Source organism: Tursiops truncatus, chromosome 19 (assembly GCF_011762595.2).
Source record: "Tursiops truncatus isolate mTurTru1 chromosome 19, mTurTru1.mat.Y, whole genome shotgun sequence".
Taxonomy (NCBI): Eukaryota; Metazoa; Chordata; class Mammalia; order Artiodactyla; family Delphinidae; genus Tursiops; species Tursiops truncatus.
The window spans coordinates 28,821,516-28,889,659 of NC_047052.1; the positions used below are offsets into that span (position 1 = coordinate 28,821,516).

Consider the following 68,144-nt stretch of genomic DNA (forward strand, 5'->3'; position numbering starts at 1 on the left):
TTTCCTCATAGCATGATTTCTCTTGCATGTGGTGCAAGATGCATGTCTAATAAACCCAAACATCTTTAGTTTCCCTCTCGTAAGAAGACAAAAGTAGGTAAACTTAGATTTGTTCAGCAATCAATGTTCCAGTATTTTACCTTAAAAATGATTTTGACATTTAATGTTATCATTTAATTTAATTTAGCAAAACTCTAATATTTCAAGTTACCAGAAACCTGGAAAAACTATTTTTAAGTAGACATTTCTAAAACATAATTATTCCTAAAGTGTTCACCCAAAAGCTTTTATCCCATACCAAGTTAATTTTCTTGCTGACAAATTTTGCAAGATATACTGGGCTGGCCAAAAGGTTCGTTCGGTTTTTTTCATAAGATGTCTCTAGTAGCACTTAGTTTTCTTTAACTTCATTCGAAACAATTTTGTTAGATTGTATGTGACAGCTGTCATATCAGCATGCATTTAAAAAAAGACATCAAAATTGGTGAATTTTTGTATAGCCATTTTAATATTGAAGATGAAAGAAAAAAAGCAACATTTTTGGCATATTATGGTTTATCATTTCAAGAACGGTAAAAATACAACTGAAATGCAAAACAGAGTTGTGCAGTGTAAGGAGAAGGTGCTGTGACTGATCGAACGTGTCAAAAGTGGTTTGTGAAGTTTCGTGCGGGAGATTTCTCGCTGGATGATGCTCCCCGGTTGGGTAGACCAGCTGAAGTTGATAGCGATCAAATCGAGACATTAATTGAGAACAATCAACATTATACCATGTGGGAGACAGCTGACGTATTCAAAATATCCAAATCAAGCTCTGAAAATCATTTGCACCATCTTGGTTGTGTTAATTGCTTTGAGGTTTGGGTTCCACATAAGTTAAGCGAAAAAAACCTTTTTGACCGTATTTCTGCACATGATTCTCTACTTAAACGTAAGGAAAACGTTCCGTTTTTAAAACAAATTGTGACGGGTGATAAAAAGTAGATACTGTACAATAATGTGGAACGGAAGAGATTGTGGGGCAAGTGAAATGAATCACCACCAACCACACCAAAGGCCGGTCTTCATCCAAAGAAGGTGATGCGTATATGGTGGGATTGAAAGGGAGTCCTCTATTATGAGCTCCTTCCAGAAAACCAAACGATTAATTCCAACAAGTACTGCTCCCATTTACACCCACTGAAAGCAGCACTCAACGAAAAGCGTCTGGAATTAGTCAATAGAAAACGCAAAATCTTCCATCAGGATAATGCAAGACTGCATGTTGTTTTATGACCAGGCAAAAACTGTTACAGCTTGGCTGGGAAGTTCTGATTCACCCGCCATATGCACCAGACATTGCACCTTCGGATTTCCACTTACTTCGGTCTTTATAAAATTCTCTTAATGGAAAAAATTTCAGTTCCCTGGAAGACTGTAAAAGGCACCTGGAACAGTTCTTTGCTCAAAAAGATAAGTTTTAGGAAGATGGAATTATGAAGTTGCCTGAAAAATGGCAGAAGGTAGTGGAACAAAAGGGTGAATACGTTGCTCAATAAAGTTCTTGATGAAAATGAAAAATGTGTCTTATTTTTACTTAAAAACCGAAGGCACTTTTTGGCGATCCCAATAGTATGAACTTATTGACTCTCAGTAAGCCCAAGTACAATAAAAGTACAATACTTAATGTTGATGATTCTAAAGATGTGCCTTGCTAATTAACATACTTAAACAATGAACTACTTAAGCTGACTTTAATACTAGATATTAATTTAATACTTCATATTCCTCAGATCATGTGAACTTGAAATTTATTTAGCTTAATTTCTCTTGTATTTAGAAATGTTTGATTTGTAAGTGCTTACTTTAAGCCAATTAAATAGAGCTCATTTACAAATTAACCTCAGCAATATTATCCAAAGACAAAGACACGTAATGAGACATCCATATATCCAGACAGACACAGAGAGCTCATAGTTTCTGCTTGAGGTTAAAAATGCCTCTTTAGGGCTTCCCTGGTGGCGCAATAGTTGCGAGTCCGCCTGCCGATGCAGGGGACACGGGTTCGTGCCCCGGTCCGGGAAGATCCCACATGCAGTGGAGCGGCTGGGCCCGTGAGCCATGGCCGCTGAGCCTGCACGTCCGGAGCCTGTGCTCCGCAACGGGAGAGGCCGCAGCGGTGAGAGGCCCGCGTATCGAAAAAAAAAAAAAAAAAAAAAAAAAGCCTCTTTGGCTTGAGGTTCTGTTGCAGCAGAAATAGAAATGAAGTTTCCCTTCTCCTGAGAACAAGGAAAATAAAGGGAACAGTGAACAGGCTAGAGAAGAAACATAATCTGGCCTGAAAGAGTTAATCACTCCTAGTTTTTTGTTTTTTGTTCTGTTACTAGCATCTGTAGTTTCTGTAACTAGATTTGTACTTCACAAAGCTAACCTATTACTCTTTAACACTATGTGAATTACATCCTGCACTCCCATGTAGTAAATCACCCCTTGTAGGATTTGCATTTCAGAAAAAAAGTCGCAGGCGGATAAGGCAGAGACAAACGGACCCAATTACCCGACTGCCTGACGCCAGCTGTGACTGTTTTGAAATAATGCGGGAAGAAGAAGAATGCAAGACCTTCACTACTCTGATCCTTATCATATACCCCCGGACTGCAGCCCCACATATAAAATCTTCTCCGATTCCCGAAGGAGGGTGGGGGGGCACAGTCCTTGAGGCGCTAGCCTGCTGTGTCTTCCCTTGTGCCTGGCAGAAAAATCACGCCCTCTCTCTCTTCCTCCAAAATCTCTGGCTCCGAATTTCTGTTCGGCATCGGTGCACAGAGAAGCCGAGATTTCGTCCACAAAATGGGGGCTCCTCCGTGATCTGTTCGCAGGCAGGCGGCTCCGCAGTGCCCCTCGGCTTGATCGGAAGCTTGGGGATCTCTCTCCAAGCCCTTCAGGCGAGCGGAGGGTTCGAGGATATCCCTGAGTCCAGATCGCCAGGGACTCCCTGCCCCAGGGCTGTGCCCCGATCACACCCGGCCCGCCAACTCGGCTGCGGAACTCCGAGGCTGCGGCAGAGAACGCGGGAGAGGCTGACCCAGCAGCTGCCAGGCTTCTTTTGCCTTAAGGACACCTTCTCTTCTCTTGCCCTTGCCGGTCTGGACTTCCACTCTGAGAAAACACTGAATATTGGAAGATCAGAAAGAGGGCATACGGAGGTCGCGACACACCCCGTCAGCACCTACGGTGAGTCTCCGGGAGTGCACTCCGGGACCTTTGACCGTACCCCCCCCCTACGTAGGGGAACTCGGTTCCAATTTGCAGGATTTTCCTGCAAAGGGAAATCCTGATGTGGAATTCTCCCTGCAAAGGGAGATTCTGATGTAAGGCGCCGCTTTGGGGCAACCATCCAGGTCGAGTGGGACTCAGAAGTCACGTTTGGGCAGGTCTCTGCCATATGTTTCTCTTTTTTCTTTTTGAGCATCCCTTTGCTGTTTCCTTTTATGGTTTATGTTTATGTGTGACTTCCAGCTGACGAGGTGAAGGCTTATGTTTTGATTTGAGCGCGCTAACATCTAACGTCTGTTACCAACTGCTCTAGACAAAATGGGAAGCGCTTCCTCTAAGGTTCCACCCTCATCTGGGAACTTTTAGGGAAAATCTTAAATGACTGGTCGACCTGTAGCTATGATCCAATGACAAAGAAAAATGGCCTGAAAATGGGTCTCCTACAATTAGATCTTTATTGCCACAGGATGGGGAAAATGGACCGAGGTTCCCTTATGTTCAGGACTTTGTGCCCTTTTTTTTTTTTTTTTGTGGTACGCGGGCCTCTCACTGTTGTGGCCTCTCCCGTTGTGGAGCACAGGCTGCGGACGCGCAGGCTCAGTGGCCATGGCTCATGGGCCCAGCCACTCCGCGGCATGTGGGATCTTCCCAGACCGGGGCACGAACCCGCGTCCCCTTCATCGGCAGGCGGACTCTCAACCACTGCGCCACCAGGGAAGCCCGAGAAAGATCATTTTTGACAGTATGGCCACAGTATTCTTTAGACTCTGGAGAAAACTGGTTAAAATAAAACTTTTCTTAAAATTGCAAAGCCAGTTCTTTTTGCATGTGCAATTAGAAAAGGCTAGCTTGTTAAAATACTTTTCTTCAAAATTCTGACCCTGAGAGAACAAAAATATGCCTAGGAGGAAGCTTGAAGTTAACTCTTATCATGTCCTTGAGTTACAAACACAGCCCACTTTGCTTGAGAGTTCAGCCTTGGGTTAATTAGTAGAACTTCAAGCCAAAAAAAAAAAAAAAAAAGAGGCAAAGACACATTTTAAATCTCAAGTGGAAACTATGAGATCTCTGTCTGTCTGGATATATGTGTATGTCTCAGTACGTGTTTTTGTCTTTGGATAATATTGCTGAGGTTAATTTGTAAAGGAGCTCTATTTCATTGGCTTTAAAGAAAAGTAAGCGCTTACAAATCAAACAATTCTAAATACAAGAAAAGTTAAATAAATTTCAGGTTCATGTGAACTGGGAAATATTCAATATTAAATTAATACCTGGTATTAATGTTTAAGTTTGTTGATCTAATTCATCTGAACATGTCTTTAGAGCCATCAACATTAAGTATAATACTTTTATTGTGCCTAGGTTTAATATAAACTAAATAAGATCTGATTATATCTGCTACAAATTTGTCAGCAATGAAAATAACTCGATGTGAAGAAACTTTTAAGAAGAAAAACTGCAAATGAGATAAGAACTTTGGGTGAATTTTTAGGAATAATTATGTTTTAGGAATATTTACTTAAGCATGATCTCTCCAGATATTAAACAACTTGAAAATTTAGAGTTGTGCTAAATTAAGTTAAAGGATGGAAGTTTATTAAGCAGTAATTACTGAACATTGGCTTCCTTTTACAGAGAAACAAAAGGTTTAGAACTATTAAAAAATGTGTTTGGTGCCACACTGAGATATTTTCTATAAGGAAGCACATTCTTCAAAAATTATTATTTGGATGTATGTTTACCAATCTACAGAGTGCTGATATAAAGGACAGTTCATGGTTGCTTAAGGAAAGTAGAAAGTGGTTTTTAGTAAGGAAGGTAAGAGGAATGGAATTGCATTTTATTAAAGGAAAAGGAAGTAGGTCTGATTTACAGGTGGCTGTTTCTGATTGGGAAAATAAAGTGATGGATACAGAAAGTGATAAAAAAGGTTTGCAGAATGTGGACCCTTAGAAAAGAGTTTTATACATGGTGCAAGTTTTCTTAAGATGCTGAACTGCCTTGGATGACAGATTTCAAGCTTGCTTATTTATTTATTTATTCATTCATTCATTCATTTATTTTTGGCTGCATTGGGTCTCTGTTCCTGCACACAGGCCCTCTCTAGTTGTGGCCAGCGGGGGCCACTTTTTGTTGCGGTACGTGGGCCTCTCATTGCAGTGACCTCTCCTGTTGTGGAGCACAGGCTCCAGGAGTGCAGGCTTCAGTAGTTGTGGCGCACAGGCTTAGTTGCTCCGCGGCATGTGGGATCTTCCCGGACCTGGGCTCAAACCTGTGTCCCCTGCATTGGCAGGCGGACTCCCAACCATTGTGCCACCGGGGAAGTCCCATGCTTCTTTACCTTTTAAGTGATCCGTTTGATACTTGCCTTTAAAATCTTCTATCGAGGGCTTCTCTGGTGGCGCAGTGGTTGAGAGTCCGCCTGCCGACGCAGGGGACACGGGTTCGTAACCCGGTCCGGGAAGATCCCACATGCTGCAGAGCGGCTGGGCCCGTGAGCCATGGCCGCTGAGCCTGCGCGTCCGGAGCCTGTGCTCCACAACGGGAGAGGCCACGGCAGTGAGAGGCCTGCGTACCGCAAAAAAAAAAAAAAAAAAAAAAATCTTTTATCGTTACTTTGGCTAAGTGAATAACTACTGTTTCCCAGTGACGTATGATCTTATCTGACTGAGTGTTCTAAACGCTTTTGATTTTTTTCATAAAACTTCCCAAATCAAATGTAATGAAGTTTCTTTGACCTCTAGGCAACTTTGGGGTGCTTCAAATGGCCCCTGAAACATCCCAAAGAGAGAGATTACACTAATTAGGTTCATTTGGTATGTTAAAAGTATGTGGGAAGTATTGTCAAATGTGTAATAAATCTTCTTAGGTTATATTGTATGGTAATTGTTACTAATATAGATAGTCTAGAAATTATATGGAGTTTCAAAAAAATTCTGCTATGTCCTGGTAAAATGTTATCAGTCATAATTCTAGTTATTATCTTAAGTGTCATATGTCACAACAGTAACCAAGTTACCTTGTTAATTACATTGTAATCAGATTTTAAATTTGCCTTAAGCCTTTTGTCTCCAGAGACACAGTTTCACTCTGATCCCTTTGCAAAAATGCTTCCTCATCAAGAAGATTTATAAAAAGGACTTCTGGATAAATACAAGTTTCTGACTTTCAGACCATAATGCTAAATTGGATATAAAGAAGCTCTTCTCCTCAAGCTACTTATGGTTTACAACAATTTGGTGATTTACATTTATGGGTAAAATTAAAACATTTATCTTCTCTATCTGCTCCCTCCAGAGACTGGAAACTCTTAGGTCCCCAGCAGCTTTATCAGATAAATTAGGAAGGCTACCTCGCTAACAGGTATAGAAATCTCATGGTATTTTCGGGACCTTGCAAAGGGAGGAATTCACCTACATCTGGTAAGCGAAATCTGTGACAAGCCCTTGGTGTGACTTCCCTGAGAGGTCTTTTAAAAGTTCAGTCTGAGACTCCTTATAAAAGTTTCAGCACGCAAAAAGCCTATATGATCAATTACAGTTATATAAATCATCAGGCCAAGTTTATTGATACCAGACTAAAATTTGGTTCTCTTTCTCTGTTTACAGAACAAGGTTTTCTTGGAATGCTGCTTTAATAACAGACTATGTCAATTTCTTTGCCTTTACGTGATTTACATTTGCTTTTAAAATCTTCTGTTACTTTGGTAAAGTAAATATTATTTCACAGTGATCTGTAAAGATTATGATGGCGCACGTAGATAAAGTTCACTCTGCTTCTACAAAAATTGACCCCTCATTGTCAGACTTTTGCCATCCTGATGTCCTGAAAACATGACAACAGTCTACTCCTAAATCAGGGAATTAAAAATGTGTAAACATTAGCTGTCAATCAAACAGTCAGGGCTATGGAAAATCCAAGACGGCTGCTTGGCTTTTTCCGGCTCCCTAACAAACCTCATTTTTTATTTGATGGTATAAAGCCTTCCCTGGCTGCAAGGTTAATGCCCTCACAGTGAAGAAAAAAAATTATGTTTTACTGAATATTAAATTCTAGTTTTGTTAATTGAGGTCTGTGTTTACCAAGACTCACTTCCCAGATAGTTCCTTGCTGTTATGTTATATTGCTAAGAAGTTTAATTGAATTATTAAAGGCCACTCTAAGTTTGTTTCTAAAGCTGATCTCAGTAATCTAACTTTGGATGAAGATTAGATGCCCCACGACCGACAACCAGAGGAGTATACATACTGGAAAAGACATAATTTAAAGGACTATCTCCAAACTGGAGGGAAGGACCCTTATCTGGTACTCTTAACTAGTTCGTACACAGTAAAACTAAAGGGAATTAATTCTTGGATTAATTTCCACTCACGAAGGGCCCCTGCACTGGACTGGCCTATAGAGAGGGCAGCTGACCTCAAAATCACCTTAAAACAATGCTCAAACAGCGGAGAAACTACACTCACCCCAGGATGAGAAAAAGACAACATCAGAAGTAGACAGCTTACCCAAGATCCTGGACCTGACTCATATGCCCATCTATAATGTTCTCTTGACTTCTTGGACCTTTGCATATGAATCAAATGTTTTTCTATCATAGGCACGATCCTATGCTAGTTTTAAAAATCAATCCAGTTGTTGGGTTTGTGGCCAATTACCTATGTCTAGTACTTCTGGATTACCTGAGTGGACTTCTCCACTCCAAGGCTCTAATTGGTTGACTCTTAAGAAATTAATCGTAAAAGGAAAATTATAGTCATGTCCAGGCCACTATTGGTATTACTAGATAAGATCCCCTTACCTGACCCATTAATAATACCTGCTCTGACCCTGACCATAAATATGAATTTTCCTCTATTACTCAAAGTTCAATCAGAGCAACAAGCAAAATTTCAGCCAAGGAATAAAACCTCCCACCATCATGGGATGGATTTATGTAGTTAACACCAGGCTATGGTAATTTAAGCTTAAAGGCTCCTCTGTGCTGGGAACAATTAAATCATACTAAGGATAATCATTCTAGTAACACTAGGAAGCTGGGCTGAGTACCTTATGGACAATGCCAATGTATAATTTCCCTGAAGAACAGGGATTAGTATAGAACAGACTAAGTCAAGACAACCTGGGATATACTGGGCTGCACCTAATGGAAGTTCTTGGCTATTTGCATTTTGCCTATTTCAAAAAAATGATTGTTTCTTACATTACCAAATGTGTGACTGAGCCTCTGATAAAGTGAGGATATATAGTTCCATGGGAGATCAAATGATTACCATAACCTAACTTTTAAAAGTTCAGTCTGAGACTCCTTATAAAAGTTTCAGTACCTTACGGACAATGCCAATATATAATTTCCCTGATATATATAAATATATAAATAATATATAAATTCCCTTCTCATATATGAGAAGGGAGAAGAAGCAACAAGAGGGAATATCCTGGACCATAAGAGACTAGGAAGACAGGTGGTCCAGAGACTTCTGGATACGAGTAAAGGCCTAGTCCAGTAATAGCACATGGAGTGGCCTACTAGCAAAATCTTTGCCAGACCTGGGAAAGAGCGTTCCTAGCACCGTGGGACAAAATGGTCAGGAAATGCCCCAAACCATGGTTGAAATTATGACCATAAAGGGGCCCTGCCGACTGAAAACTGACACTTGCCATCTCCTTCTACAAGGATTAAATCATGAGCTTCTGTAGCTGGTGACCTTCAACACCCTCTACAAGGAGTTCAGGGTGGAGATCTTAAATGAGGCACTCTGTGCTCTGGGAAAAACAGACAAGGACAGGCCTTCAGATAGTTAAATACTTTCAGGAGAAGATTTTATGAGCCCCAAGTCTTGCATCTTCTCATACCTAGAGAAACACTGACATCATTAACAGGGACACTAAGGTGTTATTTTAGGCAAGTCCTTTTATTGCTAAGAACTTGAGTTTTCTGAGCTGTGTTAGATTTGGGATGTTACCAGCCATTCTCAAAAGAACGTCTGCTGGCAGCTGGTAACTGCAACCTTACTTCTTAAAGGTCTCCTCTGGTAACTATTACACTTTTAGATGAAAAACTTGCTTTAGATCATATGTTAACAAAAAGAGAAAACACATATGTAGTGACCAGTAGCTCCTGTTACTTATATGTTAATACCACATCAAAGGTTAAAACCTATTCTGATGAAACTAGATAACTGGCTACCTAGCTACAAGTCTCCCCAAAGCGCCAGGCCTAGACTGGGTTTCAGGCTTATTCTCCTAAAAAGAAATGAGATCTATTTTGTCTTTTAACGTTTAGGTTGTCACTCCCCCAAATACTTCTAACAGGGTCTGTTACACCTACATCAATCACACTGGGCTAATAGAAGAGGACATAAAATTATATATATGACTACACCAAATGGCTCCATTCCTTTAGACAGGGTAACCCAAATGCTGACTCTATCTAGACCAGGATCAAAATTACCACCGAGCGTAACATGGCTCTTAGTCCTGCTTGGGACCCCGGCTACAATAATTCTTTTACTTATCTTTGGCCTCTGTTTTTTTTTTAAACTACTTGTTAAGTTCTGTCTCTTCCAGATTACAATAGGTTCACATCAAGATAATGATGATGCAAAGATTCCAGCCATTTCTCAGAACAGATCCTGCCAAAACAACAACAGAAGTCACCCCGGGGCCCTTAATAAGACAGGGTGAGAGCTCCGTGACCCCAACTAGGTAGGGTCTACGAGCCCCTTGCCAGCCTAAAGAAGCTACAGAAGACATACCGTCGTCCCTTATCCTCCCAATGAAGATTTCTTGGGGTTCACGCCTCTCAGGGGGGGTATAAAATAGGAGATAGATGGGCCCCTGGGCCGGAGAGCTGGTGTTTGTCAAGTGGAGCAAAACTGAAGTTTTGTCCTCAGCCAGACAAGAAGGACGCCTGTTTCCCTACCTCCATTGATACGGAGGGAATGAACTAGCAGTGGGGAATTTGTTGCAGCAAAAATAGAAGTGAAGTTTTCTCCCTCCTGAGAACAAGGGAACACTGAACAGGCTAGAGAAGAAACATGACCTGGCCTGAAAGGTTAATCACTCCTAGTTTTTTTTTTTTTTTTTTTTAACTGTTGCTAATCTGTAGTTTCTGTAACTAGATTTGTACTTCACAAAGCTAACCTATTACTCTTTAACACTATGTGAATTACACTCCCTTGTAGTAAATCACCCCTTGTAGGATTTGCATTTCAGAAACAAGGTCGCAGGCGGATAAGGCAGAGACAAACGGACCCAATTACCCGACTGCCTGACGCCAGCTGTGACTGTTTTGAAATAATGTGGGAAGAAGAATGCAAGACCTTCACTACTTTGATCCTTATCATATACCCCCGGAATGCAGCCCCACATATAAAATCTTCTCCGATTCCCGAAGGAGGGTGGGGGGCACAGTCCTTGAGGCGCTAGCCTGCTGTGTCTTCCCTTGTGCCTGGAAGAAAAAAATCACGCCATCTCTCTCTTCCTCCAAAATCTCTGGCTCCGAATTTCTGTTCAGCATCGGTGCACAGAGAAGCCGAGATTTCGGCAACAGTTCTACTTATTAACTCAAGGCTGAAGTCTCAGGTAAAGAGGGCTGCGTTTATATTTCAAGGACGTGTAAGAGTTAACCTCAAGCTTTCTCCTAGGCATATTTTTGTTCTCACAGGGTCAGAATTCTGAAAAGAAGTATTTTATCAAACCAGCTTTCTCTAACTGCATATGCAAAAAGAAACAGTTTTGGAATAAAAAAACTTCATCTTGGCCATTTTTCTCCAGAGTCTAAAGAACACTGTGGCCATGCAGTGTTAAAAAAAAAAAAAAAACAACAGAACTTTGGGCTTCCCTGGTGGCGCAGTGGTTGAGAATCTGCCTGCTAGTGCAGGGGACACGGGTTCGAGCCCTGGTCTGGGAGGATCCCACATGCCGCGGAGCAACTGGGCCCGTGAGCCACAACTACTGAGCCTGCGCGTCTGGAGCCTGTGCTCCGCAACAAGAGAGGCCGCGATAGTGAGAGGCCCGCGCACCGCGATAAAGAGTGGCCCCCGCTTGCCACAACTAGAGAAAGCCCTTGCACAGAAACGAAGACTCAACACAGCAAAAATAAATAAATTAATTAATAAACTCCTACCCCCAACATCTTCTAAACAAACAAAAAAAAACTTCTTTCTCTTTCTAGGAGCATACTAAAAATCACCCAGTTTTGTAAAATACACCCTAGGGAACAAGTACAAGATGGAATAGAGCTCTCATTACCCATTTTCCTTTTAGACATAGGCTTATAGCTGTAAGTTGGTCATTCGGCCATAATCCTTTCCAAGGGACTTTCAGACGGAATTGAAACGGCACCTCCCATGTTTAAAAGCTGACAAACGACAAAGGAACAACAAAGGAACCAAACCCAACAAGGCCAGCTAAACAAACAGGAACCTTTCAAAACTCAAAAGAGAACAAAAGGGAACAACTTCCCCGGGTTCTATGGTCTCACTCAACCGTGACCGCCATACCATTGGTGCCACAAACAACCCGTAAAGGGCTGGAAGTTTCACAACCTTCCTTAAAAGTACGGAATCAAGGATCTCGGTGTGCACACCAGGGGACTTACCCAAATGGCCAAGGTGTCTCGACTCTTCCAAAATCTGTTTCCTTTTCCTCCAAGAAGGTTCAAGTTGCAGGGGACCATGTCCTATCTGGGGAGAGAGACCGGAGTTCCCCAGAGCTAAATGGGGCTCTGGCCGCTTCTTGGACAGTCCCTCACTCTCTTCCCGGAAGGCAGCCCTCTTGCCGGCGTGGGCTCCAAGTGCAACCTGGGGCGGGGGCGGGGGCGGGCCCTCGGGGCGGGCCCTCCCCGCTCTGGCAGTGTTCCATCGGGCTTGGGTAGGGGATGAACACCACCCCACTGGGGAGCCGAGGTGCCTCTGGCTGGCTCAGCCAATTTGTAACCGAAAATTTGGTCCCTGTCCCCAATGCCAAATGAGAATAACGAGGGCAAGGTTTTGAGGATAAAGGAAGGAAAAATTTCTTAATGTGCCAGCAAATGAGGAGGGTAACAGACTAAGATCTTGAAAACTACCGTCCTACTCTCTGAAAGAGGGCAGGTCTATTTAAGGAGAATTTTGAGGGTGGGGATCGCAAGACTATGTGACTGAGACCTCGCTGGGCTGGAGCCATTTCTTTTGATACTTCCGTGATTCATGGACATTGCGGTGGTCTGCCTCCGGTCAAGGCGGACCAGACTGACTGTTTTTCTGCTGACTGCTTGATCCTACACACCTGTGATTCAGGATAAAAAGAAATAGCCAAACAGGCTAGAGCCTATCAGCATAGTTAGCAGAGAGAAGCAGCATGTGTACATTATTTGAATTAAAACATGAGTTAAAAGAGAAGGTCAGCTGTTAAAACTTTAACTCTGTAATTGGCTACAAGCAGACCTAGCTGCCAGCTCAGCCAGTTAGAGGTGCCTCTGTAAATGCCAACCCAGGTCAGTCTGTTCTCACCTGCAAGACCTGCGTCCTGAATCCCCATAACTTGAGCCCAAGGGAGTCATTGATCTCACCCCATAGGACAGAGAAGCCCTTTATCTATGGCCACTCAGACCATGGTGCTTTGCACAAGGGCCCCTGCCATTGTCAGCAGATGATGGAATTCAGGTGAGGAAGCCACGAAAGGGAGGTAATGACCAGTGTCTTCCCAATATCCTTCTCATCCTCTTCCTAAGATCCTCTTCCTGATTCTGTCCAGAGAAGCAATGTATCCAGTTACACAGCCTTTCTCCCACCCCAGACTCTCTTACAGCTAAAGTTGCCAGGTTACATGAATCTGGCCTAGGAGATGTAGATGGACATCCAGGTGGGTTTCTAGGAAATCTACTCTTCTTCAGAGTCAAGAGGCACAGATTCAGCAGGCCTCTGCCCTTTGCTCTTTCTCTTTATTTCCCTTCTTCCTGCCTGAAAGGTGGGCAAGATGTCAGCAGGTGGATTAGCCATTTTTCTCCATGACTGTGAGAACCGCATGCTGTAGATGGTAGAACAGGAAGCTAGAAGGAGTCCAAATCCTTGATGACTTTCTTAAGCATCACCAGAGGCATCCTGGGCTTCTGGGCATGTCCAGGAGGAGATCCTCACTAAAGTCCTTCTCCAGAACCAGGGACACTTCTCCTTTTTCTTCCTGCTGAAGAACACTCTTCTCTCTGACTCATTGCGTATTTGTTACAAGAAAATGAGAAAAACTCATTGTTAAGAGACCATGGTTAGATTTCAGTTACATGCAGCCACTTATCATCCTAACGCATATGAGTATAATATTTTTGCTTTTTGATAGTGAGTCCAGATGGACATAAGAACCAGAAAGCATGGGATTGGGGTGTGTATGGAGAAAGCCAGCAAAGATATTTTCCTTGAGATAAAGGAGAGGTCTGTTCAAGATGAAATCTCTTACTTTGTGATCTAGGGCAAGTCATTTGCTTCCTAGCATCATGTAGGCAAATTATATTTATATATAAATGTATACAGATTTAAGTGCATGCATATATAACATATGTATATAAAGTATGTATATGTGTACAAATTATAAATGTGTATACATATAAATAAATTTATTTTCATTTCTAGCACTTATTTGTAATTGGAGAGGGTGTTGGAACTAGTTGAGGACCCATGCCCCTACCAGCTGGACCATGGTATGCCTGGATGGCCGGGAACCAAGGAATATGCACATCAGAGTGGTTAGAAGCACAGACTGCAGCCGGACTTCCTGGCTTCAAATCACAGTCCCACCAGCTAGTGAGTTGTCTCTTCTCTTTGTGTCTCCATTTTCCCCACTTACAAATGGGGATAATAATACTACCTCATCGACTCATTAAGAGGATTCAAAGAGTTGCAATGTGTAAAGCACCGGGAGTAGTAACTGCGGCAGGATAAGCTGATGTGCTTGTTAATTGAATGTCAGCCCAGTGCATTGGCCTTGTCCAAGGTGCTGATGCTCCTAAGGTCTCAGTCCTCCTGGGAACCATGGCCTGTGAGACCTGGATGGCCCCATTTTCTATTTTAACAAAGCCAGCCAGGTACTGCTTGTGCCGTGCTCCCTTCCAATCCCAAAACTCCGGTGGGGAACGCTATACATTTAATTGCTTACCTAAAAATTCTAGTCTTGGCTCTGACACTCCCTGATCTGATTCTGCAGCTCACTTGAAATGCCAGAGTGGCAATGTCCTTCCTTATCTGTGAAGTGAGTTTGCCTCATTTATCGGCCCTGCCCTCTCACTCCTCTCCATTGATAGGTTATTGTTACTATCTAGTGACTGGAGATGGGAGTCAGGGGTCAATGGCAACTACCAGGGAAGTCTGGGGCGCCGTGGGGCAAGAACAGAAATGTAGCAAGAACCTGGGAATGGACTCAGGGTGAGCAGTAGGCAGGTACCCTGTTGTTGGCCTGACCACGGCCTTCAGGTCTGCCCCAGGCTCACCATTGCCAGAAGCTGGGTTTTTGCTTCAGGCCTCTCCTCTTCTGACTCCACATCTTCCTGTCCTAGGCTGAGACTCTGCACTGGAGCCTGCAGTAGGTGGGGTGGCTGCTCCCTCTATATTCTTTGCTGTAGAAACAATCAACCGTGGCTCAAGGGTATGTTCCGGCCATGACCCCTGCTGGGCGTCCTCTGGGGACAGAGATGGTTTCCCTTGATTTCCTACGGCCCAACCCCTTACCTTCATGCCCTGCTAGGGGCCCAGCTCAGCCCCTCCCAGGCCTGATGACAAGCCAGTAGCTAATAAGAAAGACATCAGAAGCCAATCACTTGCCAGCACTTTCAGGAGCCTCTGGTTACCACACTTCTGTCTCCAGCTCTTCTGGGTCATAGCTGAGGTCAGGGCCTCCCTGAAACATGGCCCAGCTGAGGGAGCATCTCCCTTGCCAGCAGCCTAATGGGGACTGACAGCAGAGGGCTTGTGAGGCAGCCAGGTCCTGCAGGAGGTTGGCTGCTGCCTGGCAAGGCTTGTGGAGGCTGGTATTTCCGAAGCTGGAACTTCCTGCCCAGTGGTCACATGCACTCAGGCCCAAGGAGACTCAGATTTGGCTACTCAGACCCCAATTCAAACCTCTGGGGCAGTTTCCTAAGGAGGGGACAAGGGAACAGAGACATTGTTTCGGCTACCTGAAAGCACAGCAGTAGCTGGGTTGCCTTTGAAATGGGCAAAGATGGGTGAGAAGGAGAAGAAATTGATCAGCATTATGTAACTGACATGTACTAAACATATAACAACAAGCTGTGTAAGCTAGCACTATTCTGAATCCAATATTAATATTTAATCCTACCTATGATCCCATGAGGTGGTGGGGTCATTGTCATTCCCATGGATCGATGATAAATGAGGCAAAGGGAGGTTAAGTAACTTGCCCAAGTCTTCACACAATTGAGTGATGGAACCAGGATTTGGATCCAGACAATGTGGCCCCAGAGAGGTTGGTCTTAAGTGTTCACCATCTTTATTCGATCCTGCTGACCTTCTTGGCAGTGTTATTCCCACTCTTCAGAAGCTAGAGAGACTCAGATTTTACATAACTTGTCCAGGTTTCCACAGGAGTAAGTAGTAGAGTTGGTATTCAAACCCAGGTCTAATCTGGCTCAAAACCTTTGTTCTTTTCATTAATCCAGGGCAAACCACAGACCTCAGGCCAAATCCAGCTCACTACCTGTCTTGTAAATAAAGCTACTTTTGTGCTACAACAGGAGAGGAGTACTTCTGACAGAGACCTTTACAGAAAATGTTTGCTGAAACGTACACTAAAAATGTAGAATGGGTGAAAAGCAGCAACTCCCACTTCTGTCTATCAGCAGCTGCCTAGAAAGGTAGTCATTCACATTTTAGTGTGAATTCACCAACCATATCTGTGGTCGCTCCCTGAGAGTATATCATAGAGTCAAAAACAGAAGGGGGGACTTCCCTGGTGGTCCAGTGGTTAAGACTCTGCCCTTCCACTGCAGGGGGCATGGGCTTCCATCCCAAGTCAGGGAACTAAGATCCTGTATGCCACGCAGTGTGGCCAAAACGCCCCCCAAACAAACAAAAAAACAGAAGGGACTTTACAGAATCACCTAATCCAACCTTTTCATTTTACCAATTGGAAAACTAAGGTTTAACAACTGTTGCCAGGAAAACAGATGAGATATTGGATCTGGGGTGGATTAAAATGAAAAGTCAACATAAGGCAGGGTGATGGAGATTTAGAAATGAACTCTGTTGTCATACTGATTTCATTTGGGGTGAAGACAGAGAGAGATGCCATGTACTATTGGAAGAAAGAGGGCCCCAAAGGTAATATATACCAGTGAGTCTTCAACATTTGAGAATCTGATGAATGTATCAATTCTCTCTCCCGGAAAGGTAAACATAAACTCATGCACACAAAAATTTGCATTTCATTTCAGAAGGTTCTGATATTTCTGAAGCCTATCCATGAACACTTAGTGTTAATAACCCCTGACCCATTGCACAGATGAACAAATTGAGGCCCAGGGAGAGACTCCACATATCAGGGCCTTTTGGAAGGAGATGAAAATGAAGCTCTATCTCTCCAAACATAGGACAGGAGTGCTATTAAAATTGGGACATTTCAAAAGCCCACCAGTTTCTTAAAGTGAAGCCCACCTGTGAGGCTTCTCCAACTACATTTGTCAGCCTAGGGGACAGAATGGCAGCCAGCCCCCCAGAAGAGCTGCCCTTTCCCCCTCTGCTCCAGGCTCCCTCCTCTACTCCCGCAGGGCCCCTTATTAAATGTCGGCAGGCATGAGGGGAGGGCTGGAAGCAATGTGGTTGCCTTTTGTTTGATTCATTATAATAAACCCTAACTCCAATTCTGGAGGTAAAATTTAAATGATCAGATGATAATACCCCCTCTGGGATGTCTGCCCAGCTCCAATTCGACAAGCCAAACCCACCCCGACATCTTTGGCATAAATGTATTTGACTCTCCCAATGCTGCTGTGCAAGGTTGGGTTCATGGCTGTCCAAAAAAAAAAAAAAAAAAAAAAAAAATTCCATAAGCTCCAAATGGAAGGGATCTTAGAGGTATGCAACCCCCTCTCACACCCCTACCTGACACTGAGTTCCCTCTACAACCTCCCTAAGAGACATCACTGGGGTGCTCACTACTTCTGGCACTATCCCATTCTCTGTTTGGCCTCAATTCAGCCCTCGGGCCCACCACCCACTCCCTGACGGCCTTTACATACTTGAAGACATAGACTGAATTGTTGGTTGTCAATACCTCCCTTATATTGGTGTCACTGTCTATCTGCTTACTTGCATTAAAAATAACAATGTAAGGTCACACCTTCCCCAAACAATACAATATAGCACTAAGGCCCTAAGTGTTAGTGTATCCCTCTTCCCAGAAAAATGCACACAAGTACTAAATTGCACATTCATTTCCATCCAACTGGAAGTTCTGATCCCCTTGAAATTCAGCCCTAGAAACAAAAAAGTGAAACTACTAACTTGGTATCCACTTTCTACTTAAATAAAAATGTGTCGGGCTTCCCTGGTGGCGCAGTGGTTGAGAGTCCGCCTGCCGATGCAGGGGACACGGGTTCATGCCCCGGTCCGGGAAGATCCTACATGCCGTGGAGTGGCTGGGCCCGTGAGCCATGGCCGCTGAGCCTGCGCGTCTGGAGCCTGTGCTTCGCAACGGGAGAGGCCACAACAGTGAGAGGCCCGTGTACCGCAAAAAAAAAAAAAAAAAAAAAGTGTCAATCTCAGAGCTAGGATTACAGATTTAACTCCCCCCTAGTCTTCTGTTCCATAGGTTATCAAGAGAGTTATTTGGGTGAAAGGTGGGCCACTATGACCAGAAGCTCTACTTTACTAGCTGGAGGCTGATCACAGAAGACCCATTGGACTTAATTTGTAGCATTTTACCTTCACACCAGAAAGAATTCCACTACCAGTTACATGGCACAGGAAATATCCTTTATTATTCTGTACACTTAATTTTCCATGAAGAGAACAGCTTTTAAAATAAACGCACACACCAGATATAGAAATATGCATGACATTGGAACAGTCCATGACACAGGGCACCACTGAAAGAGTCCTTATTTACATAAAAGTGGAGAAACAGAGGGAGGAGGGCGGGAACCCCAAAAGCTACTTCACATTCACCAGAATTTTGGTGACTTCTATGATCGCAGCTATAGCCATGCTGCACATCGCAGAGCTGTGGATTTTGGGACTCATGAGAGCATGACAACTTACCCTCAAATTCCGCAAAACAAAAGGGTTGGATTTATTTTTTAAAATACCAAGTGTTTCTGGCATCAGTTGCAGAAATATTGTCGAAAGAGGAACTACTGAATGTCCAGAAAAATCATAGTTCTGATATGTCTGCTCAGTAGTAGGTTATTGGTCACTAGATCATTCTGGAATGTCCTAAAGTAAACCGTGTGCTTCCTTCATTGTAAATTGACAACAATAACATTGTTACGGAGACAGGAAATTTTATTTACTGGATGGGACCTTTGATCTCTGATCCAACCCTTGCTTTTACAGACAGAGAACTCTGAAGCCCACAGAGGTGGAGCCCCTCTCCCCAGGTGACCCAGTAAGACAGCCGTAGACCCAGGTCCATGCAACTCTAAATGCTGTGCTGTTTCCCCCACGCCACACTCCCTCTCTGTTCTTCTCCCTTCCGTGGCTTTCAAAGGAAATAAAGAAATGAAGTGAGCTCAGTGGGCTTCTTACTAAGAAATGATATCTTTGGTAAGAATGTTTGGTCTCACATTAACGGGATCATTTGGCAAGAGACTGGCTCCCACCTGGGCCGGAACCCCTCTGAGAATTAAGGCAGCTTTTAGGACCTTTATTTGGCATGATATTTGGCAAGAGTTGGCAGGTCCCCTTCTCCTCTGTCTCATTCGCATCTAGAATGAAGACCGACTCACAGGTAGACACTAAATTATATAATTAGACATTGAGTAGATGTTAATGGGATGGTATTAAACAGATATTTTTACACTTCATGGAAAATAATAATTCCTTAAAAAATCTGGTAAAGTATCAAAAGTGCTCTATACAGTACACAGGAGCACCCTTATCCCGGATAACCTCTACTATCAAAAAAAAAGGCCTCAAATAAGAAGTCAAACATTACTTATGATAAAGCCCATGCTCCCTCTCCATCGAGTGTGGGTGAAAGGTGAACCCAGAAGGTCTGCCAGCACCTCCTCGAAAATGTCCATGGGTGCCCCGGGTCCCCCCATCTCCAGAGCCTCTCCCCAGGCTCGGGAGCCAACTTCCCCTGCAAGGCAGCACCACTGGGTTGGTTGGTGTTGGTTCAGGTAGCACCACATCTCTGATTCGCCTTCGGACAAATGTCTGGAGGCAGAAGGGCCATGCGCAGATGGCAAAGAGCAAACGTCAGGCTCTCTCTGAAGGGTGCCCCTGATACACAGGCTTTTCTGACTCATTTCTGCCAAGTAGGCTCAGCTTTTCACAACCCACTGTTCCCTAGAGTGATTATTTTCATCAAAGGACAGCAGCTAAATCATTTCCTCTCTAGCAACCAGTTAGAGGAGAATAAATGACATCCCCCCACGCCCCCCTTCTTCCAACACATTGTTCTTTTGCTAAGAAATATGCCTTGGCCACTTGACTGGATGGATTTTTGTTTATGTTTAATGACAGCCCTGGGTGGGGTGAACCATATTGTGCTGGGAATTTCAAAATGCTCTCAGCTGAGAGTCAGGGGCTCTGACTTGAGGTTCCAGCTGGATCCCTTAGTAGCTGGGGAACCTTGAGCAAGAATGACTGAAATGCTGGACCTTGGTTTTCTCACCTGCAGAATGGGGACACAGAAGCCAGCCCTGCAGTACTTGCTGGGCGGATGGGAGTAAACGTGGATGAAAGTGCTTTGTTAAAAACAAACAAACAAGCTGTCACACCTAGGGAGGAATTACCCTTCATGGGGCGGACGGATTCAGTCACTTGTGAGGCCAAATTCCATCAGTGACGGGTCACCTTGCTCTCATTCCCAGACCCCTACCTGTCTGTTCCACTCTGTTGGATGCTCCCAGGCCCCCTCTTTTTCAGGGTCCAAGACACCTGCCACTTGGGCTGTCTCAGATTTTGAACTGAACTTTTTATATGGAGAGATCCAAGGTCTACTGATTTTCCTACTTTTCTTTAAAGAATGCCATAAGGACCCTGTCCCTGGGAGAAAACCACCGCCATGCCCCCAGCCAGCCCATCTTCCACAGACTGCATGATCGATAGATTAGGCTCAGTGACACCCCACTTTCCCCAAAGCACCTTTTGGATGTGTGTCACCCTCTACTCCCAGTGGAAATGATGTGGCCTTTTTTTTTTTGCCCAAGTTTCTGCAACAGGGGCTCCCACAGTCAGGACAATAACCCACAACTCTAGATTGCCAATGAGAGTGTAAGAAACTCAGACCATATGTTAAAAAAAAAAAATGCAAATGGATGCCACCGACTTACCAACTACAAATCGCTTCTCTGAAAGAGCTGAGACCAGCCACCAGCACCACCAGAGGGCACCACTTATAAGTTTGTATCAGAAATCAACCTGAAATTCTCTACAACCGCCAACCTGCTCCGTCAATTGAGACTATTCTCCCCTCAACCTGAGTGACCGGGGTGCTATAGGCTTGGTTCCATGCTGCCCTCCACGGTGCAAAGTACGGCCCATGAGGAGAGACAAAGGGAGTTTTCAGGGCCCACTTCCCATCACTTGAGACTTCTGGTCCAGGCTGGGTGGGATTTCCCAGGGACAGGCTTTGCAGGTGTCTGTGAACAATACAGAAACAGGCAGCCTGTCGGGCTGCCCTTGGACACCCACCTGGCCCCGTGAGGACAGCAGAGGATCCCGTAGCGGAGACATGCAGCTGGCCTTGCTGGGTTCCTGTCCTGAGTCCCCCAGGAAGGTCTCAGGAGCCACAGGTAGGTTCCTGAGCTCCGTGCATCTGATAGAGCGAGACCCGCATGTGGTCTCTACAGACTTGTCTGCTGCTTCTGCAGAAGCCACTCACTGTGACACCCATAGCTCTGGACCCTCTGAGCGCCAGAAACCAGAAGAATATTCCAGAACACACACAAATCAAACCCAGGTCAACCAGAGTGAAAACTAACTATGAAGATTTCTGCTCACGACCCCCCAGAGCTTCTATCCACGGACTTCATAACAGTGACAAATATCCCCAAGCTCCCCAACCAAGGTCCAAACAACAGAGCACTGACCGGGGTAGACGAGAGAGGCAAGATCTCTGTACCTCCCAAACTCAGCTGGGCTTTTTATTGGTGTTTTGGTTTTACAGTGTCTGACCAAAAAGCAACATCCTCTGTCTGATCTGGTGGACTGAGGATTTCTTCTGCGGCCCAAAGTACCAGCAAACGAGGTGGGGAGTCCTTCCCAAGCCCGTGGACGTCAGCTCGGGCCAGTTCCCACACTGGGTGAGACTTCCTCAAAACTAAAGAGGTTCGACGGAAGTCATTTTTCCTGTCCCCTCCTCTCCTCCTCTCCCACAAGGCTTACCAATCCAAGCTCACAGCCCTCAGGCCAGGTGAACAGAAAGTGAACGAAAACCAGGTCACTAAATCAGTTGTTAACTTGGAAAAGAGGAAGAGGGGGGTCGGAGAGGAATCCCCAGACAGTGTCTGGGGTGGTAGGAAACCTTTGACCTGAACGTTGGTGCAGCAGGGTTCCTCCTCGGGGTCAGATTCAGATGGCCAGCCAGTGTTCCAACTGTAGAGGAAGACGGCAAGGCTGTTAGGCCAGGGCCAGGGCAGGCAGGGACTGAGGGACAAGGGCCAGCTGAGAAGGGCAGTAAGACACATGGAGGGGCAGAAAATACAGCTGTTTCCTTCAAAGACCCGCAGAACACGCAGGCCAATCCCCTAATTGTCACGGGCACCCAGAAAGGGCAAAGGAGCCTTCACAAAGTCACACAGTAAGTCTGAAGCAGGGGGGCTCACCGGGACCCTCCTGGCTCCCCCACCCCCATATTTTACAGGGGAAAAGGGTAGGACTCAGGTCAACACGTTATTGATGTACCTACAGCGCTTCCTTCAAGATAAGAAATCCTCAGCCTAATTTGGGGATACTCCGTGGTCACAACTCAAAGAGGGAGAACCGAGTTTAGGAAAGTCTGGGCATTTGGTATCTCAGGACCAAGGAGTGGAGGGGCAGGCGACAGCTGGTAGAAGGCAGAAGACAGGCCCCTCTCCTCCGGTTTGTAACATCACAACCCCAGGGGCTATAGCCCACAGCTGCTCTGGGTTTTCTGGAGTGTGGTGTGTGGTCTTGCCTCCGATAGCACAGCAGGGAGCAGTAGGGCCCCCGCCCCGTGGCCCCCATCAAAATGGTCCAAGCTGCACCTACTTGGAACTGCCTGACGTCCCTCTGGGCCACCAGGTGATGCTCGTTCTCTGGGGTGATGCCATAGGCCAGTCTCTGTGAAAGGATGGAGAAGGGGAGGAGGCCTCAGCTTGGCCCAGGGACACCCTTCCAGCAGCCCAGAGGACACCACACATCAGGGCCACCTGCTATTTGGCCCTGAAGTCTCACATGGACAGCAGGAGAGGTTCGTACAAGACACTCCCCATCCTGGTTAGTTCACTTTGAGACATTCATCCAGTGAATGTTTATTGAGTCAATGACTGTAGTCACACACTGGCCTAGGCCCTGGGGATCCAGAGCTGAAGGCCACCCACACATTTTGCTTTGGGAGAGCTTACAGCTCAGGGAAGGGGCTGACACTGAACAGAAACACACACAGGCAGTTTTACAGCCACGACTGGAGTCAGTGCTGCAGAGGACAAGTTCAGAGCACAATGAGGACTCAGTGATGGGACCTCAGCCCTGCCTGGGGATTGGGGCCGCCTCCTTGGGCTGTAGACACAGGGTGGACTCAGGGAATGCGTCTGGAATCAATGTCTGATCACTAGAGGGGGATCCCAAAGTGTAGAGAATAAAAAGCTCAAAGCAGGTCCTGGTTCCACGTCCGGGATGAGCTCACAGAACATGGATCCTCCCAGTGACCCAGAGGTTCCTGGACTTTGGGATTTCATGGACAGGAAACATGTCACAGGGGGAGGGGGTCCCAGCCCTGCCTGGGACCCTCTGCCCTAAGTTCCTGTACAGCTCACTCCTTTACGTCCTCCTGTGTCTTTCTGTCCCCTCACGAGAACATGAGCTCCGGGGAGTGTGTCTAGAGCTGAGGATACTGCCTGCCCCGTACAGATTCTCAGTAAATATCTGTGAAGGGAGTGGATAAAGGAATGAAGGGATGAGATCTTTATAAGTAAGGGCATGAGGAAATGACTATCACCATTATTTATAAAAGAAAGGGCATTTAACAACCAAACTATAGGAAAGACATAATTTTAATGAAAACGCAGATCATGCGTATATGTATCTGCAATGTACGCAGGTCAAAGAAGAAAATGTATTTTGGAAATCTCTGGTTTAGGCTGATTAGGTATCAGGTTCACAATAGAAGCAGGTGAAAGCCAAGATACAAGGTCACGGTGAGTTTGGATGGGGAGAGTGGGGGACATCTGGGGACATGACAAACCTTAGGAGGTGGGACACAGGAGTGGGCACAGTTAATGCAGATTAACTGCTCTTTAGGGGACTGCAGGGCTGAGCCCCTCACATAAACAACGGTAGGAACAGAGTGGGAGCACACGGCGCATATGACGTTCAACACGATAGGAAGTGCCGCGTGGTGACCATCTACCGTGTGCCAGGCCCTGCGCTAAGCACTTCCTTTCACCTTTCAAGGTCTGTATGATTACCCCAGGTTACAAATGTGGAACCTGAGGCTTGGGGGTAAATAACGTGGCCAACGTGGCAGGTCCGTCTGACTCTAGATTCCGTGTCCTTCTGTCTCCCTCTCTCACCCCAGCGGGAATGACTCGGGATGCCCCCTCCCGTGCTGTCCCCCACCCTCCCCCAGGCTCGGCCCACAGCTCACCTCGCGAAGGGAGCCCCGCGTGCTGAGGAACTTGTAGACGACGTAGGCAGGCACCAGGACCATGGAGGAGCCCGCGATGCCCCACCCGACCCAGTTGGCCCAGAGTGGGAAGATGTAGTCATCGTAGGTGAGCGGCTTGAAATTGATGATGCTCACGACCACCACAAACTGGGGGGAAGGGACAGAAGGAAGAGGGAGAGAGACAGGGAGAGGGGAGAGAGAGGGAAGGAGGCGGGAGAGAGGGAGAGATGCAGAGAGGGACCAGAGGGAAGTGAGGGCCAGCGTGTGAGATGGATGCAGGAATGGAGAAGATAAGGAAGGAGGGAGACCGAGAGAGAAAGGAGGAAGAATCCAAGTAAGGAAGGATAACAAAAAGGAGACAAAGAAACAGGAGCAATACAAAGAGAAGAAGACTAGAAAGGTGACCTTGGAACTGAGTGGTGGCACAGACAGCCCCCGGCCCAGACCTGGCCCCAGGCTGGCGACCCCTCTCATGTGCAGCCTCCTGGGAATCAACAGGGCGGAGCATCCTGAGCATCTGTCTGCGTGACCAGGGCCCTGCATCCCAACCTCCTCCCCTTAGAGGCAAAGATCCCCACCCCCACCCTCACCCCAGACACACAGCACCCCTCACCCGAGGATGCCCAACCACGCACTACACACCAGGAGGAACGCAGGACTGACAAACTTCCAGCAGAGTCTCCAGTACAGGCCCGGCTTGAACCCCATCATCTGCTGGATGTCGTTGCTGAACCTGTCCACACCTGCGCACACACAGGGCAGGCCCATCACAGCGGCCCCTGCAGAGCCTGGGGCCACCCCTACTGCCTTCCCAAGAGGGTCTGTCCCCAGGTGGACAGCAGAACAGTATCTCCTAAGACAGGGATACCCTGGCACTTAGGCGACCTGGGGACAGGCACTTGGCTGGTTCAGAACAGGGGAGAGAACACACTCAGGGGTAGCATCCCCTGGTAGGTGCCGCCCCACTTCCTTTTTCAGAGGGAAAACCAGGGCTCGGGGAGGGGAGGGGACTTGGCCCTGGTTTACACAGCCAGGGTGGCCTGACTCCAAAGCCCAGCTCTTTCCTCCCGCTCCCTCTCTCTTAAAACAATGATGGCTGTGTATATAGAGCTTTCCCCGACTTTAATCTGGTAGAAGAGACCAGACTCTTTCCAATGAGTAGAAAAGAGTGAGTGACACATGGGGAAAAAATGAACAATGACAACACATTTCACTTTCTACCATGTTCTCCCCATTCAGCTCTGGAATAAGGTTGCCAGGGAAGATAGAGGACACTCAGTTACATTTGAATTTCGGAGAGACAACGAAAGTCATTTTAGTTTAAATAATTTCATGCAATATTTGGGACATATACTAAAAAAATGATTCATTATCTGAAATTCAAGTTTAACTGGATGTGTCGTATCCCAGATTTGCTAAACCTGGCAACCCTACTCTAGAGTGAATTACATGGCTTGAGGAGCAGCATCTTCCTCTGAGTTCCTCTCTAACAGCTGACGCTGATGCCTTTGGGGCCCTTGCCTCCTCCTTTTAAAGGGAGCTCATGCAAAGATGAGCTGAGGGCTGGAAGAGCTGTGCCCAATAAGCAACTTGCTCAACTCTGGGATCAGCCAGTGACTGCCCCGGAAATGGAAAGCCCCTTTGCACCTCCAGGTGAAAAGGCTCCAGAAGCACATGGGGCCCGAGGCTTTTCCACACGCTCAGGACCCAGCACGTACCATAAAACCAGGAGACGCCTATGGCCTCCATGAGCACAGCAAACAGAATGGAGGTTCCCGCCGCAAACGTGTCCAGCAGGGTCAGCACGTATATTCCACCCTGGGGCATGGACAGAGAAAGCCTGAGGCCATGATGGATAGAAATGGCTATCAACTGTTACATCCATCAAAATTGAGCTGTCCCCTGTCCCGCTCACTCAGAACCCACACCCACCCCCAACACAGGTAATGGGGTTTCTGGTGCTACTGTGTTGCTGCTACGTATTCTGTGTATTCACTGGGTCTGAGGGTGGGGACTTCAGCCAGTAAAAAGCAAGATGGATTTTATCAATAAAAAAAAAATGTTGCCTGCCACGTCAGTAAACAAAAGATGTTGCAGCCATCACATTATAGCCACCCCTCTGAAGGTGAGCTCTGAGGGAATTCAGGATAGAAACAGGATGCCCGCCATCTAGCAGTCAGCAAAAAGCTCGGATACTGGCCCTAGAGAGCTGAGGTCCATATCAAAGGAATGATTTCAGTGAGCCCAAACTCTTGCATCTTCCCATACATGGAAAAGCATGAGATTCCTTAACTTGAGACGTCTGGTTTTCTTTAGTCAACAGTAATCTTTTGATGTAACAACTACCTGGTCTTTGTCGCAAAAACTCATGTATCCTGGATCCTCCCTTACCTCTCTGGAGCAGTCCCTCAGAGCTATCTGAGATGCTGTGTCCCAGGCTTAAGTCCTCAGTTTTGTCCACCGAACAAAACATAATTCTCAGCTTTCAGGTTGTGCACTTTCTTCAGTTGGCAGTTTAAAATGGACTTTTGCTGTCCCCCCAAACCAACAAGCAGTTGAAAGATTTGTCTGGATATCCTCAGGCTCAGAAGGGACAGATAACAATGGGGTGTAACCCTAAGGGACTGGGCCACGGAGTTCAGGATACCAGGCGCTGCCATGGTTCCCCTGAGCTCACCCTAGCCCTACCCCCCAGCTTCAAGTCTGGGAATATCTGGCTGGATTGAAATGCAGCCTCAGAAGCCCCAGGTGACCCAGAGCCCAGCCCCCCTCACCTTGGTTATGCAAAACAGGGCCAGAAGGAAGGTTCCAAAGGAGACACCAAATGTGAAGAGTTTCCGGTGTCGTTTCAGGACCTGGAAGTCGTCGGCCAGGCCCGTGATGACCGCCTCCATGCCTCCCATCTGAAGGGAACCAGGCAGGTGGGATACAGAGGTGAATGAAAAATGTTGTCCAACATATCAGCAAACAAAGGATGCTGCAGCCATCAAGCCATCAGCCACTACGGCTGCCCCCGCAAAGGTGCACCTGAGGGGACTCAGGATGGGAAAGAAAGGATACTGGCTCTACATAGATCTGGTGCATATCAAAGGAATGATTTCAACGAGCCCAGACTCTTGCATCTTCCCATATATAGAAAAGCGCTAAATTCATTAACTTGAGATGTCTGGTTTTGTTTAATTAACAGTAATCTTTTGATGCTCTGACCACCTGGTCTTTGTTGCAAAAACTCCTACATATCCTGGTTCCTCCCTGACCTCTTCAGAGCAGTCCCTCAGAGTGATCTGAGAGCCTGCCTCCCAGGCTTGAAGTCCCCAGAAAGTCTGCCAACTGAAACATAATTCTCAACTTTTAGGTTGTGCACTTTTTTTTTTTTTGGCCGCATCACGTGCATGCGGGATTGTTAGCTCCCCAACCAGGGAGTGAACCCGTGCCCCCTGCAGTGGAAGCTCGGAGTCTTAACCACTGGACCACCGGGGAAGTCCCAGGTTGTGCATTTTTTTTCAGTCAACACAGGAGTGAGGGACTCTCTGAACCCCAGTCTCAGGCCTCCCGGCTCCCTTGGACCTCCCGCAGCCCTGGACCCATGAACCCTGGAGGCTGCCTTGCTTCTCTAGAGAAATCAGCAGATCCTCCCTTCTCCCCATCCTCTCACCCTACTTCTGCCCTATTCTCAGCCAACCTCAGAACTCAGAAACCATGTGGGAGAGGGTGAAGAGATAACTCCTGTCTCCCCCTTATCAACAGGGACCTGACTCCTGTCCGCTCACTCAGCCTGAGTGGATGCTGATGAAATACCGTGGGAAGAGTGGTTGGTTAGAGAACAAGAGTTCTAGCCACGCCCTCTCTGAATTCAGTGTCCCATCTGTAAAAGGAGAGCATTGGGCTGGCTTATCCGAGGTCCCTTCTAAGGTAGAGTTCCATGATGTCAAGTAGGTTTCTCTTGGCTCTTGGCTTTGGCCTAAATCTTGCCTTTCTGAGTGAGTACTGATTTCCTTGTTTGCATTTAAATAAGGTCTTCTGCAAACAACTACTGATCAGGGGCTTGAATGCGGGGCAACTCTGAGTAGTGTGAGTGTAGTTAGGGGAGGGAGGGCCAGGTCTAGTGGTGTCTGTGGGGGGATGGTATCCCCAGCCAGGTCACTCACTGAGCTGTCAATTCCCAGAGCCAGGAGCATGACGAAGAACACGACAGCCCAGAACGTGGATCCTGATAGGGTGGAAATGGCTTCTGGGTACAGGATGAAGACCAGGCCAGCTCCTGTAAGAAACATCAAGGACCTCATTAATAGCTGGGACTGTTGGTCTGAGCTGCAGATGATAGGAGAGCATTTTGAGGCCCAACAAGCCCCAGCCCAGCCCCATGATAGTTGGGCAGTCATGTGTAGATGGAGCAAACCAAGGTCTAAAGATGACTGATGAAACCAGCTTCAGCCTGAGTTCACCTACGCACCAAGGAGGTTGACCTCAAACAGCCAAGCCAGAGGGCAGTGCCTCTCCTGGACAGCTACAGGCAACGGGCCTCAAACCCCACCTCCTGCACCCCATGAGGGATCCTCTTACTCTCAAAACTTTGTGATTTTCAGAGTCCATCAGAGGCAGCCCCTCCCCAAGTCTTGGCCTGTTTGTGGCCATAAGAATATGAGAAGCAGCAGGGAAGGACACGAGCTGGTTGAACAACTTCAATCGCCTGAGTCTCAGCTTTCTGATCTTTAAATTGGGTCTATTAACACTTGCCTAGTAACACTGCAAGAACTAAACCAAGATACGTCAAGTGCTTAGCACAGGGGCTGGTACAGGGTCAGTGCTCCCAAATCTATCTGGTCTGGCCTGACTCAGAAGATGATTCTGCCTGGACTTCCTACTGATGGCCTCAAAGAAAGTGGGCAGCTGGGAAAGCTCCGTGTCCAGCCCTCTCAGTCCCACAGCCACAGGAGAACTGCTAAGAAAGAGGTGAGTTTTGCAGCCCCCGCCTCCTCAGTGGGCGAGTCTGCCCACCCACCTTCAGTGGCAACATCCTCAATGTTGACCTTGTGTTCATGGGCCATGTAACCAAGGATGGAGAAGATGGCGAACCCAGAGATGAAGCTGGTGACACAGTTGATGGTGCTGGTGAGCAGGGCATCCCTGAGAGAAAAGAAAGCACCGTTAGTTCAAGTGGTCTGACTCTCCCCAACCCCGCTTATGGACTGCTGGATCATCTATGGAATCCACGGCTTCAAATGCCAACCCCCTCTTCAGCGCCCCTGCTGCCACATGGGCCCCCAGCACCCCACCATCACAGGGTCAGAACCTGTAGGTGCAGGAAATAGGTCAGCAGCTTCTGGATGAAACACTTTAACACCAGAGCCTGATATCAAACTCTTGCTGGGAAATCGAGGCACCAGCCTCCTTCCTCAACAAACTTTCTGTGGCTCCCCAGTGCCTCCCAACTTTTCACCCAGGCATTCAAGAGCTTTGCTGAGATGACCCAAACTTCTTTCCAGGCTTATTTCCCATGACTCCCCAACATGTACTCTCTGAGCAAACCAGTCAACTTGCTGGTTCACGAACACACCACCTCCCCTGGCTTTGCTCATGCTGTAAGTTGTCCACTCACTCCGTGTCTGCCTATCCCAACCCTAACTATCTTCCAAGGCTCACCTCAAATGCACTTCTGTGCTCTTGCTGACCCCCCATCAGATGGCTGATCACCCCATTTCCTTAGCCTCCCTAAAGCCTGTCCCACTGGTATGCATTCATCCTACTCTGTCTTGTACCAGGGAGGTTATGATTCTGTCTCAAGCCTTTGATAGAGAGGGATGGAAGCAGCCCCATCTGTGCCCATGTCTGAAGCCCTCACAGCACTGGGGCTGCAGGAGGCAGCAATTAAATGCTTACAGGACCAGGTGATCTAGAGCATGGTCTTCTGACTCTACAGCACTGAGCAGACTTCTCATTCTGCTGTATGGTCTTAAGCTCTGATCCTGCTAGGCCCTCACCCCTCAAGCAACCAGCCTGGATATTCCAACCTTGTCTGCCTGGGCATCAGATGGACAGACAGGAAGTGCTGGCTGCTCTGAAAGCCACACAGTGCCCCTCTGTCCCAGCTACCCACCCTCATGATATCCCAGTGTTAGTGGCCTCAACTTTGCCAGCTCCTCACCCTGCATCTATCTGGGAGGTGTCCTGAACTGACATATGTTCATCAGGACCCCCGTAGGCCATGTTGGAGTTCACAGAACATCCAGGATGGTCTACTCTGCTTCATTTCCCGGGGAAAGAAACCCAAGCAGAAAATTTGACTTGTCCCAGACCAGAGCCCTCTCTCCCATCCCTGCAAGGGTTGATTCCCAGGATTTAGAGCTTTCCAGAGCCCCAGGAAGGATCTTACCTATAGCAGTTGTTGTCAAATTTGTTGTAACTAGCAAATGCAATCAAGACACCAAATCCAGCGCCCAAGGAAAAAAATATCTGAGTTGCAGCATCAATCCATACCTGAAATGGGCAGATAAAGGCCATCACCCTCTGTTTCCACAGAATTGGACTACCTCACTGCTCCAGAAGGGCTGGGAAGTCCCAGGGATGCCCTAAGACCTGAGGAAATGAGGTCTGAACTAGAGATGGGCAGCCATGCAACTCCTGCTCTCCAGCAGCCTGTACAAAATCACTGTGGAGAGAGGCTGGGGTCTCTCTAGCATCTCCCAGCCTTGGGTGGTCATGAGTGAGTTCACCCCAGAGGAACTCACTGGCTCAATCTGACATCCTGATTTTCAAAGAAAGTTAATAAACAAAATGTTCTAGACTAGAATGTGGATAGGGCAAGGGCAAAGGGTTATGACTATCTCAGCGGTTATGGAGACAACATCTTCAGAAAGGGGTAATGATTCCTAGTAGCTTCTACCAACCCATAGACAGTGGTGACTCCTTGGTGGCCAGTCGGGTCTACTCACTTCATCTTTTGGATGATGAAACTGCATGGCTGGAAGCCCGGACATCTGAGCTCCTCTCCAACCTCTCAGCCTCATGGTCTTGCCCTGGTCAATTTCACTGTCTATATCTCAGTTTCCTCATCTGTACAGTGGGGATAATTTTACCTAGCTCACCAGGACTAAGCCACAATTTGGATTTGTGAGACTTCTGTCATCTCCCCACTCGTGCTATTCTAGACTTCCCCTGCTTTGTAAGCAAAGGGTGTAATGAGAGAAGCAATCTGACGGAGGAAGATATATCTGCTCCCTGAGACGGCACTCAGGCTGAGTTTCTACTGTCCACAAAGACTTAGGATATTTAAACAATGCAGAACAGATAGAACTCTGACTTGCTTCACAATTTACAAGGCTGTTTCATGTCTTACGCTCTGTTGTTTTTCTGACAGTTACTAAGGAAGTAGGGTTTTCTCTTGGTTACTGGGCTGTAACACAGAGTTGTGCTGGGACAATGGGAGGTGTGTACTGGGAGGCATCCGTCCTAATCCTATGTTGATCTTGCCTGCCAGGATTATTATGGGTTCAAGTAGAGTGTGGAGAAGTCTTTGGGGATTATGAGGGGAAATATTGAGGTGTGGTCACTGAGGCAGACGCGAGGGAGGAGGTTGGAAATAATCTCAGCTGTGATTTGAAGATGCTCAAGGCACTAGGAACCTCTAAGATTGTCCCTGTTCCCAGCCTCACCGTGCTATTTTGGACTCCACTCCAAAGTCACCCCACCTTCATTGTAATCGCTGCCTCTGGGCAGGACAGTGAGCTGGAGGGGTACCAGAGGCCAGAGTTGGAGACCAGAGTAGAAATAGGGCTAGGGTGGCTGGGGTGAGGCTGGGGCCATGGCACAGGGCAGAGGTAAGAACCCAGGACAGGGTATTGCTTTCCTTGAAAGGAGGGGTCTGCAAAGGCCACTCAACAGAACCACAGATCCCGAGCCATCAGAGCTGGACAGGCTCACGGAGACTGTCAGGTGCAAATCAAATTGGCCTTGGTCAGGTAGAGAAGCTGCAGCCCAGAGTGGGAAGGATCCATCCCAGGCTACGCAGAGCTGGGACCAGATTTTCTTTCACTGCCTGCACCGAGAACCCTCCCCAACCCTGGCCCAAGGGTGGGTGGTCACTGGGCACTGACCGTGGCCTCTTTCAGACGGTAGAAGTCGATGTGCAGGTAGGCGTTGATGCCATTGGAAGCGCCGGGCAGCGTGATGCCGTGGACCAGGAGTACAAACAGCACGAGGTAAGGCAGCGTGGCCGTGATCCACACCACCTGGCGGTGGGCAAGGTCGCAGTGAGGGCCCGACTCTGCTGCCAGGGGGGCTGGCGGGGGGCGAGCCAGTCACACCCTCCCCACACGTTCCTTCACACCGTGCGCATGCTAAAAGCTCCACCTCTAGGCCAGGCCTGGGGCACTCCAGGACAGAGCGGACAGACCAAGGCTGCACCCCATGAGAAAGTCAGCACCTGGGGGCACCGCTGCCAAGGAAGCCAAGGCAGTGAGGACGCAGACACTCTCGGTGCCCAGCGCCTCCTGCTCTACCAGCTTCCTGCACTAACTAGCACCCTCACCTTTACGCCCTCCTTCCTCCCTTCTCTCCCCCTCTCGTTTACCTTCATTCAAGCGTGTCCTCCTAAGCTCACCACCCAGGGAGGGACGTGGCTGGGCAGAAAGCAGAATCCCTGGCTGCTCTTTATTTGTGGATGGATTTAGGGCAAAGACAAACTGCCTCATCCAGAAACCCATAAGGGAAAAAACTGTCCCCAGACTGAAAAGAGACACCAGCCCACCCTGCCCACGATGAAGAAACAGAGAAGAGAGGCGGGGAGAGGAGAAGGCTGCGTAGGCTTCCTCGCTGTTCTTTCTCATCCCTGACTATACATTAGACGACTCTGGGGGAAGTTACAGACAAAAATGTCCAAGTTCAGACTCCATTTTTGGAGTTTCTGATTTAATTGGTCTGGGATGGGGCTTGCAGTGCCTGCTTTAAAGGCTCCCTCAGGTGGATGCAGGGGACAAAGACAGGTGAGGATCATTTATTGAGCAATTTCCATCTGCTAGCCCAGCAGCGAGGACCTCTCATCCCATCCTCCCAGCTGCCCTGGAGGCGGGCAGGATCAGGAACTGCGGGGTGAGGACACTGAAGCTTAGGGAGCCTCATTCATCCCGAGGTCACCCATTAGTGAATGATGGTGCCGGGACTCCAACCCACCAACCAACACAAAGCCGTGTTCTTAATCCCTCACGCTACTGCATGTTTGAGACCCATGTGCAAGTCCTGGCTCTGCCAGGCTGTGAAACCCTGTCCCTCTCTTGGCCTCAGCTTCCCCATCTGTACAAGCAGGCTGGAGCACATGGCTTTGGAGAACCTTCCAGTTCAACACTGAGGCGTTCGGTACAGGCTTGTAGTTTCTAAGTGCTGGTTCAGCCAACACCTACGAGTGGGGGGCGGGCAGACAGGACTCCAGGGCGGCAAGCAGCACTGTGTGCACACTTGCCCGATGCCCTGGGGGCTGACTGGCCTCCTCCCTCTACCCTGCGGTGGTCGGTGGGCCAGGGTCACAGAGTGTGTGGTCTGCGGTAACCCCTTTCCCTGATTCAGACTGTACCTCGCCCCCCAGTATCCCAGCTGCCAGCTGTGGAGCCATCTTCCCGAGAACAGAGCCTTCACCGGCCAAGACAGGAAGTTTGAACACTTGCAATTCATTTCAGGCCAGCTCTGTGGCTTTGGCAGCCTGCTAAGAAAAGATCCGTGTCCTGTTCCAGACGTAGTCTGGGAAGAAATAAGCAATGCTCTTGGTTTTCTCATGAGCCAGAGTATAAAAACAATGAAAGACAGGACACTGCAACGTCCTGCATGAAGTTCCTTATTCTAGAAAGCCCCTCCCTACGGACTGCAGGGGTCCTCGCCTGCTCTGGAGGCAAAATGTGGGCAGGGACTTCAGGCGACAAGTTTCCATCTGCGGGGGGCTTCCTAGGGCAACACTCCTGCCCCACTCGTCATTACACTCCTCAGGGGAGGGCGTGAGTCCTCCTCCTCCAAAGGTGACTTTGCACAAAGAAACGGAGCATGCGAGTCTCCCCTCCTTTTCTCTTTAGCATCAGTCTCCCCATAGACAACTCAGGCCTGCTCCAGCCAAGTGCTAAACAAGGTGGGGCAGGCTGTACCCCTTTGGCGATGGCTACAGGAAACTTAATCTTGAGGTGTAATATTAGAAGCCCGTGGTGGCCCCTCACCCAGGCCGGCAGCAGTAGTAGAGCTCATACACCTTCTGCAGCTCTGCTGCCTGCAGAGGCCAGGAAAGCCCTGCTTTCGATACCCAGGAGAGGCACAGAGAGACTGGACAAGGCTGGCCTGGGGCTTCTGTAGTTTTGCTTGCAGCTGAAAACCCTTTCCTTCTGCCCCATCTCTACCTGACCTAGCCCAATGCCACCTTCTCCATGGTCTTTGCAGACCCTCTCAGTCTGAAGAGCTTCCTTCTTCCACTAATGTAACATCTTATGGTTTTGGGACCATGGGAACTCATGGTAAGAAAAACCTTATTTATCGAGACGTATGGGTTGCTATAACTGAAATGCAAAAATTCCACAAGACATCTCTATCTTTAGTATGTGCAGTGCACACTGTTATTATCTAGACAATTTCATTTTGAAAAATTGTGGTGACCCACTAAATTGATTTAATGACAGTTGAAAAACCCACAGTTTGTATCTCAATTAAAGTGCAACCTACCTGATGTAAAATTGTTTTCAAGGTAAAGTTAAGTTTTTTAAAAAGCAAGATCTATAATAGTGTGTATAGTTTGTGACCATTAGTGTTTATATGTCTCTGAACGGAGATGCAAGAAAATAATAACATTGACCTACACCTACCTGGCTATAACACACATAATACTACAATCAATTGAATCTGTCTTATTTCTTCTTGCATCACTAGTACTAGCATCAAGCCTGGCACATAGTAGGTATCCATAAATGTTTACCGAGTTGAATTCAAAAGAACACTTAATGAAGTTCCCCCAACTTATTTACCCACCTACCCTTCTTCCTCCCTTCCCTTCTTTCCTCACTACTCCGTCAATAAATATTTACTGAAGACCTACTATGTGTCAGGTGTTGGGATGGTTGTGGTCCTAGCCTGGTTTTGCTCTATCTTAGAATTCCTCCAAGCCCTGGTCTGCATTTCATTTGGGTTCTTCCTTGGGGCAGATACCATGTCTCCAATACGCTGATAGGAAGTTCCACTTCAGGCTCTTGTCAAATTTCATTCCCGTTGGCTGCTGGTCCCCTGTCACTATCTTTGCTATTATGACATAACCAAGACTTTAGGAGAACCAGAGAGAACCCTGATGCACCCCACTTTTCAAAATCAGTTGCCTAGGGCTTCCCCGGTGGCGCCATGGTTAAGAATCTGCCTGCCAACGCAGGGGACAGAGGTTTGATCCCTGGTCAAGGAAGATCCCACATGCCGCGGAGCAACTAAGCCCATGCACCCCCACTACTGAGCCTGCACTCTAGAGCCCGCGAGCCACAAGTACTGAGCCCGCGTACCACAACTGCTGAAGCCTATGAGCCTAGAGCCCGTGCTCTGCAACAAGAGACGCCACTGCAATGAGAAGCCTGTGCACCACAAGGAAGAGTAGCCCCCGCTTGCCACAACTAGAGAAAGTCCACGCACAGCAATGAAGACACAACACAGACAGAAATAAATAAATAAAATAAATTTTAAAAAATTCAAAATCAGTTGCCTAATGAAGGTTCTCATAAATTCATGCCTACCTGATTATTGTTGCCTTGTAACCCCCAATGAACATACACACTGTGTGTTCCACACTGACTCTGGGCTTTACCACAAGACTTATCTTGTTCATTGGGACAATAGCAAGCATGATGAAAACAGAGACTGGAAGAGCTACTTGTACATTGGGGCTTGTCTGCTTGGAACATGCTCTTGGAACTCAGCCATCATGCTGTGACATACCCAAGCTACAGGGCGAGGCTGTATGGAAACTACCCAAGGTGCTCTGGTTGACAGCTCCAGTTAAGCTCCCAGCCAGTACCAACTGCCATCCGTGAGTGTTAGCCATCTTGGAGGTTCCAGCCCAGTCAATCCCCCAGACGTGTAGCTCAGGCAATATCACATGGAGCAGAAGAACCACCTTGCTGAGCCCAGTCAACCCACAGAATCATGAGAGGTAATAAAATGGCTGTTATTTTACATCTCTACATCTTGAGGTATTTTGTTACACAGCGATAGCTAACCAAAACACTGGACAGAATATTTCCCAGCTACAGCCTCTTTAATACAGCCAAGCTCCACATGGACCCATAGGGTCCAAATGGAGCTGTTGTTCTCATGATATTCGTCAGGCTCAGAATCAATGTGGGCCATGACCTGAGTATACTCCACCATGAGGTGCTGACTATGGGGGGCACTGTCACCTAAGTCAGAATGCCAACTCTGGCAGGCTCTCCTAGGTCATCAAACCCTGTGCTCCTCTCTCCAGGAAACGTAGACCCTTGCGAGCACTCCGCACTGTGTCAGAGGATGCCCCAGGATTCATCTAGATATCTTCTGGAGCATTCTCATTTACTCAAAAATTCAGAGGTGGGAACAATCAATTTTATAGTGAAGGAAATGGTTATATGCTAGAGAAGGCTGCAATATTTGCATGCAGTTTTAGTCCAGAATTTAAGATTTATCAAACACATGTCAACAGGTTGCTTTGGGCTTTTTCCAGAGACCCTTGGGGTGTCCCGTTCCCTGGTCTCTGCTATTAGGGAGGCTTTGGTGGGAAATTGTGAAGAACTCTGATCCACTTGCACTCCCTCATCCTACTGCTGGGGAGTCCTGGGCTTAGGGAAGGGAGGGGATTCATCTAAAATCTCCAGCAAGCCAATGGTAGAGCTGGGGTGCAAACCCAGGTTTTGTACTTCTAGCACCACCTTTTCTTTTCACCAACTACCTGTTTATAGGTAGAAAAAAACATCTTTTTTGAGGCCAACCTCCCAACTGAAAGAGAAACAAAAATATTACCTTTCCTGATGTCTTCACTCCTTTCCAGAGGCTAAAAAACAGGACGATGACGACGACAATCAGACAGAGCAAGAGCTGCCACTGGGGCAGGCCAATGTCATGAATCCCGCTGCTCTCGTGAAGGTGCAGGACGCCACGTCTGCGGGGAGGAGAGGGGAGCGGGCCGGGGAAGATGGTGTCGTCAGGGAGGATGATCAAGGCCTCGACCACAGGCCAGTCCTAGAAAGTGCACATTGATGGAGACAGGCCCTCGGCTGCCCCCGCTACAGCCCTGCATCACTTGGACCTGCCCTGCATCGTCATGGCCTGTGCCCAGCACCTCCCTGCCCTGGGCCAGCAACTCATCTGGGGAGACGTCCCCACCCAAGGCTGCTTTTTAAATGGTAACAGAAGCTTTCAACATAACAAATATCTCTTGAGTGCCACCTGCAAGCCAGGTCCTAGGGAGAGGGTGGTAAATAAACAGAGGAAAGGTCTCTGCCCTCATAGCACTCATGGTCTAAAGCAGTGGACACTGGAACATTTGGCAATGTCTGGAGATGTCTTTGATTGTCACGACTTGGGTAGGAGACATCTAGAGGATAGAGAAGTGGGACATCCTATGATGCACAGGACAACCTAAACATCCTATAAGGCACAGGACAGCCTCCAAAATTCCCATGTTGCTGAGGTTTAGAATCCCTGGTCTAGAGACTGAGATAAGAGCAAACCTTTCTCCTATTTGGGAATATCTACCCCAACTAAAGGTATGTGTATCCTCTGCTTTAGCAATTCCACTCCTGGGTGTTTGCCCAGTAGAAACATTGTACATATGTTCACCAAAAGACATGGTCTAGAATGTTCATAGCAGCATTATTCATAACAACCCCAAATTGCAAAATAAATATCTATAAACAGTAGACTACAGGGACTTCCCTGGTGGTCCAGTGGTTAAGAATCCGCTTTGCAATGCAGGGGATGCTGGTTCGATCTCTGGTCAGGGAACTGAGATCCCACATGCCTTGGGGCAACTAAGCCCGTGCGCCTCAACTAGAGAGAAGACTGCGCACTGCAACGAAAGATCCCGCGTGCTGCAACTAAGAACCAATGCAGCCAATAAATAAATAAATATTAAACAAAACAAAACAAAAACAGTAGACTACATAAATTATGATATACTCATAAATTGGAAGATTATATAGCAACTAGCTCTGTATGGATGAATCTCACACACCTAATTTCGTGAGAAAGAAGTCAAAACCGAAAGAGGACTGCTGGGGGCAGGGGACAAGGCTGTGGACAAGCAGGTGATGGCTCCAGCCACATGGAACTCCTGGGTGACAATAGCTGGTGCAAACATTCCCCATCTTGAGCCCTTTTCCTCTTCAGTAAAATGGCTCTCGCGAGGCTTACGTTGCAGAACGTGAGACAGTGCCTAGAACCCAGGAGATGCTCAGCGCCAATGGTCATTGTAACTATCATTCTGACTGAGTCCCAGCCTTCAAGGAGCAGCGGGCATTGGCAAAGAAGCTAAGGAGTGCTCAGAAAACTCAGCCAAGGGAGTCCCTGTGGCAGGCTCCACCGAGGGGCTGGCTGGTGCCTTCTCTGCGGGCCTGTGGGAGAGCCGGTGAGTTGAGAAGGGGTGGCCAGGTGTGGTAGGGGCGAGATGGGGAGAGGGAGGTGGGTGGTAACAGGAAAACAGAGGAGTCTGCAGTGAGCGCTCAGGAATGAGTGAGCAGAGCTGTGTGGCTGATCAAGGCCCACAAAGACCCGTGTCCCCATCTCCAGAGCAGCCTTCATCCCCACTGCCCCCAGGCAGGATGCTGTGGACACAAACTACTCACCCTGCATCAACTTTCCTGAGCAATCAGTCTCTGTGTCTGGCCCCTCCTAGCCCTAGCTCTTGGAAATCAGCTCAACCAACACCCCAGTCCTCATGGCCCAATGCCAGGCCAGACCCATATTCTGTTCCTCCAGGACTACTGTAAAAACCTCCCCATCCTCCCACCATCCCAGTCTCTCTACCTCCAGGCAGCCTCCTTAAATCTACAGTCTGTGCTGCTGTAGAACCATCCGATTCATCTGAAGCTGTGTTCTAACTTTGTCACTCTTCTGCCCCCAAATCCTCAGAGGCTCCTTGTCACCTAAAACAGTGGTTCTCACTGGGGGCAATTTTGCCCCTGCTTTCCCTGGACACTTGGCAACAGCTGGAGACATTTTTGGTTGTCACAGCTGGAGGGCAGAGGGGTGTTACTGGTGTCTAGTGGGCAGAAGCCCGGGATGAGGCTAAACGTCCAAAATGCACAGGACAGCCTTCCCACCACAATTATCCAGCCCCAAACGTCAAAAGCGTCAGCGCTGTGGAATCCTGGTAGAGAGGATAAAGACATATGCCTTTCAGAATCGGAGGCCTTTCTCAATCGTCCTGTACCAAGCGCACCCCATGCCTTGCCACACCATGCCTTTGGCTCCTGGCGACCACCAGCCACTTGTCATTCCCGAATTATATGAAGCTCTCGTCACTCTGGGCCTTGGAACCGTCTGTTCCTTTATGCCTAGAACACACTTCCTGGCCCAATGTATCTGCCTGGTGAACTTCTGTCCCTGCTAGTCTCAGCTCAAAAATGAGGCCCTGGCTGAGGTCCCTCTCCTATGATGAGAAGGAGGGAGAGAGTGGGAGAGGGAGGGAGAGAGAGAGAAAGAGAGAGAGAGGAAGAAGAAGGAGAAGGAGGGGAAGGAGGAGGAGGGGGAAGAATGGGGGAGAGAGAGGACAAGGTAAGGGAGGAGGGGGAGGGGAGGAAGGGGAGGGGAGGAGGGGGAGGGGAGGAGGGGAGGAGGGGAGGAGGGGAGGGGGAAGAGTAGGGAGAGAGAGAGGAAAAGGGAGGGGAGGAGGGGGAGGGCAGAAGGGGGAGGGGAAGAGGAGGAGAAGCATGGGGTTGGGGAGGGGAGAGGGGAGGTGAGGGGAGCGAAGGGAAGGGAGGAGATTGGAAGAGAAGAGAGGCCGGGCATATCTAAAAATATGGAGAACCAGAATCAGGTACTGAGCCCATCTGACTCTTAATCCTGCTTCTTCCCATTTCTTTCCATACGGGCCAAGTATTGAATGGTATCAATAACCATTTGGCCAATTTGACTGTTAAAATCATAAAAAAAAAAAAGGCACTGAACCAACTGTGCTTGCCCTCAAACGTGCGAAAATGACTCTAGAATCCAATCAGATGGCTGAAACGCCTCCTAACCGGCCCAGGTGACCCACATGTGTGTGAGGTCCACTTTCAGCCTTGCAGTGGTTGTCTAGATATTTCATCAGTGAAAAAGCCAGACTCCAGAGCTGATTTCCAAGAAAAGTGAATCCAGCCTCCTCTCCCGTAACAGGCCGAAGTCTTGGGGATTAGTACAAGTAACTTTGTTGTTTGTTGTAGTTTTCCAGCAGTTTAATGAAAATGAATCATCGTGGAGCACACGGTCCAGACTTTCCGATGTCTACAGGCCAAACGGGCTCAGATCTCACTTGACATTTAAGTGCAAAGGGTTAGTGTTGGGGTGGAGGGAGAGTTCTCTTCCCCACCAGGAACACGGAGCCGGTAGAAGTTTTCTATTCCCTGAGCGTGTTCACCAAGGGTGCCCTTTTACAGATTAAGTTACAGAGCCTCGGGGTTTCCTTCAGCCTTGGGCTATTTGGCCTCAGGCCTAGAGCCTGGGGAGTATGGAAGTTTTGTTCCCTTGAATGTTATGTTCAATCTGTCAGCTTAAATAAGTACAAGATGGCAAGAGAATCGGCCAGCAGGCTCTGAGGAAAGCAAAAAAAAACAACTAATCTCTTCAGGGTTGGTTGGCCCTGGGAGTCCTACCTGCTGGGTCCCCAGACTGAGAGGGGGTAACTTTTAAAGCAGAAGCATTTAGATAAAAGGGCCATTAAAAACAAAGTGAGAGAGTGGCATGGACATATATACACTACCAAACGTAAAATAGATAGCTAGTGGGAAGCAGCCGCATAGCACAGGGAGATCAGCTCGGTGCTTTGTGACCACCTAGAGGGGTGGGATAGGGAGGGTGGGAGCGAGGGAGACGCAAGAGGGAAGAGATATGGGAACATACGTATATGTATAACTGATTTACTTTGTTATAAAGCAGAAACTAACACACCATTGTAAAGCAATTATACTCCAATAAAGATGTAAGAAAAACAAAAGAAAGCAAAAACAAATCCAGAGGCAGCTCATGACTTAGATACTGAGAAGCACACAAAAGCAGCTTCAGGGTGAGAAAGAGATGCATGAGAAGGGCTCTGATCTACCCACAGACACTCCTGCACTCCTGTCCCGAATACACCCCACTGGAGACTCTGATGGGATGGAAGAGAAGACAGGGGAGAGGCCTGTGGATGGGATGAGGGCCTTAACTCAGACGGCCCGGGTTCGGATCCCAGCTCTGCCACTTCCCTAAAACCTGTACCACTACATTCTTATCTGGAAAATAGGAGTAATTCCCACCTCCATGAACTGCGAGGACTAAATGGGACTTGGATATGAGAAGATGCTTGGTGCCTGGCTCACGGCAGCTGTGAAGCTTGGGGTGGGGATGTACTTAAAAGGATGGAGGAGGGGAAAGAAGGGGGAGGCGGGGAGGGGATAGGAGCTCTGTGGAGCAGAAAGCTGTAGAAATAAGCCTTGGATTCTGCTCCCCACAACATCCCCCAAGCCCCTTCAGCCCCACATAAGAGAATGTCATCTTCTTCCACCTTATTCTGCTCACAGCCAAGCTGGGAGGAAGTTTAAGGCTGTAATTAAAGCAACCTGGGTTTCAAAACCCAACTCACTTCTCCCTTCGGCTGGGGCAGATCTGCTGGCTATGAAGACGTCAGAGAAGGAATCAAATAATAACTAGACTAGAGACAAGGCTATCATTTCCCATTTTAATTTATAAGGACGAGGGTTGCCAAGAGCAAAAAGAAAGATCATGTTTTCTTCCTTTATCATGAGATGATAAAGGAGAAAGCATGGAACCAATTACATGTATCATGCAGCACCCTCAGCTCCACTATCCTTTACCATCTCCTAGTCCAAACCACACTTATAAACTAGGAAGGCCTAAAACCTCCGCCTGCAAGGTCCCTAAGGGTTCTGGGATTGTCCGAGGCCACACCCCTAAGGAGAAGCATAAAGGAGGCCCTAGATTTTCCATGACATGGTCCTGTAGGCATGTTAGCCTGAGCCCACTAAGGATCCTATTCTGTCTGAGATGGGAGAATGCAGTGGCTAAGACAGGGGCTTTCAACCTTGGCTGGATATTAGAATCACTGGAGGAGCTGTTAATACAAATCTCCACGCCCCACCGGCTGCACCCAGACCAATGAAATGAATCTCTGGGTGTGGGATCCAGGCATCAGTGTGTTTTAAAGCTCTCCAAGTGGTTCCAATGAGCAGCCAGTGTTTAGCATTGCTGGGCTAAGAGCCTGGACTTTGGAGCCAGACTTCCTGGATTCAAACCCACTTCAAATGTCACTTCCAAATGCATGGCTGGGATATAATCTAAGCTGGATAAATGTTAGTTGTGACTATGACAGTATTTTGGAATAATAATAGCCGTTTATAATGGCTAGAATCCAATATAACACAGAAGTTAAGCCTGCAGACTCTGGAGTTTCACTGCTTGGCAAGGGAGGGGCCAGGGTGAGGAGAGTGAGGCTCCTGGGGGCAAAGTGTAAGGGGGCTCCCACTCTTCGAGTCCTGTAGCTGCAAACCGTCTGGGTCCAAATCTTGGCTCTGCACAAGACTAGCCATGTGGCCATGGGCCAGTGATTTACAGTGATTTATTCATCTGCAAAATGAGGCCGCGTCACACATGCAGTGAAGGTAAGAGTTACAGAAACCTCATCAGGTTGGTGTGAGGCTTACACTGAAATAACACATACAGAGAAGTTAGCAGAAAGCTTGAGGCACACGGTAAGTGATTAGCTGTTGATGTGATGAGGGGAAAGACAGGGACGATGGTGTTGCTTAGATGCTTACTTTAAGTAACAGCAGTCCTTCAGATCCGTCTGGGGCTGTAGAGGGATTTTGAATTCCATGACAACTGTGGACCCTCTCCCCACAAAATTCCCAAATCTACATAATTGTGCACATGCCTGCTGAAGTCTGCAGAAAACACAGATGGGGGTAGGTGGACACACAGGTCCAGGACCCTTAGCAAATTCTCCGCCATGGCTCATTGAGGGTAGTTCCTGGGCCCTGAGAACCCTGACTCCTCTGAGCCCCAGGAGGCAGCAGACTTTCCAGAGGCCACCTGTAACCACACCAAGGCTCCTTGGTCATGCTGCACCGAGATGGCAGGAGTGGAAATGGTCCTCAGGAACCCCACTCTCTGGATGATCAGGACTCGTTCCAAGGTCCTTAGCTGAGGGAATATATAGGACCAAAGCAGAGTGGCCCTAAGGTTTTGGTGTTGGTGAATTTGTTGTTTTCCATCCTCTAGACCTGCACTGCCCAATATGGTAACCACGAGCTATTTACACATAAATGAATGAAAATTAATGAAGTTAAAAATTCAGGGCTTCCCTGGTGGCGCAGTGGTTGAGAGTCCGCCTGCCGATGCAGGGGACGCGGGTTTGTGCCCTGGTCCGGAAAGATCCCACATGCCGTGGAGCGGCTGGGCCCGTGAGCCATGGCCGCTGAGCCTGCACGTCCGGAGCCTGTGCTCCGCAACGGGAGAGGCCACAGCAGTGAGAGGCCCGCGTACCGCAAAAAAAAAAAAAAAAATTCAACTTAGTCACGCTAGCCACATTTCAACTGCTCACTAACCACGTGTGGCATGTAGCTACTGCACTGGGCTGTGCAGACATAGGACATTTCTATCATGGGGAGTTCTCCTGAGCAGGACTGCTCCAGACCAGCAGTCAGCAAGCCATGCCCCGCCCCTCCCCGCCCCGTCCCCAAATCCAGCTGTGGCCCATTGAGTTATGGCCTGTGAGCTAAGGATGGTTTCTATCTTTTTAAAGGGTAAAATCAAATAAAGAATATGCAAGAGACCTACGTGGCCCACAAAGGCCCAAAATATTTCCTATCTAATTTTTTACTAGAAAGTTTTCCAACCACTACTCAGACCATGTGTACCTTGAGAGTGAGGTTTGAGTGGGATTTACTTGTCCTGCCCCACAGTTTGTACCAGGGACTTTCTGCTTAGCTGCTAACAGTTGTGTAGGGGTTGCTAAAATGGGACTCACCCCCGCCTGAAGCATAAAGACAATAGATGCTACATTCTGAAGAGACCACCATGCAAACATTTGAAATAAGGTGACTGAAAACAAGTTGACTATTACCAACTTCAAGGACTTAAAAGGACGGAGTAGAGGTTGAGAGGATTCTAGGGAGCAACAAAATAAATAATGATGGCTATGGGTTAAAACCACAGAATAAAATAAATACCAATGAGCCCATACTGATAGAAATGAATAAATGAGTAAACAAACGAATGAGTAAATAGGGGAAAAGGGACTTTTCTCTTCAATTAATCTAGACGGAATGATGGGACTAGAAATCACTTTAGATCAACACTATAAATAATAATCCTTGTTTGCAAGACTCATTGAAGGATGGTAAGAACTGTGGGCAAAAGTCTGATGACAAATGAGATATTTGCATAACCTCAAAGTAACTTCCCAGAAGACACTTACTAATCACAGAGAATAATGCTACCTCTGCACAGGAGGAAGCTGGTAGATAGCACTTTAGCTGAGTGATCAAGGTCAACATGCCTAGTAATAAGAGACTGGCATCCTGTACCCCCTGATATGATGCACCGAGAAGGACACAATGTCATTTCCAAGTTATTCTTGCCAAAAATGTCAAAGTCAGTCTAATCAGGAGAAAACAATGACCAACCCACACTGAGGGCTATTTTATAGAAAAACTGACCAGTGCTCTTCAAAAGCATCAAGGGCATGACACTCAAGGAAAGACTAAAGAACTCTCACAGATTGAAGGAGACTAAGGAGATGTGACAATTAAATGCCACATGGGACTCTAGGTTGGATCCTGGACCAGGATATGACATTAGTGGGAAAACTAACAAATTCAAAAATAGTCTTTAGCAGGTTAGTTAATCCATGTTAATTTTCTGATTTCAATCATTGCACTATGGTTGTATAAGGTGTCAACATTAGGGGAAACTGGGTGAAGGGTCTACAGGGGATCTGTGTACTACATTTGCAACTTTTTTCTACCTCTAAAATGATTTCAACATAAAATGTTTCTTTTTTTAAAAGATGTTCTGTCTTCTACACCAGTCAGTGCCTCTCATACACATAGTCCAAATAATTTCTCTGAGCTGTACACAGCTGGCCTGCCTCCCGCTTCCTAAATCTCACTCACAAACTCTGGCTACTTTCACCATGGAAGCCCCAGAGAGACAGCAGCACACGGTGGACCAGGTGACAGCTTCAGGATCAGATTGACTTGGGTTCACTGCAGCTCCATCATCTACCAGCTGAGCCCTTAGGTGTTCCCCTGGCTGACTTCATCAGTTCTTACGACACCTCCTCCTAGAAGCCCTCCCTGACCACCTGCACTAAAGTTCCTTTTCCCTACACAATCACTGTGTAGCACTGGTTTTAGTTCCTTAAGAGCACTTATACTCCCTAAAATGTGTTTGATTTCCTGAAGGGCATGTTCACGCTGTACAGCGTTCTTGCTTCCTTACCTTTTTGCTAGTGTGTTGTCTCCCCACCCCCATTCTGTGCCAGAACACAAGCTCCTCAAGCTTAGTCCACGGCTGTATCCTTGGCTTCTAGCCAGGATCATGCCTGTGATCCTGTGATCATGGCTGCTGAGTACACATTACAGTGACTGGCGTGGCCCCCTCCCCTCCTGTGGTTTTCCTTAGCATTTGGCTCAGGTCCTGCCCAGCACAGGTCTCGATGCGCCCGTGTGAACAGGACAAGGGGTTGATGACTTACTCATAAAACTCTGCTGCCGGCGTGAACTTGTACTTGGAGTACGTGGTATGGTTGCCCAGCACGGAGCTGTTGAGGAGCTTGGGGTCGGTGCAGTTGGGGCTGTTCCAGGCATGGCCGCAGTCAGTCCAGGGCAGGTTAAGGGTGAAGGAGGAGAAGAGGTAGTAGAGTGACCAGGCAATGATGACATTGTAGTAGAAGCCAACGTAGAGTGCAATGAGGATCACAGCGTAGCCAACTCCTGGGTGGGGGGCAGAGGGGGTCAGTCAGGGGCTTCCTCAGAACCACCTCTCCTGGGGAGCTTGCTCCGACCATTGCACTACCCAACCCCCCACACCTCTCTTTTTTTCTGTAGCAGATTGTCGGAGCCCTAAATCCCCTAGGGCCCCACCCCCCATTCCTTTGCCTGAGGGCTCTCTCTTGCCCCTGGAGCCCCTTCTGTCCACTTATCATCAGGCAAGGCGAAAGTGCCAGGACATTTAATGCCCCAGGGAGCAGCCGGGTCAGGTGTTGGAGCATAAGTATCCCAGCTCCCCCCACCCCTTGGGCAGGATAACACTGAGGCATGATAACATTCTCTCCCAGCGGAAGGAAGCCCCTTGCCCATGGTGGAAAGGCACGTGATCCACTTATCATGTCTGCCATGGGAGCAAGAGGGGAGAGTAGTGGTATGTGTTCTGGGTACTTCTGACACTTCTATGAGTTTTTCCCAATCAGGAAAACAGATTCCCTCTGGTTACTCAGCTGTACAGCCTGGACTGGAACCCAGATTTCCAGACTTTCTAGGCTAAAGCTGTCCCTGACACCCCCAATGCGTTCCATGTAACTTTGAACGGTGGACGTGCTTGACCTTGCCAATAACTGTAAATCTCGAGAGAGCTGGTCTACCGCAGATCCCACCTTTGGAGCAGATTCTCCAGGGGCACACGGAAGTCTTTTAGAACAACCTTTGACTCCCCCAGATTCCTTCTTTACCTTTGAAAAACGGGCAGATCTTCCACACAGTGGCTGCCCCTTCCCGGTTGTACTGGCCCAGAGCCAGCTCCATGTAGAACAGGGGCATGCCAGCGATGATGAGGAACAGGGTGTACGGGATCAGAAAGGCACCTGGAAGACACAGAAGCAGAGTGTGAGCCCCTAGATCCCTGCTCAGCCCTGGGCCTGCCCCTCAGAGTGTGTGGACCCATGTCAGCCAGAGCTGTGAGGGTCCTCATTCATGGCACCCGGCCACTTCTCAAGGGATGTCTCGTGGTAGGTAAATCAGAGCAATTAATACAAATAGCCATAACATAATAATAGTTATAGCAGTAGTCATAATCATAGTCATAATAATGAGGTTCTGTGCTCAAATTAGTAAAATCTGTGTTCATCAAAGCTAAACAGGCTTGGGCTTCCCTGGTGGCGCAGTGGTTAAGAATCTGCCTACCAATGCAGGGGACATGGGTTCGAGCCCTGGTCTGGGAAGATCCCACACGCCGCGGAGCAACTAAGCCCATGAGCCACAGCTACTGAGCCTGTGCTCTAGAGCCTGAAAGCCACAACTACTGAAGTCCGTGCACCTGGAGCCCGTGCTCCACAAGAGAAGCCACCGCAATGAGAAGCCTGCGCACTGCAACGAAGAGTAGCCCCCACTTGCCACAACTAGAGAAAGCCATGCACAGCAACAAAAGAACCAAAGCAGCCAAAAGTAAATTAAAAAAAAAGCTAAATAGGCTTGTTTCTTGCAGGATTCTCCTAGCCTTTGATACACAAGCACAAGCTGTGACGGGCTATGAGGAAGATCAGGTGCAGTCTTTACCAAATTAATTTCAACATAGAACCCTTTCTTTCATGAATCACAACTCTGGGGAATGCCAATCACCCCAAACCCTTCCTTTTATAGGTAAGGCAATTGAGGCCAGAGAGGGAGAGACAGTGCCCAAAGTCACATATGACTGAGTTTTCATTTTGCTCATGTCTATATCAGCTTAAGGTCACCTCGGGTTTTCCCAAACATGACCTCACTGGATTGTCCTTAGTCTCACATCAGCTCACAGAAATAATCAGAGAGGGTCATTATTTCCCCCCAGGGGAAACTGAAGGCAGAGAAGGGAGTCGAATTGGTTTTGTTTGCACTGTTGCTAAGTGACAGAAGCAGGATTCGCATTCATGTCTTCCAACCATCAAGCTCACTCTGTTACTGCTGGCTGAAGGTAAACAAACACCGGATCAAAGAGGTCAGAGGCTCAAGTCTCTGACCAGGGAAGATGCCCACCCAGAACACTGCCGAAGCTACAGGGAGCCCTTGGCAATGGGCAGCAGCAAGTCCCTGGGAAAATTCCTGGTAGAATTAGACACGTCTGAGTTCCAGAGACAGTTCTCAGTACGCCTGGTAGCCTGGGGTGAGCTTAACGGGCTCTGACGCCGTGAGGTGACTCACAGGGGTACTTGCCACGTCAGCCTAGGCTGCTCCTTGGCCTGGTGCAACCGGAGGTGGCCAGGCCAGATCCACACTCCTCCCGCCATTGGCCTTTGGCTGAGATGTTGTAACCTTGGAAACCAAACACTCTCTGACCCGCCCGCACTAGGAAAGTGCAGAAACCGGGAAATGCGTAACGATGATAATATTAGGAATATAATATTCCCTACTGTGTTCCCGGCACTGTGTTCCATGCAATATCTCATTCCATCTTCACCTCAACCCTAAAAGTATTACTACCGCCATTTTACAGATGTGGAAACCGGGGCACCAGGCTAGCAGAGAACTGTGGCAAAGTCGCATGCACCCAGGGTCAAACTCCCCCAGCTACTCAGACTGTCAGTCTCCACTTTCCTCCCAGGGCTTCTCCTCAGGAAGCCCAGGGCTCTTAGGGACAAAGCATGAAGTTTTGGCCGCAGTGCTCTGAGACCCAGTCCTTCTGAAGCAGGAGACGGACTAGCAGGGTGGGCAGTAGGGAAGAAACCACTGGAACACGAGTACCTCCTGTGTATCAAGCAGGGCACTGGGCACTGGACATCTGTGATCCCATTTATCCTACCCAGAAACCATCTCAGGTGGCAACTGCTACACCCATTTTTCAGAGGAGGAAACTGAGGCTTGGTGACTTGTCTAAATTCACCCAACTGGTCAGTGATAGATCTGAGATTTGGGCCCAGGTCTGCCTGGCTCCAGAGCTCCAGAGCCATTCCCAAAATATTCTGTTGATTCCAGAATATCCCAGCCTCGATGGAGGACATGAGTCTGCATAGAGGCTTGGTGGAGGGTGATCTGAAACTGGGACTCTGGGGCCAGCTGAGCCAGCTGGTCTGCTGGTCATGGGCTGCTCCAAGCCTCCAGCCCCTGCTCCAGGCTGGACTTCTTTGAAACGGCCACATGCCAACCTCTCTCTTCCCCTCCTCATTTCTACTCTTAATCTCCACCCTTCTCTTTCCCCACACAGAGAGGGCTAGTCTGGCACTAGAACCCACGTCTGTTCACGCTGCTGATAGCAGTGCCGGTGATGCTGATGGAGGTCGGGGTGGTGGTGGTGACGGTGGAGCTGCTGAAAGTAACAAGTACCATTTATTGAGCTCCGTTATATGCCAAGCCACACACTAAGTTTTTGCATAATTATTCCTTTAAAACCATCCCTGAGAATTACCACCAATCCCATGTAAAAGATGAGGAAACGGAGGCTTAGAAAGGTCAAGATGCTTGTCCAAACTAGTAAATATGCTTGCTTGGCTCCACATCTGGATCTGCCTTGTGGCCACCTGTCACTGCCCTTGGGGGCCTGGAGCCAGAGAGTAAGGGAAATAGCTGTATTAGAGTATTTAACAGGCCTGAAGACTGAAGTCAGTGGTCTAAGGGACAACAGGGAAGGAAGAAGCCAGGAGTCATGGCTCAGATCTCAGCACCGTGGTTTGCCTCTGTCAACTAGATGTTCTTTTCTACAACCAGAGGAAAAATCAATGTCAGCCAATTCACCAGGGATCTCACATTGGCCAGTTTTCCCAACTCTAACCCTCTGGGTGGCACTGCCAACAGGTAGGTAAATTGCCCAGTTGTAGGTAAATAACCCTCTTGTGCTGGCTGGGAGTTCCAGTGGAAGGAGAGGAGGAAAGATTGTGGGTCTGCACAAGCCCAAGACTCTTCCAAGTGCGTTTGATGCGGGGCAGCCAAAGCTTCAGGTGGTAACAGATGGGGAACGTTCAAGAATGTTGGAATGGCTGAGTATGAATGAAAACCAGAAAGCTGCCCAGTGGCCAGTGTCTTATTCTAAAAGAGGACATCGACCAGGGAGATGGCCTAAGCCCCCTTGCAGAAAGATCTGGAGGAAGCCAGGACAGAGCTGAAGAGTCAGAAAGAGGTTTCAGGGGTGCCTGAGGTCAGCTAAGGATGCTTCTCCTAGAAACAGCCCTGCAGCAGCTCCTGGGACACCAAGGCTGGTTGCAAACTTCCTAGAAGGTACTGCTCTGCAAGGCCCATAAGTGCCACATTCCCACGGCCCTGCCTCATCTCCATGCGTGGCAGTGTCAGCTTCATCCAGCCTCATGCAGGGCCAGAGAGCTGAGAACCTGAGGAGCTACAGACCCAGAATCCTGGCTCTGGAATGCTCTGGCTGGGCTGACAGGGGCAGACCTCCCGAGGGTCTCAGCTCCTAGGGGTCTCCAACATCCACACACGTACACAGATGCACACCTGTACATCTTCATGCAAAGGTACACACGGATTCTGCACGTCAACACACTCACACGAACACAGGAAGAAAAGACTGTCAACTGCGAAAGGGACTCCGACCCGTGGCCTTTGGATGAATTCAGTAAGAAAAGCATCTGTCTGGCACACACAGATGCCGCCCCGCCATTAGAGAGGAACCCTACTGGTCAGAGAGGGGCTCTGGACTCCTCTGTGCAAATGTCAAGTCCTCAGAAAAGGGAAGCCAGTGGTCACTCAGTTCAGATGGGAAGTGCTGGAGCAGACCCCTGGTGGGTGAGGAGGACCCCAGGGGAGGGGACGGGATGCCTGTGGGAGGTGGCTCAGCAAGAGGAGGTGCGGGCCAGGCCTGGTGTGGGGGTGGAGAGACTGATGAGGGAGGGGCTGCAGGAGGGACAGGAGGGTCCCTTGAGACCTCACTGGCCCAGCTTCCCAGTTGGTGGAGGGTAGGATTCCTCAAACTGGCCACATCCCGATGTATTAAGAAGTGAAAACCCACAGGACCGTTCGCCTGGTGCCTGTAGCTCAGCTATGGGTGGTCACTGCCCGTGGCTTTCACCAGAATTCCAAGAAAAAGTTGGTCAATGCCTACGGTAGCCAGATTTGTCCCCGCTTCCCAGGTACCCCAAGGGTACAGACATCAGGGTGCAAAAGAAGGTGAGATTTCAGTAGAGACAGGGCTGCATGCAGCAGGCCCACCCGACTTGTAGAAATGGGGACAAGAGCACCGGTGGAGACTTACCCTGCGATATCCACATATTTAAAGGTGACAACTCAGGCCACAGCTGTTAAGCCAAACCTGCTCTATCATCCTACCTTGACAACTCAGCATGGTTCTATTATAAAGTTCAAAACTGGAACCCCCAGTTCTTGGAGCTTTGCGCTGGAGTGTGGAGGCCTGGGGGGAGCCCGCACCCTGCTTCATCCCCACCTCAGCTCCAACCAGCAGTGTGTGAGGCCTTTTGCATGTACGTGTGGACTCTTGTGCCCACATGTCTAAGCTCTGTCCACAGCCTCTGGCTTCCCCTTGGGCCTGGGGCTGTGCAGGCCTGTAACACAGTCCAGGCTGGGGAAGCAGGGTCCAGGTAAGAGGACCTTGTAGACTGGGGTGGGTGGATGTTGGAGTGTTTGGGCAGGGAATTCCGGAGTCCAGGTACCTGGAGTTTGATGGGGGTTAGAATCAGTGCTCTGGGTGGGCAGGCCCTCTCAGCCCTGGCGTGGGGGAGGCAGAGAGGAGGGCAGATCAGGGCACAGGGCCCAGGGCAGACCCCCTGTCTCTGCTCTGGACTCCTGACACAGAACTCCTAAAACCCTTGTAACTTCCTGCGTGATGGGGGTGACAGGAGCATCTTACGCAGAGCTCCTAAATCCCAGGGAATTTTCTGGGTGATGGGAGTGTCTTTTCTTCTAATGAAGCCACTGTTGGTGGGCTTCTAGATGGGGGCTGGTCCCCAGAAAGATCAAGCCATGATTAGAGGCTTAGGACTTTCAGCCCCACGCCCACCCTCCAGGGAAGGAAGAGGGGCTAGAGATTGAGTTAATATCGATCATGCCCTTGTGAGGAGGCTTCATAAATATCCCGAACGTAGGGGGTTTGGAAAGCTTCCGGACTGATGCACTGGCGAGCACGTGTACATACTGGGAGGGTGGTGCACCCCAACTCCACGGGCTCAGACGCTCCTGCACCCAGGACCCTTCCATACCTCACCCCCTGTGTACTTCTTCACCTGGCTGTTTACCTGTACCCTTCATAATAGCCTTTATAACAAACTGGCAAATGTTTCTCTGAGTTCTGTGAGCTGTTATAGCAAATTATCAAACCTGCAGAGGGGGTCATGGGAACCCCTGATTATAGCCGGTTGGTCAGAAGCACAGGTGACATCTTGACCCTTGTGACTGGCCTGTGAAGTGAGAGAACTCTTGTGAGACTGAGCCCTAACCTGTGGGGTCTGCACTAACTCCAGGTGGTGTCAGAATTGAATGGTAGGACACCCACCCCAAAGTTGGAGGATGGGTTGGTGTTAAGAAAAACCCCACATATTTGGTGTCAAAAGACGGTAGAATGTGTACAAAAACGGAGTTTTCCTCTTACCCCCTTGCCTCGATCTGAGGCAATCCTGGCCCCCAACCATGCTATTTATGGCTTTGTGACCTCGAGCCAATGTGACTTCTCTGAGCTTTGGTTCCCCCTTTGTAAGGGGGGATAATACCTGCATCACTGGTTTGCTGTGATCATTAGAGATAACGGAGGTGAGGTCCCTGGCACTGAGGTGCTCTGTAAATGGGAAGCATGTCCTGCCATCACACACCTCTAGTTCTGAGAGAAGGACAGTTCCAATGAGGAAACATGCTTGCTCCTCTGGTAGATTAAACCCCGCCCCTCTAAGGAGGTCAGTGGGGGTGAAATTCAGGGAAATTGGAGTTGAGGCTACCCCTCCTGTGACAATTCTCCCTCCGTGTCAACTTTGCAGGATCTGACTTGATTCTTACTAATGAAGCTCCTCGAAGATTCTGGTTTCCCACCTCTTCCTTCCTGGTCTCTTTAAGAGGAACAAATTACAGGGTGTTTGGAATGGTCAGAACTATATTAGAGAAGGAAATATAACTCACAAAGAACAGAGTGGAACCTCACCTCCCGGATTTGGGATATAGTACCTCCAATAACAGAATTGAAAATGACGTTAACTTGTAGAATATCTGTAATAGACTATGAACTCCCTAAAGGCAGGGATTGCCTTTTGCTCACCTCTATATTCCTGGCATATGACAGGCATTTAGTAAGTGGGGTTTTTTTGTTAAATAAATGGATCCCGGCAGTGACTCACACAGAGGATTGCAGCTAATGAAAGCCCCGGGGCCTTTCTCCACTTGTGCTGTGGCCTAATCCTTACTTAGGCAGTTGGGTTTGGGATCACAGGGCAGGATGTAACATTTACCCCTATGAAATCCCACCTTGTTGAAAACAGTCCCTCTAGATCTTTTTGGCCACCTCAGAGCAATGGGCCAAATCATGCCGGTAATGCCAGATCACAGCCTCAGCTCCAGCCCCTGATGAATGCCTCCTTCCTGCAAACTTGTTAGCCGAAGGGCCATACCAGCTGGCTGGCTCATGTACATCTGAGCTGAACAATCAGCCTCAGGCTTGGCAAGCTCAGGGTGTAGATGGCCCCCTGCAGCCAGGCCCAACGCGAGGGCGATGAGTTTGCAAACTCCTGCCTTTTGTACCCATCACAGCCTCTTACTTGACCTCAAGAACCCCAGATATTTTGGCCAAGAGGATTCCCGAAGGTCTGTGGGTACCTGAGACCCTGAGCTCACTTGAGGAAGGAAGGGAACCCCATTTGGGACCCAGAACTACATATCTCATGGGACCCCATATAGGAATGTTAATCCCCATTTTCCAGGTAGGGAAAAAACAGTGGGATAAGGTTAGGCTGTTAGAAACCCCAGGCCCAAGTGTGACCACTTTCCAGCCTTATATCCCTTCTAACTTCCTCTTAGAATCAAATCTGCTCCAAAATCAGGACCCTGCCCTACTCCTGTATCTAGCCCGGGTCTAGCAGTTAAAAATCATTGAACAATAAAAATAACAGCAACAACTTCATTTATTGAGCCCCTACTACGTGTCAGACACTGTTGTAAGTACTTTGCTTATATTCTATCTAATGTCATATCACCCTGTGGGGAGAGGCAGTCACCTTCCTTTTCTGCACATGGAAACTGAGGTCCAAAAAGGACGAGTGCCTTGTCCGAGGCCACACTTCTGGGAAGTGTCAGGCTCAGATTCAAACTCAGGTCTGTCTGAACTTAAAGGACATCTCTCTGACAGCTCAGAGCTGTCAGCCGGACACATCTCAAACAGAAGCGTTCATTTACAAAGGATAATTCAGAGTGGCCTCTTCCATGGCAAGGAGACAGACACGGGGACTCGATGGATCCGTCCACTCCTCCCTGGGGACCAACACAGGCCTGGCCCAAGACCACAGGAGCGGAGCACCTTGGAAAGAGCCCCACTGACACCGCCTCCCTGTTTGAGAAGGTTCTGAACAAAGCCTTGGAATTTCCAAGAGTGGCTTTCCCGGCTGGAAGGAAGCCACTTGCCCCCGTGCATCCCAGCAGCTGGCTTATGGGAAGATGTTCGGACAGGTTGATCTTTCTCAGTAACTCATTCAAAAAATATTAGCCAAAAAAAAATATATTAGCCAGGGGCCTAAACTATTGGCACTTTTATCATTTCAAAACATCCTCCAGTCTGGGCCAGCATGAACAGCTGGACTTGGAGGTTACCGTGTTAACACTGGCACCAGAAGAGAACACAGCCTGTTAAATAACAGGGTGCGTGAGTCCTGGCTTGGGTGCAGTGCTGAGCCAGGCGTTGGAGAGGGACGGATCTTGGGGGTCATCCAAGCTCACCTCCAGCTGTAGCGGGGAACTTGAGCTCAGAGAGAGTGACAGAGATGGGATTTGAACTTGGGTCTTTGGGCTGCTTCTAGAATGACAGGATATCCACCTGCCAACCTGCTTGCCCATCTCTAGGCCTGACTTTATAATTGCTGGATGAGAACTGATCCACAAGGAGCAGCCAGGAGGTCTCAGCGGAGACAAAGCCCAGAAGAAGCCAGCCGAGCATCCCCTGGAGGGGTGCAGAGTAAGAACACCTCAGACTCTCAGATGTGGGACTGCACTACTCCATTGTGCCAGCCGTAGACATCCTAGCCAGAAATGGAAATTCACTCGTATAACCTCCCCACCCCGTAGCCTGCCAGCCACGGTCTCCATAGCCTGGCCCCAACTTGCCTCTCCACCCTTATCTCTCCCGGCCTGCCCTTCAGCCAGTCTGCACTCCTAATCTCAGAGACGATCCCTCCTGCATTCTTGAACAGCTAGTACACCTGCTCCCTTCCCCAGGCTTGTCCGCGCTCCATCCGTCCCAAGGAGCTGAGTTCCAACCACACAGCTCACTTCCTCTGAGTCTTTCCTAAGCAGCCTCTCCTCAGTCCTTTAGAGCACATGACACCTCTCCCGTCCATCTCACGCATCATCGCAAGGATGTGAAGAAGAGGTGGCAGCTATCTTTACTAAGGCCGTACTTCATGCCAGGCCCTCCACAGCATTATCACGTTGAGTCCTCACAACAACCCTCTGAGTTGAACACCATTGTTTCCATTTGACAGATGAGGAAACAGAGGCTTGGAGAGGTGCCCAATGTCACACAGCTAGAAGCTGGAACCCAGGATTCCACAGCCAGGGCTTCTGATCTCTAGGTGACAACCCCGCCTCCCACCAGCACAGGCTGCCTCACTTTGTTAGCTCCTGCCGGTGGAGTTGGGGGTTCTGCTGTTCCTGGGTAGGCATTAGGTCTCTGAGGGCTTGAACCATTTCGTTCATTTTTTTCATTCAACAGAAGTTTGTCGGGCACCTTCTACCACATTGCCAGGATCTAGCCCTTATCTTGGGCATTAGAAATACAGGCATGAAAAAGCCACAGTCTCTGCTCTCAATGTACCCCCGTCTGTTTGGAAGACAGACTCACAAAGAGACAAATGACTCAACGACTCAGGATGGGTGATGCGCAGGGCTAGCAAGCCTAGGAGAGGGAGCTTCTGGCCAACTTCACCTAAAAATTGGAACGTGTGACAAATGTGCTGTGTTTGGTGCTCTGGGCGCCTGGTACAGACTACCTTGCATACAGCAGGCGCTCTCAGTTGGTGGCGGTGGCCAAGTGAGCGGACAGTGTCAGTGAAAGCCCCAGAATATCCATCTAGCTGATGTGTTCAATTGGCCATCTGGGGTGCTTTTAGTTTCAACAGATACTTATAACAATGGAAATGATGGGTAGTGCATGACAATGAAGCCCTTAGATGACTAGAGCTCCTGGCAGGCAGAAGTGGTGGTTAATACATCTAGGTGACCCCTGCAGAGCCTAGCACTGTAGCTCATGCCAAGAGGAACCCAATCAGTATTGCTGATTGATGACAGAAGCTTCTGCTGTCTAGGGACACGCAGCCTCGGACAGTCATGGAGGACATGCTAGACAGAGTGTCCTAGGTTTTCTTAGTCTGTCTTTCATTCCTCGTCTCCTTGTCTGCTAAAAATACAGAGAATCTGCATTTCCTCCCTCCTTGAGTCCAAAGGGCCAGAATGCTTAAACCTGACCAGAAACTCTTGAGAAGATGCAGCAGTCAAACGAGGAAAAGTTTCACCTCTGGATCATCTGTTTTCCATTCCTCACCCAAAGCAAGTGTCCAGAGTACACACTGAAGCAATCAGCAGGGGCCCAGACCCTATGGAACAAGGTCATGAGCTTTCCCTCCAGCTCCAAACCCTCACCCTACCTCCCTCTGACCCCCTGGAGTCCTGAGCCAGAGCCCCTGCCAGGCAGATGGCCCAGTGGATAGAAAAGTGTTTCGGTTGCTGGTGGCCACCCCTTTGCCGACTTCTTTCTCTGGGTCATTTTCCCAGGCTCTCTACAGGGTACTCCTGAGCTCATCCCAGCAAAGGGGGCAGGTCTGGGGTGGTTTGGGCAGAAGCTCTCAGGAAGGAGTTAGGGCTTTAGGCCCCAGGATCCTGCCCCCTGGGCTGCTTCCCCCAGGACTCTGCCCCCTGAGTAGGCTATAGTTGATTTCAAGGCTCTCATCCCAGGGCAGACAGTAATCGGTCACCCAGCAGGGGGAGGGGGAGAGAGCCTGGTTGCTGGACTGGGGTCTCCTCCAGACCTTCCTCCCACTCCACCCTGCAACGTGGCCAGGACCCCAGCAGGTAGACGCTTCATCCCAATCACCCAGGCCTCCTGTCTCAAGGACCAGGCTAGTTCTTGGTACCCACTGATGCAATCCCGCCTAGGCTGTGTGCTCTGGTCCCTCCAGCCAAAGGACCACCAACCCGAGAGTGGAGTTCTCTCTGCCACTAGCTTCTCTTTATGCGTCTCTGTTCCAGGGTTTCTGTCCCCAAGGGAGCAGGGCCTCCCAAGTGCCTTCAGGGTACCCAAGTCCTTTATCAAACCTGGAGCGCTGGAGTTGGGGTCACCGTGGGCACTTTTGGCGCCCAGTCAAGAGCTCTCCACCTCCCTTCCTGCGGACCATCAAAAAGTCAGAGTTCCTCACCCAACCTGGTCCTTCCACGCATGCGCCTATCACCGTCCAAAGTCATGCCTCGATTTCCCTGTTCCACAGGGGACTCCTTTTTCCGTGAGCCCTATCCAGTCCCTTCCTGCGTCCCAGACTTGCCCTTCCGCCTCCTCTTCTCCTCCCGTGTGTATCCCAGCTCCTCTCCCGGCCACCGCTGTGGACTTCAGGTAGCCTCCCAAGTACAAACCCCCAGCCCGACAGGGGGCTCACCTCCGCCGTTCTTGTAGCAGAGATAGGGGAAGCGCCACACGTTGGCCAGGTCTACGGCGAAGCCGACCACCGACAGCAGAAAGTCGATTTTCTTGCCCCAGGTCTCCCGGGGCTGCTCGTCGCCGTCGCGGGATGCCAGGAGGCACTGGACGCCGTTGCGCTCTTTCACCACCAAGAGTTCTGCAGCTTTGCGCTTCCGCTGGGGCTGCTCCGACCCCGGGCCCGCCCCGCTGTTCTCAGGCTGCACCTGTGGGTTCATCCGCGCCAGAAGCATGGGTGCGGCTGGCGAGAGGGAAGTCGGCGATACTGGGAGCACGCCGAGACTCTGCTGGAATAAAAGGAAAAGATGCGGTCACTGGGCCCTTCCACCCTGCCTGCGCCTCCCGAGGCCTCCCGGGAGCGCCGGGATACTGTGGTCGGCGCGCGCTGAGCGGACGCAAGGTTCCTAGAAAAGGGCGCGCGTCTGTTGGAAAAATTTGGAAGCAGAGGTAGTGGGGCGCCCGACTGGGACGGCACTTCGAGGTGGAGACCACCCCTGCCGCCCTAGGGATCCTGCTAGGCACCCCGCAGCTCTTCCCTCATTCACCCGCTCTCTCTTGTCCCCAAACGGCGGAGTTTGGACACGTCCAGGCAGAGATTTCCCAGGGCGGTGACCCGGCCGGGTGCAGCTGGCTGGCCCCTACCCTCGGCTCGGGTCTGAGCCACGTCCGAGAGCCCCAGGAGTCTCCCCGGACACTTATTACCTCTGCACTTCAAACTCGCTGGCACCCTACCTCTGCGCATCCCAACCTGGGCCTCCCCGGCACACCTAGCTCGGTTCCGCGCGCAGGGCGCACTCACGCGTTCGGCGGCGACGGGATCCCGGCTGCCGTGCGCTCTGCCTTGCCTGCTCCGGACCCGCCTCGCTTCGCCTCGCCTCGCCTCGCCAGGCTGTGGGGCGCGGGCTGGGGCTGGGCTCCGCCGCGTGGCGCTCGGGCGCGGCCTGAGGAGCGCTGAAAGCGCGGGGCGGCCGGCGGGGCGCAGGCTGGCTGGTTCTGACCGCGCCGGGCGGGGTCCGGGCTGGTAATGTAGCCTGCGCCCCAGGTAACGCGCCGATTGCATTAACCCAGCGCCGGGCCCGCTCTGTCTGGAGCCTGTTAGCGCTAATGGAGACTGACAGCGCGGCCGGGGATGGGCAGGGGCGGGAGCGCGGCGCGGCTCGGGGGACGGCGGGAGTCCCGCTCCCGGCGACTCACGGGACCCGGGCGCCCATTCCCGTTGCAGCACGCACTGGGACACCAGACTCAGCTCCTGGGGGCACCAGGCTCTGACCTCTGACTACGGGAAGAGAGCGAGACTCTCAGAAATAGTATCTAAGTCGCGGGGACGGGGAAAAGACTGGGGAGATCAACGACGGTTCAGTACCAGCTCTGTCATCCGCCGCAGGCCACTTAAACCACCTGGCCAGAGTTTCTCCACCAACAAAATGGGAATGTTCTGTTCAGTGCCTAGGAAGGCACACTGAGGGCCTGCAGGCCATTGGGTGGGTTTTGTTTAGCTGGCTCGAATTGAAAGGTCACAACTGGGCACTTACTCCTTCGTCTGTTTGTTATGGGCAGGCTAGCAAGGGATTTGAGGTTGTGACCCCTGTTGTATGAGGTTTAGAGTCGCTATTCATTCATCTATTCACCCATTCATGCACCCCTTTGCTCACGTGTTCCTACATATGCCTTTTATGTGCCAGGCACTGTTCTAGGCTCTTGAGACACACTAGTGGACAACTCAGTCAAAAATCTCTTTAAAAAAAAAAATCCCTGACATGATGGTGTTTACAATCTGTCATGGGGAGTCAGGGGAAAACAAGAAACATAACAAGTAAACACATTATCATATAGTATATCAGAAGGTGATCTGTACTATGAGAGGATAGGGAGTGCTGTGTGGGGGGAGGGTGCAGTTGTAGTGTGACCAGGGAACTTGAGAAGGCGAGTTTAAACAAGTAAAGGAGTGAGCCATTTGGACCTGATATTCATTCATTCGTTTACCTGTTGGTTAATTTATTCATTCATCAGTAGATGCTGATCACCTGCTATATGCCTGAAGCGTGCTGGCTGGTGGAGCTATGGAGATAGTCCCTGGCTTTAAGGAGCTCTCAGTCCAGTGTGCAAAGAGTTGATCACAAATCAGCGTGGTCAGAATTAGTTGTGACCACAAGGGTGTGGAAATTGGGCGCAGCTGAATTAGCGAGTAAGGGGTGGGGTGGTGATCCAAGAAGGCCTCACAGAGGTGACAACTCTTAAGCAGGATAGGCAGGAGTTTGAATAAGCCCAGGCACACTGACCTTTCTTTTGTTTAAACATTCCAAGCTCAAACCCACCTCAGGACCTTTACACTTGCTGTTTCCTCTGCCTGAGTTGTTCAGGTCTCAGCTCAGTGGTCCCTTCCTGACCACTCAAATTTAAAGTGTATGCCCACTCTCTATCACATCACCCTATCATCCTATTTTATTCCTTTCATTACATCACTATCCAAATTTTAAAATTTGTTTATCTATTATATGTCTCCTCTTGGTGGCTTTTGAGCTCCATGGGGGCAGGGATCTTGGCTGTCCTATACACTACCATATTCCTAATATCTGGAACATACTAGGGCATCAGTTATATAAGGTGAATGAATTAATGGTGGTGCATGAGGGTGTTTAGAGCATTTTCATCAGGGTGACCAGCATGAGAGATGTCCTCTGTGAAGGATTCAGAGAGAAGAGAAAGGGAAAAATAGTGGGGTGGTGGGTCAGCCTTGGCCTTCTGGAGGCTGATGGTCAGAGAAAGGAGGAGGTTTCAGGAGGAAAGCCTGGAACCACACCCATCAAGGACGTTCATCTCCTCTGACCCGCGGACCATTTTGATAAGCCTGTGAGGAAAGCAGGAATGGAATCATCTTTCCAATCTGGGGGTCAGGAAACTGTGGCTGTGAAGTCTCACAGGTTGGAAGTGACAGAGTTGAAATGAGAACCCAGGTCTCCTGGCTCCCAGCCTGTGTCTCCTCCACCAGCTTATGGATGGAGACACTCAGAATCTCTCTGGGAGTCATGTTCCCCTCCTCTCTTCTACCCCATGTCCCATCCAACTGGTCCTGAGAATCCCACCTTTAAATCTGCTACGAAGCCCCATTCCCACTGCTGCAGCATCCCCACAGAGGGTCCTCACCCATCGCCTTCCACTGTAGCAGCCTCCTCGCTGGTTACCCTGTGTCCGGTATCTTTCCAGCCACATGATATTCACCAGCTGCCAGAGCCTTTTCTAAAACTCATCTGATCACCTCACTCTTCTGCATAAAACTCCTCTGAGAGACAACAACACATCAACGTGATTTAATTAACCCTGGATTTGAGGTAATTTTATTTTCTTCTTTATACTTCTCTTTATCTGACAACTTTTCTACAATGAGCATTTGATACTTATGCAATCAGAAAAAAGATAATTTCTTAAAATCTTCCAATCTTTCCAAGATAATATCAAAACACCTTCAGCTGTTCAGACAAGATTCTGCCTGCCTATTTAACCACATCTCTTGCTATTCCAATTCTCTCCTCATTCTTCTTAAAATTCCTTTACCATCTCCAAATTGTGCTTTATTCTCCAGCAACATGAGAGATACTCAACTATTAATGGTTCCTTGGACACCTTGTGCCTTTTTACACTTCTGGATTTTTAAGTAGGCTGTCCATCTTCCTCTTGTCTACCTGGAGAACTCCTATTCATCCTTTAAAACCTCAGATGTCACCTCCACTGTAAAGCCTTCCCCGATAACCACCTCCCACAATAGAGTAAACTCCCCCATTATATTGCTTTGTATTTTTGCCTAGTACTTTATCTGTGTGACTTCCCTACTAGGGAAAAGGACAGTACCTGATATATCCTGTTACATAGCTTGCACTCCAGAAATGTGTGCACAACAGAACTAGGTGAGATCTCAATTGTTGGCTGGGTTTGGTTGGGGTTTTTTCTGTTGGTTCTTCCAGAAACAGAACCTGAAACAAAGAATTGAATTCAAGACGTTTATTTAGGAGGGGATACTGGAAGCACTGATAGAGGAGGGGGGAGGTAAGAAAGGGAAGGAACCCAACAGAGGGGACGTTAAAAAGCAGTTACTACCAAATATAAAATCGATAGCTAGTGGGAAGCAGCCACATAGCACAGGGAGATCAGCTCGGTGCTTTGTGACCACCTAGAGGGATGGGATAAGGAGGGTGGAAGGGAGACACAAGAGGGAGGAGATATGGGGATATATGTATATGTATGGCTGATTCACCTTGTTATAATGCAGAAACTAACACACCATTTGTAGAGTAATTATACTCCAATAAATATGTTAAAAAAACAAAAAAGCAGTTACGGCTGTGGGCAGCTGTTGGTCAGTCTGCTGGGAACTTCTGGGAGACAGCATTGACCGTGCCTCGGAGTTGTCCCATCCCCGGGCAAGGAAGCTGGAGTATTTATCCATGAAGGCTGCTCCCTTCAGCCTTCTCTGGAAGGGTGCTAACTTCCCAGCATTCCCAGCCTGTCTGGTGTGTGGGCTGAGCGAGCTCCTGTTGCCAGAAAAAGTCTCCCATCAGAGTCCCAGGTACGGGCAGTAGGAAGCTTGTGGGTCAGGTCTGCGTTGGCAGGAATAGAGGATGACGAGTGGTGTTGGTGAGGCAGTGGAAGTGTTCACTACAGAGATGGAGGGAGACACCCTCCCATACATGCACATCACTGGAGGGGCCGCCAGCAAGTCCTGAGGGTTCCACTTTGTGGTTTCAGAGACTTCTGGAGGACAGCAGTGAGGATACCAGCCCGCGGCTGTGCTGAAGGGGAAGACATCTCTCTCCATCTCTGGCCCAGACTCCCTGCCCTCAGTTCCAAGAGCCATGGGGCCATGTGGCTTCTCTCTGTGCCCTGCCTCCTGCCCCTCCAGGTGGCCTGAGGGCAAGTGGGTGGGCAGGCGACTGGAGCATTATCAGAGCTACCGGGATCCCTGGGGAGGCGTCACTTCCACTTACCACGGCACTTGGTGACACAGGCCATGGGCACAAGGTGATGGCTGGTGCTGTCAGCCCAGCTCTGGCCATCTCCCTGCAGACACCAAGACCCTGACACACAAAGGCTGGTCTGGAGGTTATTTGGAATCCAAGTGGCTCAGTCCTGGAAGTGTCCTGAGGATACTATCAGAACCTGCACCTCTATTGCACTGATGAGGAAAATAAGGCCAGAGAGGAGGAGAGGTTCGTCTGTACATTTCCTCCCTTCCTTCTTTCCTCCTTCGCTCCTTCCTTCCCACCTTCCTTCCCTCCCTCCCTCCCTCCCTCTCTCTCTCTCTCTTTCTTTCCTTCTGTTTCTGTTTTTCTTTTTTTTCATCTTTTGATCAGGGGCGTTAGACTGATGTCCTTGCCACTGACCTGCCCTGCGTCATTGGTCATGGATATAGGTTAAACTGCATTTACAAATAGCAAAAAAGTGTCCTCAGTAAAAGACCCCTAGGAGCTGAAATCAGTCTCCTTCAGGACACCTCCCACTAAAGTCCCCCAGGTGTCCCTGAGGCTTCTAACCTACCCCGATGGGACTCATCTGGGTTAGAAGAGTCTAAGGACTCTTCTCTACGGAACTCCTACCCAACCTGGGACCACATCTGGGCACAGGCATTAAAGAGCGTCTATCCATTATTGACGATGGATACAACCATTTACATCCCCTGCCTGGATCTAAATACAGACCGACATCTCCACACGGGTAGTAAACGGCACCTGGAACTCCCATGTCCAAGATAGAATTCTTGGTGCCCCCTTGCTGACCTGCATGCACACCTGTTCCTCCTCACCTCCCTCATTCCAGGCGATGGCATATTTTTCCTTGTAGAGCCTCAGAGGCCAAAAACCTTGGAGTCCTGTTTCTCACGTTCCCACAACCAATCCTACTGCAAACTCTGTTGGCTCCGAATCAGATCCCACCTCCACACCTCCAAGGTCGCCACCCTGTTCCAGGCTATGTCATCCCTCACCTGGATTACTGTGGCAGCCTCTGAATGGCCTCCCTCACTTCTCCCTTTGCCCCCTGAAGTTTAAGCTCTACACAGCCACCAGGAAGACCTTTTGGAAGCGAGTTCAGATCCTATTCCTCCCTCTCTCCAGTGGCTCCCATCTCATTCAGAATAGAATCTGAAGCCCTTCCATGGGTGAGATGGATGAATGAGTAAACCATCCTTTTGCGGATTTGCCAACACAAGCCCGGCCAAGCCTCGTGACCCTCTATGGGATGGACAGAGGCACTGGCAGGTGGGGTGGCAGAAAAAGCACAAGGCTGGGAGTCAGCACCCTGGGTTCTGACTCCTGCTCTGCTGCTTTCGGGCTTTTTGGTGAGGGCCAAGTCCATCAGCAAGATGGGGAGGGACAGTAGGAAGAAGAAAGACAGACAGAAGATATGTCAGGACTGGAACTGCAGAAGGAGAAAGGAAAGGAGATGTTCGAGGCAAAGGAACTCAGTCTCCTGGGAGGAAAGGAGGACCTCCCTCTTCTGCATGAGCCACCAAATACATCCTTTGGCCTGAGGTGGTCACGTGAGTTATGGGGACAGAGGACTCACACCTGGTTTATATCCTGTTCCAAGGCAGAGAGGGGTTGAGGTCAGCTGACCAGGATGAGCCATAATCAGGCTGACACAAGGCCTCTGTCCATCATGGGGATGAATATCAGAGCAGGATGGGACCACAGAAATCTTCATGCCCAGTTGTACTCTGTTAGAAGACCAGACACTCCTTAGATAACCCGATGAATGTGGACTCTCCCAGAAATATGCACGCACACACGGTATTTTAAAATTTAGTGTGAAATTTCTCATACATAAGAAAAAGTATACAAAAATATATGAGCAATTTATAGTTTAAGTATCAATAATATGAACATGCAAGAACCCACCCTGTTGGATTAAGAAATAGACCATTTCCGATACCCTATGAGCCCCTGTGTGCCCCACTCCAAGGTAACCACTTTCCTGTATTTAGCAACTCATCAATTTCTTTGTTTTTCTTCACAGTATTGTCACCTATGAATCTATTCCTAACAATATATTGTTTAGTTTTATCCTTCTTTGAACTTTATCTAAAAGGAATCATACTACAGATACTGTTCTGTGACTCCTTTGGCTTGAATACAATATTTTTGAGATTCATCCATGATGATGGAGTTAGCTGTAGTTCACTCATTTTCACTGTTATATATATTCATTCTATTGTCTGAATTATAACAATTTGTTTATTCATTCAGCTATTGAAGGACATTTGGATTGTTTCCAGTTTTTTAAATATTTTGAACAATGCTGCCTAGAAATTTTGCACAGACAGCTCCTACGCCCATGTGTAAGTTTCTCTAGGCTCTATACTTAGTGAAGTGCTGGCGGGCAGAGTATGTGTCTGTTCAGCTTCATCAAATAATGTCAAACTGTTTTCTAAAGTGGTACGAGCTGAAACTCTAACACTGTTATTTCTTCACTTGCAATTTCTTTACATCCTCGCCAACCCTTGGCATTATCTGCCTTTTATTTTTTACCAATCTTTAAGATGTGATTTTGGGAATTCCCTGGTGGACCAGTGGTTAAGACTTGGCACTTGCACTGCAGTGGCCCAGGTTCAATCCCTGGTCAGGGAACGAAGATACTGCAAGCCGCACAGCGCAGCCAAAAAACAAAAAAAAGATGTGATTTTAACATGCATTTCTCTGACTTCCAATGACCTGGACCATCTTTTCACATACGTGTGGGTCATCTGTGTTTCTTTTCTTCTGTGACATGATGACATGTTGTCTGTACAATTTTGTGTTGGCTTGTTTTTTTCTTATTGATTCACAGTAGTTCTTAATATACTGGGCCCAAATCTTTGTCACTTGTCACTTACGTTGCAAACATCTTGTCTTGGTTGTGTAAGTCTTTTTTCTCTATATGGTGATTTTGATAGAGGTTATTCATTTTAATGTATTTTAATGCAGCAATGCATTAAAATACATTATGTATTTATTTCAGAAACACTTCCCTACCTGATTTTTTCCTAAACTATAAATTTTGATAGTTTTTCCCTTCATATTTATATCGTTAATCCACATGGAGTTGATTTTGTGTAGGGTGTGAGGTAGGGATTCCACTTCACTATTTTTCATATGAATCACTGATAAACTGTCATGGCCCGTTCATTAAGTACTTCTATCTTTCCTGCTCTGATTGGCAGAGAATGCTCACTCACCAACCAAGTCTCCTTGTACAGTTGCGTTTGTTTCTGGGCTCTTCATTCTGCCCCATTGGTTGGTTTTCTGTGTCCAAGCAATACCACATTGTCTTAATTAACATTGTTTTCCAGGTACAAACTTTCAGTCATAAGGTGACTAAGTTCTAGGGCTCTAAAGTATGGCATGGTGACTATAGCTAACAACACTCTATTGTATATTTGAAATTTGCAGAGAGTAGATCTTACATATTTCATCGCACACACACAAAAGGTAACTATGTGAGGTGATGGATGTGTCAATTAACTTAATTATGGTAACCATATCATGTTGTATATGTATATCAAACCATCGCGTTATACACTTTAAATATATACAACTTTTTGTGAATTATACCCCAATAAAGCTGGGAAAACAAACAAACAACTTTGCCATATAATAAGTTTTTCCATCTGATGGGGCAAGACTCTCCAGCTCTTTTTCTTTGGAAGTGTCTTGGCAAACTCTTCTCTGCAAATTTCAGAATCAGCTTGTTGAGTTCCATGAAAAATCCCATTGGAATTTCAACTGTGATTACATTGAATCTATAGATCAATTTGGGGAGAATTGACTTTTTTTTTTACAGTATTCAGTATTCCTATCCAAGGTAAGTATTCCTTATCTCTGTGTATTTGTCATTTTTAATGTACACAGCATTTTAAATAGAGGTTTAGGGGACTTACAGATTCCTGCATGGACTCCATCTCAGAATCCCTGACATGACTGCCCACTAGTTTCTGTGTTCTGTTTTCTTTTCCATCAGGAAACACTCCCCAGTGGTGTCACTAGTCATACATAATACATACACATACAGCTACCTTCCCACCCCCTCCCCGCTTGTCTTTCTGGCCCTCTGATATCTATTCCTCGGAAACTTACCAAGTTAACCTTTTTCTGCAGTCTGGAGAGGGAGAATGGGTAAAAGCAGGAACTTAGGAGCCATATTGCATGAATTTTAATCTTGTCTCCACACTTACTATCTGTGAAATCTTGGTCAAGTTCTCCTTGTCTCAGTTTCCTCGTCTGTAAAATGGATAAGATGGTGATGCCAAATAGGACTTACCTCATAAAAATGTTGAGAGGATTAAATGAATAAATACATGCAAAGCACTTAGAACAGTGCCTGGTATAGCATATGTGTTACTGCTCCTTGCTGTTGTTTCAAAAACTTTAATGTTGGGCTTCCCTGGTGGCGCAGTGGTTGAGAGTCCGCCTGCCGATGCAGGGGACATGGGTTCGTGCCCTGGTCCGGGAGGATCCCACATGCCGCGGAGCGGCTGGGCCCGTGAGCCATGGCCGCTGAGCCTGCGCATCCGGAGCCTGTGCTCCGCAACGGGAGAGGCCACAACAGTGAGAGGCCCGCGTACCAAGAAAAAAAAAAAAAAAAAAAAAAAAAACCCTTTAATGTCTCCACATCTGTGGGAGGCGGGGATCATCTTCAGAATTTTAAGTTAGGTCTATCTGACTTCAAATTCCGAGGCTGGGGGACTTCCCTGGTGGTCCAGTGGTAAAGAATCTGCCTTACAATGCAGGAGATGCGGGTTCCATGCCTGGTCAGGGAACTAAGATCCCACATACTGTGGGGCAACCCGCACACGGCAACTACTGAGCTAGCGCGCCTCATCTAGAGCCCGCCATACTGCAAACGCTCTGGAACCCGCGCACTACAACTACAGAGCCCACACA

At 48.5% G+C, this 68,144-nt stretch overlaps 1 protein-coding gene across 10 annotated transcripts; it reads right to left on the minus strand.

Annotated features, from left to right (window-relative positions):
- Nucleotides 1-2,203: 2,203 nt before the first annotated feature.
- SLC6A2 (solute carrier family 6 member 2) lies at nt 2,204-59,297 on the minus strand. Of its 10 annotated transcripts, none has more exons than XM_073795575.1 (17): nt 59,036-59,275; nt 58,196-58,523; nt 47,159-47,290; nt 46,187-46,424; nt 37,255-37,393; nt 32,355-32,489; nt 30,635-30,738; nt 29,264-29,388; nt 28,410-28,522; nt 27,036-27,164; nt 25,980-26,079; nt 24,904-25,004; nt 24,241-24,408; nt 22,644-22,715; nt 17,748-22,007; nt 11,861-11,945; nt 2,204-2,258 (listed from the first exon to the last, which is right to left on the minus strand). In XM_073795575.1, exons 2-15 carry the CDS (start codon nt 58,467-58,469, stop codon nt 21,984-21,986), a joined length of 1,854 nt encoding a protein of 617 aa, XP_073651676.1. In that variant the 5' UTR covers nt 58,470-58,523; nt 59,036-59,275; the 3' UTR covers nt 2,204-2,258; nt 11,861-11,945; nt 17,748-21,983. The 10 variants fall into 10 exon arrangements, with proteins under 10 accessions (XP_073651676.1, XP_073651673.1, XP_073651675.1 ...); XM_073795572.1 differs by having other exon boundaries at nt 11,861-15,362; XM_073795574.1 differs by having other exon boundaries at nt 14,720-22,007.
- Between the last annotated feature and the right edge of the window lie 8,847 nt (nt 59,298-68,144).

What these genes read in the sequence shown, in the direction of transcription:
- SLC6A2 (XM_019932541.3), bottom strand. Translation starts at nt 58,469, where the DNA reads ATGCTTCTGGCGCGGATGAACCCACAGGTGCAGCCTGAGAACAGCGGG. An exon ending in CTGCTACAAGAACGGCGGAG is followed by an intron (nt 47,291 to 58,195) that starts GTGAGCCCCCTG and finishes TGTGTCTTCCAG; the next exon opens with GTGCCTTTCTGATCCCGTAC. An exon ending in GATCTGCCCGTTTTTCAAAG is followed by an intron (nt 46,425 to 47,158) that starts GTAAAGAAGGAA and finishes CCCCCCACCCAG; the next exon opens with GAGTTGGCTACGCTGTGATC.